Below are 72,089 nucleotides of genomic sequence, written 5' to 3' on the forward strand. Positions count from 1 at the left end.
TAGACCAATGAGTGCCAAGGTGGCTTGCAGTATATCATCCAACATCTCACCAAAGCCTTCATCCTCTGTTCCACCAAAACCATCGCCGCCACCTCCACCACCTCCACCACCACCACCACCATCACCGCCACCATCATAGTAATCTTTCTTCTCGATTTGTTGGCGGAGTACATCCTCTAGTGATTGTTCCTTTTTAAAACTACTCATAGCTTTCTCCATTGACTTCCATGGGGAACCCTGGCAAGAAAACAAAAACTTAATTTGTTCAATTTCGGATTGAATGAGTAAATGACCATTTTACCCTAGAAATGATGAATAAAAAATTGACTATGTAACTGTTATGAACTAAGGAATGAAAGCCATACCTCATCACCATTTTTGGATTCTCCTCCTTTCCCACCAAATAAACACACAGGTGTGCATGGTTGATAGCGAGATGCAGCAGTTCTTTGCATCACATGACATTTCATTAATTTTGTGCATTTCTTTGATGAATCAAATCCAATGGTTGGTTTTAGGGCATTATGAAGATTAGATAATTTCACTGGTGCAATGCACTGTATAGCTGATCCACGGATTGTGTTATATTCACGTGAAGAAGGACGCACTGCAGTAACTTGAAGATAACTCATCTCATCAACTTGTTTATTTATAGTAGCCAAAACATTGAGATTATAATAAAAAGGAATTCTTGTAATTTCTTTGTTCAAAAAAACCTGCAAAGAGTGAATCACGATGTCAACTTCAACATCGACGTCAAACAAACTACACCATCTTTTGGGGAAATCATCAATTCATCATATATCATTCAAATTTTTAGGAAATAAAACAAAAGCTGTATGCTAACAGGACCTCGAAGTAGCTCTAAACCCTAAACCTACAAATAATCGCGTTCTAAAGTTAAACAGAATTCACCTAATTAAACAGATTGTTAACCTAAACTTTCATTGACGAACTCTGTAAGTTTAAAATTTCATCCCAAAATCGAAAAGAAAATATCAGCAAAGCAAAATAAGACAGCGAATTTAACATATTACATATTCAAATATGATGCAAGTAACGAAATTAATGTAATACAAACATTGCAAAATTTAGTTATAAACAAAGTAATTTAGAAAGGATAATGGAAATTGGGGAAAAAATATACATACAGTAGAGAAAGATTAAGGCTTTGACTCGATGCAGAGGGTAGATGACTGAGGAGCTGCCGTGAAACTTCAAATTTTGAGGCATGCGGCGGAGTCCGGTGGCAAGAGTGGACAGAGCGAGAAACAAGATAGAGTGATAGAAAAACTCAAAGGAGCGAATTTCATAAAATTTCCCCCGACTCCTGCCTAGCCTACATTTTTAGTCTCCTAACAATTATAGATTATTACTTGACAAAACTGCACAAATGGTCCCTGTGGTTAGCTTAAAATTGACACTTTGGTCCAAAAAGTTTGGACTAGCACCAGAGGTCCAAACTTTTCATTTTGTTGCGAGTTTTGTCCAATTTGCTTTGAAGTTTTTTATAATGACGATTTTACGCTTACTTTTTTCTTTTTCAGTTTTATTTATTTAATTAAATGCTTTTATGATTAAAAGAAAAAGAAAAAAGAAAATTTATCCTTTCCATTTTATTTTTATAATTGTTTTTAAAAGAAATAAAAAAAATACCCACCCCATCCGACCCCCCATCACTCTCACATTCACAAACACTCAAGAACATTTTCACACACATTTAAGAACGAACACTTGTTGCTAGCATTATCTACCACCACTACTGTCGGCCACCTGTATCTACCACCACTACAACTGCCAACCACCACAATCGGACATGACACCATCGTGAGAAACCCACCACTGACCACTAGTCTCTAGAACACCTCTCGAACTGTCATCATCGGAGTCACCACAGACGGAGATTTGCAACATCGTCGACTAAGTCTTGCTCCTTCTCCAACGATGCTGATGACCTCGTGTTGCTCCTTCTCCGACAACCATTGGAACAATAGAGCAGTCACCAGACCACCATTGGAATGCCACCGGAAACCATCTCAGATCTATAAAGAAGAAGACGAAAAAGTGGTGGCCGTTTGCAGATCGTCTCTGGCAGCAGCGTAGCTTGCCACCCTAGCTTCGACTTTCTCCTTTTTCAGATCTATGACGCCCCCTTTCTCAGTCTACGTCGCCAAGGTTTGCAGATTGAGTCGTCGCCACTATCCATCTTCTTCAGTAGCGTCATCATCCCCTAACATCATCGTCACCTGGAGATAGATTGACAGATCTGCAAAGGTCTTCAACATTTGGTATGGTTTTCTGACGGCGGTGATATTCCAGGAAGAGAACGGTGAAAAGGGTTTCAATATCTGTGTCGGAGATCAAAACTTTTTCGACGACGATGGCGTTCCAGGAAGTGATGGGGTAGTGGGCAGTGGTTCAGATCTATGTCGTAAGACGATGGTTCGTCAAGTGGTGGTGATTCGACGGCGGTGGTCGGCAGGAGGTGCTGGTCTGGCAGTAATGAAGAGAGAGAGAGAGAGAGAGAGAGAGAGAGAGAGAGAGTTTCTAGAGGTATGTAGGTGGGGTAGCATGGGATTGTATATTTTTTTGATATAATTTTAAATCACAAATACAATAAAATTATAAAAGAAATAGAAAAAGAAATTAATAAGGGCAAATTTGTCATTTGAAATAAGTTCAAAGCAAATTGGACCAAACTCGCAATAAAATGAAAAATTTGGACCTCTGGTGTTAGTCTAAACCTTTTTGGACCAAAGTGACAATTTTGAGCTAAACCACAGGGACCATTTGTGCAGTTTTGTCTTATTACTTTTTTTTTCTTTGTTTACATTTTGAGAAACTATAGGTTTGAAGGTATTATTATCTTTTTAATATAATAAACTATAAGTTGTTTTAAAAAGTCATGTAAATGTGACTTATGAAATATAACTTTTTATGGATGATAAAAACTATTTTCAAAAGTGCTTATTAGCTTCACAACCAGCGGCGTAGCCAAGATTTTATTTTAGGGTAGACCAAATAATATAGAAAATATGAACGAGGGACAAAATTCTTCAAATGATAACCAAATGTAACTATATATGCATTCTTAACTAAATTGTTTATTTAAGTTGCACACGATGTTGTCTTACATCATTGAAATAATCTAATATGGAGTCTAATCGACATAGACAACAATATATTTTCTTCTACTAATTTCAAGTTTTGAATGGAATATGCCATATCACAACTCTAATTCCTATTATTTAACATATATATATATATATATATATATATATATATATATATATATATATATATATATATATATATATATATATATATATAACTTTAATTTTGTGTGGGTGGGCCAAGGCCCACTCTTGCCCTATATTGGTTAGGCCTATTCCCAACACTTTTTAAAATTATTGAAACCATCTTAAAAATCTTATGGACAAAATCTTTAAATCAAGCATCAAATGAACTCGCTCTAAACAGATATGGTTCCTTCGTCTTTGTTTTTTGTTCGCACACAACCCACCCCAAGGATTAGCGGTCCATTTACGTAAACATAATCAAGTTATAAACTTCTCAAACCCTAAAATAGGGGGAAAAAATCTCCTGATAACAACAAAAAAGGCCGACAAAACCATTAACCCACAGTAGTAGAAGTTTAAAGCATGTAGTGAAGAAATCTTGTACAATATAGACTATCTTGTATAAGAAAAATACAAATAAGAGGATACCTAGATCTCGTGTGGGTTTCTTCTTTGAAATAATAAATTAGTTATATATTAAAAATTTAAAATGTTTTTTCAAGAGAAAAAGGTAGATATACACACACGTAGAAGACAAGATGGACAAGTTTTGTAAGATAGGATGTTGTTTAATGGTGAAACCAGATAAAAAAAGACTGTAATATCCTTTTCAACAAGTCATTCCAAAGTTTAGTGACTTTGTTTTTGTAAAACGAGGACTCGCCTCTATAACATTTATTCATAAAAATAACCAAATAAGGATTTGCAAACAACGAAAACAAAACACACTTCGAACGGGACATGCCTCAACGAGGGAAAACAAAACCGAATACACAACCAAAAATAAAAACAAAATAAACTTAGAGATTAGAAAAAAAAAAAAAAAAAAAAAAAAAAAACATTAAGACCCCCTCTATCCAAAACCATTCCTAGCTCCAACGACTAGAGTTGAAACAAAACAAGCCCACATACATGGGTCCTACAAGGATGATAGGAAAAAGTTTGGCCGCTCATCCTAATACATAGTCCGAACAATTGTATCGTTAACATAAGGCCCACTACCAAAAGGGAAAACACCACCTCTAGAGAGATCCAATTCAACATCTCAATTCGAAAATAATAGAAAATGGGCCCACATAAGGTCCAAAAACATATAAAATCAACAACAAGCTAGTCTCGATGACTTGTACTTGAGCCAAGAATATAGAGCGTAAACAATTGCTGGTTATTTATCTTTTTTTTGTTCCAAAAATAAAGCCATGACTTTTGTATAAATAATGTCAAAATTTCGGTTGGAGTTTTCCCATATATATAACAACACAACCCTCTTACAAAATATGTGACATATCTCTCATCAAATCCATCTTGTTCTCCGAATCAAATCTCCGGATTTTGTACGCCTAATCCATAGTAAGCCACCAAAAGTCCAAAAATCCTTGGTACAAAGATCTATAATACACACGCTATTATGATTAGTTTGTTGCTATGTCCACTGATTTGGGCTCCCCTTGGCCTGAGGACATTTTCTGACCCTATTGCCAAACAAGAAACAAAGATAAATAACACCTTATGGGACGTGGTCCTTACTCCTTACTAACAAACCATGTCATTTAGTTTGTTGCTATGTAGAGTTGGTAATCTCCATGCCTTCATTAAACAGATGGATCCTCTATATATACAAAATAATGTGCCGTCTATACAGAAAGTTGCCTATGATAACGATTACATTAAATATTAAAACATAGTGATAAGATAACTTGTTGGACATGGATAGATAAATGATATCGGGGTAAATTACATTGTCGGACACACTTAGATTATTGACACAAAGTTATATAACATATTATCCGATGCAATTCTTGTTAAGGAACTTTATCATTTGATATTGTGCGAAACATGTTGTAATATTATTTTATATAACTTTTCAAGCACCAAATGGCTTCTAGACTTAGGACACAAGCCAATTCAACACGATCATTCATTTCCTGATCAAACTAAAACAAGATTGAAATATAAAATTATTAAATAATCGAACTCATTTAAGCATCGAGACAATATTGACACGTATTTGGTAAGACGTATGTTTCAATGTACAAATAATAATGTTGCAAGGTGCAACTGGTAATTAAAAAATATTTGAGCAAAAAGCAACAATAATGACATGGATCCATCATAATTACATCTACACCCAATTATATAGTGTAGACCCGACACATAATCACATTGAACTTAATAGATTGTGATGCCTTATCAGAATGTCGTAAGATGCACATGCATGCTGACCTGCCATGCCTAAGGTTTCATCCATCATCCAATCATGCCATCCAGTTCTCATCTTTTGGTTCAACCTCCGGATGACCTCGCCGCCGCCACCACCACCTGGTTGTTTTCTTTGATCACAATATCTCAAAAACCATGCCACCATTATTGGCTGCTCATCTGTCCAGCAAACAACATTCTTTTCCGGCGATCTTGTTGCATCACCACCGGACGTCCATGCTTGATCTGCCAGTGTGAAACCTGCTAAACTGCTTATATATTCAACCATGCCGTTCAAAAGCACCGGTGGAGTTGCCCCATTGCCATCCCACAGCCATACACGTGCCATGCCTTGTAGCACTGCCAATACAATGGCTTCTTCATTGTTGTTCGAAGTTTCCATTATCGAGGGACTCAAACTGATTATATATTCGTAGGGTTGTCGTGAATCAACTGCCACAATACCTGGAAAATCTGTGGGGGCAAGTCTAAGAGTGACACCATCGATTTGTTTCCTCATATGTAGGAAGTCTTTATTAGGGTAGAGGAGTTTTTCTACAAATCTGCTTGTGTTGAGGACAATTCTTGTCGCTTTATCGTTTGCTTGGTAGAAGAGCGAGAAGTGTTTTCCAGGCAATGAGTACTTACCTGCATCGTTGACAATTGTTATGGAGAAGCCTTTGGACGCCTCGTGGTTTGCCCAAATAGCCATAATTCCTATGAATGTTATCAAAGTTAAACGAAAAAGGATGCCGGAAACATTGCTTATGACGTGAGAATCCACTTTTGGTGGCGGGGAGGAAAGTGCACGACCACCGTATGTGGTGGTGGAGGCGGAGGTGGTGGCAATGAGAGATTGGAGGAGGGGGTGGGCCTCCATTTGTGCTGAAAGATATATAGGAAATATTAGTTTTAGGGTTGGTACTTTTGGAGAATTATAGTGGAGCATGCATATCTGATATCTCAATTTTGTGAGTAGTGGATAGAAATTGACCAACGCAAAAAGGGTTTTAAATGTCGTGGCCTGTTCCTGCCTCAATCAGCTATTCAGCCTCGATGTATTTGATTTGGAGTTATGGATAGTGTGCTTTACGTACCCGAAAATAAAAAGACAAAACAAAAAATATATTGTATTATGAGAGTTTTAAAAAATAATTATCCTGTACATCAATAAAATTATACAAATATTTAGAATTGATTCTTATTGCTAACTTAATAACTACCTGATAATTTGTTAGACATTTCTTAATTATTAGGGTTAGAGCGAATGACACTCGGCAAGCCTCATCATGTTGCAAAGGCAAGCTTCTTGGCATGTCCCGGGAGATGAGAAATGTTTTTTTTACAAAACTTTTAAAAAAGTAATCGTTTTTACCCAAAAAAATTCAAACATAAAAGGGAAGGCCCCGAATTAGCATTGACCCCGGAAAAAGAGAGGACGTTGGCACAATCATGGCTTGACGTTCGGTTGGTATGATCATAATGGGCCAAATTTTATAAAAGAATTATGGAAACGTTTCCTTTGTCCAATTGAAGAAATGAAACTAGCGAACAAAACATCAAATCTACTCAAAGTAGAGGAACAACAACAAAAGTGTAATGGATTTCTTGAACATGAAGCGACAATGGTCAACCAATTCAAATAATGCAATCTTCATAACCAAAACTCTAGAACTTTACCAGAAAGAAAAGAATGGTGTTTTCAAACATGGTGAGTTTTGGAATGTTGTGAAGGATTAAAAAAAATGGCTTCAAGTGAACACATCGTAAGATTTCACTAAGGGTGGTTCTAAAAGAACAAAAACCTCGAAACCATCCATATCCAATCATCTAATGGCCATGTCGGGTTAGATCTCAACCTAGACGAACCAACTGAGGTTCCAAGGCCTAGCTGTCCCATGAGAAAAGATCGAGCAAAAAGAAAGCAAAAAGGTGTCAAAGACAGTTCAAGTCAAAGTGATGATAGGAAATCGGGGCTCGACGGGTTAAATGAGAATATTGAAAAATTGTTGACGATTGCTCAAAAAAAAAAAAAGACTTGTGATTATGAACTCTTAATGAAAGATATTTCTCACTTGCGCGAGAATGAATGTCAAATTGCGGAGAAGGTGAATGCGAAAATTACGAAGAAATATAATGTCTAAGATATGTGGGCTTTAATTCATGTTTTTAGTCGTGTTTTAAGTATTTCATTATGTTTTTCCTATTGTTTATGTCATGTTTTAAGTGTTGTAATTTTCCATTAAATTAATGAAATTTTAGTTGTTTAAATAAAAACAATTGACAAGTTAACCCACCCAACCTAAATGACATGATGAAAATGGTGTTTGACAAAACCTATGTGGCAGATGTGAATGATTAAAATTGTGATGGCAGTGCACCAAGTGTGATATCACTACCTCTAGCCTTATAATTTAAATTATATAAATATTTAGAACTGATTCTTATTGTCGGAATATGATGTTTATCCATCCTAAAAATATATCAAATTACCATCACCACTTTGGTTTTAGGTTTGGATTCAAAAAAATTCAAACCAAAGAAATCATAAATATAACCAGTTCTCACCCTTATTGCACATGTGTTTAAGATTGCAAAACAATTTCAAGTACATTAAAAACCTATTAAAATTTCCATTGTCAAGATGAGTTAAGATAAAAAAAATTGGCAAAATGAAAGAAATAGCAACATACTTTAATTTATTTAAGAATAAAGGAAATATACTTTTTTACCTAAGGGTGCACATTGTAGATAGTAAGATATCATGAGTGGTGGTGCAAAGTACAAATACATGAGGGGTGCACACCGTGGTACAAACGATATGGTTAATGGAGCATAACTTGTTGCTGGTATCACGAACATGATTATCGTTAGGTTCTATATACAAACAAAATTCGTTAGTTCCTGGGAACGATGCCAATAAATCCATGGTAAAAGAATAATGAATAAGCATTAATGAAACTTACTTTGGTAATGGAACTAGAGTGATGCATTTATCTACAGAGAAAATGTTTTTTTTTTGCTAATGCTCATTAGTTGTCCACTTACACTAACCATATCAGGATCTGCAGACTTAGGGATGCTCTTAGTCTCATGAATTCTTGTAAGTTTCTTCATACTCACACATATGCATGACTATGAAGATATGATTAAGCAATACCCACCAAGTTACAATCTTTCATGAAAAGGTGCAATGGTTGAAAATGTGTAATGGTTGAATTGTTTTTTGTAAGTAACGAAAAGTTAAATTTTAGACTCAAAAGCGATGAATTTTTTGAAGTGATGAAGATGAAAAGTAAATGTGTTAATCTTTGATAATTAATATATACTACCTTAACTATATGACAATTCTAAAAACCCCTTAGTCCTATATATTCACCTTTTAAAGTTCCTTCCAAATTACCTTTCAAATATTTGAATGAGATTTAAACTAATAAAACTACTAAAAGTTTCTTCACCACCAATATGGGATACAATTTTAAAGCATATACCAACAACTACACATAATAAATATGTGATAAATACTATATGCTCGAACTTCAAGCTGACCACTAACATCACCAACTGCAAGAAAAGAACCATCATGGTTAAAAGTAACCCTTAATTATCATATAATACCTTCTAATTTGTAAATAAAATTATCAGATGGTTTTGAACTTAATCTGATAACATATTCATTCTTAATTTCATCCCATTATTATCTTCTACACACCAAAAATGAAAAATGGTCAAATGTTGCAATATCCATGGGTTATAGGGGAAGTAATAGAAAGGGAAGGAAAATGTACAAAAAGGAATTACCATATAATTATACGTATAACATAAAAATCATTAAACAAATAACTTGCATTCCATTCAATAGAATCAAGAATGTCCATCTCGTCGATTTTAGTATCACTGTTCATCATGAAACACTAAAACATTTAGGACGTTATCTAGGATGAGTCGTTCAACAATACTAACTTCTTTGTAACATTCAGTTTCAAGACTTTTTTTTTTGGATTTTGGCTTGGCCACGATGTGGTGATGGAGGAACCACGACGTGGCATTATCTATTGGAGGAACGCGCTTCTACGAAGTGCCACGTCGTGGCAAGGTCTTGGCCATGATGTGGTGGATGTTTTGGTCTAAAACCCTAGATTTTCGGGTTTATGCCCTATTTAAAGGCACTAAATCATAGGGTTGCCTCATTTGGCAGCCTCCACCCTCTAAGATCATACCCCATCCAAACCCTATCCTCCATTTGTATGTTTTAAGTGTGTGAAGTCACTTTTGTGAATGTTGAAGGAAGAAGGAGCCTATTTTGGTGCTTGTGTGCTTGGTTCCAGCTTAGATCGTGCATCTTCATCATATTTTTGGTCTTTTGGGTGTATAAAGTCTTCACCTTGATTATTAGATCTCTAGATCTAGTTATAGGTCATTTTATGAGCTTTTGGTCCAAATCTTGTTGTTCTTGGAGTTGGAGTGAACTCCAGAACCTTGCAATGCTCTATTTGGTTTCTGGACCATGGTGGTTGTTAGAAAAAGGACTTGTATGACTTAGTTTGGTGTTCATGAATTTGGTGCAACCATTAAGAGCTTAGGCTTAGAGATCTTGTGTAACATCCCAAGATTTGTCATTTATAGTCCCTGGGGATGGATGGGTGAAGCCATGAGAAGCCTAAGGGCTAAAACTGCAATTTGGGGATCAGGAGGCGTACGTTGCGCGTACATAAGGGTACGTTGAGCGTACTAGGCGCGCCCTAGTACGATGGGTGAACACTTGTGTACGCTGGGCGAACACTTGTGTACGCTGGGCGTACTCATGTCAAAAGGAAACCCTAATATTTAGGGTTTAAGTGCTATATAAACATCCTTATGAGCTCATAACCCTACCTTACCTCAGCCTCCACAGTTTTGAGCCGTTTTTCCCAAACCCTAATCCTTTCCTTGAGTGTGTGAGCTTATACAATATTTTTTGAGTAGTTGGAGAAGAAGGTGTTGCATCAAGAAGTTGGAGAAGGAGAACAAGCTTGTAGATCTGAAGTTGCTTTGTGCCCTAGAAGCCCCAGAAGGTAAAAAGCTTCAAACTTTATGCTTGTATGATATAGATCTTGCCATGCTAGCTTTATGGAACCATTTCTTGTCCCAAAGTCCCCAAGCTGGTGCATGATATGATTTGGACGAAATAAGTTGTCCTTTCAGACCTTAGAAAGGGTCCTAAGTGATAAAAATGATGTCCCAATGGCTTAAGATGTCCCATGCATGTAGTAGAAAGGTCTTAATGGATTAAGACCATGTATTAAGAGCTTTCTGGACATCCAAAGTCTTAAAGTTCGAGACTTTATGGTTCTAAGACACTTTTGGTCAATGGATCTGGAATTTGGGCTTAAGTGCTTAAGCCATTAAGCACTTATTAGGGTTTTGGTGAAACCTTGCATACGCCTCGCGTAATTTTTGTACGCCTAGCGTACAGAGTCAACCACCCCGATGGTGGTCAACACAAGGCAGAGTACGCCCAACGTACGACCCTTGTTGGGCTTTTGCGATTTGGGCTTCGGGATTGGGCCGCCTTTGGACTAGTTGGACTTGGACCTTGATGGGCTCTTTGGATAAGAGTATTGTGGGCTAGTTTTGGTAGTGAATCTTTAAATGAGGCCCAATTAGGGAGTTAGGCCCAATTTGGAAATTTTGGCCAATGATGGGCCTTGTATATATGGACTTGTGGATCATGGATTTGGTATTGGGCATTGGCCCAAATTAGGGAAAAGGCAAAATGGACTATGATTATATGTGGGACTCTTGGTCAAGATTGATATTCCCATTTATTGACTTAATATTCGCTATTTTGGATAGTTCGGGATTTTTGGTGAGACAGCGATTCGGGAGTTCGATTCTTCAGTTCAGATCGACATTGCGAGGTGAGTTATCCTCACTATATCAACAGGGTCTAAGGCACCAATGTCGACCTTTATCGGATTTGTATCCGGGTTTATTGCATGATATGCTTATTGATTTACATCCCGGTAGTTAGGATGGTGATATGCTTAGTGACCTGGTTAGGTCGGTATCCTGGTATATAGGATGGTTGCTATGTTAGTGATCGGTTAGATCGATATCCTGCTTATAAGATGGTTGCCATGATTAGTAATCTATTAGATCTGTATGACTATCTGTACTTTCTAGCTAGCGTATGATACGTATGTGCACATGTTTGTTGGTTTGGGGGAATGGGTTGAGGCAAGTCCTGCTTCGTGCTGTAGGCCAAGATACCCAGGACGGTCCGGATAGAGTACAGACCCAGGAGGGCATGTTGGTCAGACCGAAGGCTCGGCGAGCGGTCCGGATAGGCTGTAGGCCCTGCGAGGCGGTCCAGACGCGTCGAAGGCGCGGAGAGCGGTCCAAATAGGCTGAAGGTCTGCGAGGCGGTCCAGTCAGGCTGAAGGCTCATTATGCATGCTGTGTTTGTTTATGTGATATGGTTATATATGTATGGCGTTGGTATTTTGGGGGTAACTCACTAAGCCTTCGAGCTTACATTTATCGATTATTGTTTCAGGTACTTCTGATGATCGCGGGAAGGCGAAGGCGTGATCGTACCGCTCCTTATATCTTATGATTTGATTCTGGGATACTCTGACACATTACTATTTTGAAAACAAGTTTTTTTTAATAATCATGGGTTTTGAAATGTTTTAAAAAGTTTAAATTTGGCATGATTTTTATGGATGTTACATCTTGGCTTATTGGGAAGTCTTAATGGATAAAGTTAGAAAATTTATCCATCTAGACCTTGGGAAGGTTCAGATCTGAGATTTGTGGTTCATGGGGTTACGCGTTAATAGCTCAATTCATTAAGCTGTGAGAGCCCATCTACCACGACATGACATTCTTCTTGCCATGACATGGAGATTGGTGTCACCATGCCAGTTTTGTTGTATAGCTGCCACGATGTGGCCTATGGGTGTCCACGATGCGGAAGGATAGCTAGGGATGACTTTGATCGTTGACTTTTTGATGAGTTTGACTTTTGGTCAAATTTAGAGAGGTGTTGATATAGTTTGAGGTTTAGCTTGTGATTGGTGTAAGAGGCGTTGGGTTTTAGTTCAAAAATAGTTTCTAAAAACTCATATCATGGCAAACGGAAGACTTTAAATTTCGAACATGACATAAACCTTTTATACCCACCAATGATCATCTTGCAAGTTATAGAAAGATTTAAACACCAACCAAAGAAATGATGAAGGAATAACAACCTTTTTGTTCTTTGGGTCCTCTTGGGAGGCTTGGAAGTTTATGAAGAATGTGGAACCTTTGAGACACCAACATGAAGCCAACTTGATGTAGATGCTAGTCAAAACTCTTAAGCTTTAAGTCCATATCCAAATATGACTTAAAGAGAGCAAAATGCAAGCAAGTAATCTTCTAACACTTCTTTGCAAGAGAGAATATGAAAGAGTATGAGGGAGATACGGTTTTGATGAGTAAAAATGAAGGGATGAAAGCCTTCCTAAAGCTAAATCATTACCCAAGGGTTCTGAACACTTTAAGCACTCCATATCCTAAAGCCTACATGTATCCCATGCCTTTTAAGCCATACTTACTTTCTCTTATTATATTCAAAAGAGCATGTCTTTTTTCCTAGAAACTAGCTCATCTTTTTTTTTATAAGTAAAAAAGAAGAGAAGTTTATAAAATTTTTATAACTCTTTATAAGATGTAAACTTTAACTTTTAGCTAAAAGAAAAAAGAGTCTTTCTAGTCCAAAATAATGTACATGACTTAATAAATCATACTATATGATATATTATGTTACTTGCTAATGAAAATTTAGTATTTCCAAGAAATAAATAGTTTCCAATTAATTATAAGAGTTTGTTGAATATTTATTAAAATCAATTTCTAATAAATAATCAATTATATCAAGTTGTTGTTAGTGTGACCCATTAGTATCATATGCTAATTAGCAATATCATTTTAATATGGTTCTTGAGCATACTAGATCTTTCAATCTCTCACTTGCGTAAGATTCATATTAGACTGACATAGACAGTGGTGAACGTCTAGCAACATTTCACTGCCCCCATCAACATACGACTTTGTACCATTCTATCAACTCCCAATTCCCAGAAGCCCAAGGCTAAAATTTGTGTATAAGGTAAGTTTATCAATTATCTCTTTGCTACAGACATCATGTTGAACATGAGATATGAATCGCGATCAATCTCATTAGTTGTTCAACTTTTAGTAAGGCGCCTTAGATGTCTAAATCTCAACACATAAGAGGAACAAATCCCATCTTGACTACATAAGCCTCTTGCATAGTTCACACCATACTTGAAAATGGATTTTATAACTGCCCTGTTAAGGAACAACATTTGACTATATCAAAGCATAGTACTCCCTACACTTAAGTCCCACTATGTATCTTAGGTGTTAAGGATACAAAGATAGTACATTTTAATCAAGTATCATTCATGATAGCGATCCATGAGATGATCTTGATGCGGGTCAGTTCAATACTAGTTCTCTGACAAGTACCTATGAAACTTGGTTACAACCAGTTTCCTACTTTCATCTAGTGGGAGTCAACCAATCCAATTCATATTAGTCTTACTTTATAATTGCTCCCACAATTATAACTGACTATGAACCTTTAGAATAATAACATTATTCATGGATTAAATATGTTAATATAGAACACAACAAGTATTAATGTGATGACTATATCTCAATATATCATAACATTATCTAATAGTTGTTGTTATAATGTTCCAATATCCAAATACCAAATCCAAATCAAAATCCCATTTCTAGAATAATAAAGTCTTACAGCTTAAGTGTGACCATTCATACTTAGCTCAAAAGAATGACTTTATCAATGGGTCTGACAAAATTTAATTTGTGTGAATTTTGTGAATACTATCATCTCCATACTTAGCTTTACTCTAAGTATAGTTAAATGTCTTGGAGAATATGATAGGTGTTCTTTCGTGACATAGAGTCTCTTAGCTTGATTAAGTATACTCTCGAGGTCACAAAGATTTCTATGTGATCCTTGAATGGCAGAGATCAACATAGTTTTTCAATGATCTCATTCATCCAATCATATTTGAATTCAACTTCTAAATTAGTGTATTTTTATTTTGTAGTAGATTGTGCCATTATGTTTTGCTTGGACCTCATTCCAACAAAACATATTCTTCATTCCATAATGAAGTCAAAATCCAATTATAATTCATAGTTATTTATATATGTTTAGAAATTAACATCTTGTGTAGCTCTTTCCATAAAGATCCTTTCTAAACTGATTGTCTCATATACATTCTCTCAGTTCTTCTAAAGTACTCTTAGAATGCTCTCTTAGTCATCTAGTGACTTAACCATGTATTCAATTAGTATCCTATGACATGCTTACAACATGATCATATACCATGCCCTATGCATAATATGTCGTAAATGATGAATTCATTTGCCAAGCAAATGGAATATAAATCATTTCATCTAGTTCAAACCTATGAGCTAGGTACTTTTGAGGCTAGCTCAAAATGGTGCCATATGACAATGCCAAGAATTCTCCAAAAGAATCTTGTGTCTTGATCCCTTTCAAGATATTTCCAACATATGCATTAAGACATAAAACCTTTAACATTCATTTTATCTATCCCTTATAGTTTTCACATTTAAAGAATGTATCTTCTCCTTTCTAAGTCTTTTATTTTAGAAACTCTCCGAGTCAAGTTGAAAACGACCCTGCTTAGTCAGAATGTGATTTCAAATGATTAAGTATGTCTCATTCATACAAGATTAGGAATGTCACTATACTCCCACTAGTTCCTAGTAAAAACACATGTTCTATTCATTTTGATATAAAAACATACCTTGTGGTTTTACATTAAAATGATGATTGCAACATTGAGATGTTTGCTTTACATCCACAACTGGATCTCCAGCTCTATACATTTTGTTAGGATAACATGGATTAAGAAAACCTCCAGGCTAATCTATATAGATAACTTCTAGTAGATGTCTATTAGAAAAAGCGGTCTTTCTTGAAATCTATTTACTATATCTCATATTAAGAATATGAAATTATAGTAAATAATATCCTTGTTGATCTAATCATGGTTACTTGTGAAAAAGGCTTGATCACAATCAATTTCATGAGTATGATGAGGATCATAGTCAATGACATGAGTATGAGAAAATCCTTTACTACAATTCTTGCTTTAAATGTATATGGTTATCCATGTAACTTATTCTTTCTAGAAGAAACATTTACTCCTTCTAGCCTTGCTATAGGGAGAAATTTTAATCAAGCCCATACTTGATTCTCATACATGGATTACATCTCATGTTCATGACTCTAAGTCATTTATCAGATTCGAGATCTGACATAACATCTTGGTATTTGATTGATTTTCCAGAAACCATCAATAAATACTCATAAATGAGAGATTCCACATTTCTCAAGTCATAGATGATTTCTACCACTAATGCGAACAATTTGTGTTTGTGAATAGCTATTATACAAGTTTAACAATCCTTGTTAAAACTAGTGTCAACTATTACTACATGAGGTTATGGTTCTTGAACTGCTTCAAGTTCCATGTACCTCCCACTCGCTTTGTCATTAGAAGCTTGCTTTCTACTAACTTATATTTCACAAGAGTAAGATAACTTATTCTTGGTGTGTTTGCATATTATAATCTAAGCCAAATTTAGAGTATTATACAAATATGTATTTAGTAGATTTTGGGTTTAGAAGCTTTAGTCCAACATTGGCTTCAAATCCACAAAAGATTAAGTAAGATGAGGATGGATCCTTTCCATACTAAGTCTTATAAAGTGTTTAATATACTTATTAGTTGGTATTTGTACTCAAGGTACAATTAATAGTGTTATATGTGTTATCCCAAGGAAATAAAAGGAGGATATTTCTACTGATTAGAAAGTAAATCATACCAAGTAAGATTTAATTCATCCTTTACTATCATTAAGGCCTTAGATAGTTCTTACCAGCTTGTATCTTGTGCTTAATCTCAGACATTCATTAGAAAGGAAGTCATACACCAAAGTGTATAGTTCCTTAATAATTATTTTCTCTACACTTTAGTGAAAATATCGTTAGGAACCCTTTATATATAAATAAGATTTACATATGTCAAATAAACTACATTATTTGCCTTCAAAGATCATTTTCTTGAAGTTGGAATATGTGAATGCCATTTATATAATAAAGATAACAATGTCAAAGATGAGTTTGATTTAAAACAAGTTTAAGTCAAAAGTGCTTGCATATAGAACTTACTTTTATTTATAAAATGTTAATATTTACTTTATAATTCTATTAAGAGATCTAGTCTCATAAATAGAAGTTAATCATTTCAGAATATGAATATTATCGTTATGAAAAACGATTAAGTAAATGATCAAACATTTGAATACAATGACTGAGACATAAATTTAGACATGCTAAATTAAAACATACATTGTTCCAAAACAAACATTGTTTTACATTACAAGTACTTTATGTTCTAAGCATAAATTATAAACTAAACTCCGAGAGTGTAGTTCCAACTTGGTTGTGCTCAGCTTGGTTACTCTTCAGTAAATATCTGTAAGCCATTTACAAATATTAGATTCACATTTAAGTACCAAGTACCTAAGTGTTATATGAAAAGTATGAGTTCTATCTTGTAGATACCAAAATTACTAGTCTCTTCCAGACTTTCTTTCTAGATAAGAGGAGAAGATCCTCTTTCAGTGTCCAGTTTCTCCACAAAAGAAACAAGATCCATCTATGTGAGCCTTACTAGATTTCTTGGGCTTAAAGGTGTTAAGTCCATAAAACATGAGCCTCTTAGATCACACTAGGTGACTCTTTTAGCCTTGCATTATTCCAATGTGTAAACCAACTTTAAATAAAATATCATTGTATTTATTGGAATATTGCTTAACCTGTTATATCATTAGATATATGTTTAAAATTATCCAAGACTTCCTAGAAGTCATGAATAACTGTTCCTAGCTTGATGTTAGAAGCATCTTTAACATCACAGTAATCCCTTTACTAGGTATCATGTTCAGGTTTATTGCTCAAAGCAAATAGTTTAGGACTAGGACCTTTTAAGTGTATACAATTTCATATCTCTCACAAGATTGTCTCTTAAGACATGAACTCATTCATTGAAGTTGTATCTAGTGAATGTTATTGTTTCATTAAGTCATTAAAGAAAATGACAATTCATGATAATAAGAATGAATTATTTAACAACAAAATTTTAACAAAATTTATGTAGTATTTTCAATATTTAATCTTCAACAATTAATACCCTTTTAGTTTCTAAAAACATTAATTATCAAAGACTAGGATCCAAGTTGCAAAACAAATAAATGGTTAGGTATCATTTATCCCATTCATTCGAATCCAATCCGGTAGATATCGATTATCAATTATCTTGCTATATAATTCCTAGATTTATGGGATCTCTAATAACAAATTTATTAGACATGTTTGATCCCATCTATGCCTCAGATTTCTCTTGCTTAGGTATCCTTTATCACAAAAGATTTCCGATCAAATCATCCAATTTGTAAAAAACTTGTGTAATCTACCTATAACTTGGTTATAGAAATCGCGAATACACCTCGGCCATCAAAAGATAACACTAAGTGGTTAGATATCATTTATCCCACTAATGCATCAAGAGATGTGCGAGTGTCTTTAAAAATGAGTGCATATATTTGAGGTTTGGTAAGGGGTCTTTTTATATGTTTTATATTATAGTTTAAAAAAAATATGATATCATGGTTATTACATGCATATAATAAACCATGGTATCAATTTTCAAAAGAAAATCACTTTTAAAGGTTCTATATAAAAAGCTAGTTTTTATATACTTTGACACAATTCAATTTTAATAACCGGTATTAAGTTTGAGTGCATTTGAACCTTTTATATCTTTAATAAAACTTCATTTTATTACTTATATATTTGGAGTTTGTATAAGTTACAAAAATCACCATTTTAAAACTTATAATTGAGTATTTGAAAATTTGCTGTTATTAACGTTTTTATAAAACCGAGTTTTATTTTAAAATAATAACTTGTTACATCTTATATCCAATTTTGAAAACCAAACTCCATGTGATATTTATTTTGTCCAAAATTATTTTAGCATGTGAAAATTAATTTATCAACAACATAAAATAATGCATAAAATAAACAACACAAACATGCATAAAAAGATATGTGCATAAACATAACCAACTAATGATATTTTTGTTAGCCAACAAAAAAGATGCCAAGTCCATTCCTAAAGGAACATTTAAGGGGACCAAAAATCTTCTTGTAATGTTGTTGTAGAAGCTTCCACTTGAGTAAACACTCATTGCTTGCAAAAGATTTGAAGAACTTATTTAGAGAAAAAAAAATCTGCACCATTCATGACACTTTTCAGAAAATGTCATTATCTGCCCAACACATATGTAACATTCATGACACTTTTCAGAAAATGTCATATTCTAACCAGCACATGTGTAGACACGAAAATTTCTCTTTTGTCTTCAAAAAATGGCTTCAACTTCATTTCTTGTTATATCTTTATACAAATAAATTATTTCTAAAAACTAATCTATTACTTTACAAAAATGAACCAAGAAAACTAATCTATTTAATTATTACATACCATATGAATAAATAAATTATTACAACGATTATTATAACAAAAACAACAAACACAAACACGACAACATAACAATCATAATGGTCTTTGGCTATTCTATGCACATCATACACATCAACATACATATAAAACAACATTTGTTTTTCTAAGACAACTTTAAATGACAAAAGATGCATGAAACTTTTGTCACATAAAAAAATAACAATTATAAAGTTGTCATAGAAAATATGGATGAACTTATTTTTATACAAAAACAAGTTATCCATATTCTCCAAAAACTAAGATTTCCAAAATCAAAAAATCTAACCAAAATTGCAAGGTGGCTCTTGATACAAATTGTTGGGTTTTAGTTCAAAAATAGTTTCTAAAAACTCATATCATGGCAAACGGAAGACTTTAAATTTTGAACATAACATAAAAATTTTATACCCACCAATGATCATCTTGCAAGTTATAGAAAGATTTAAACACCAACCAAAGAAAGGATGAAGAAATAACAACCTTTGTTGTTCTTTGGGTCCTATTGGGAGGCTTGGAAGTTGATGAAGGATGTGGAACCGTTGAGACACCAACATGAAGCCAAGTTGATGTAGATGTTAGTAAAAACTTGTGACAACCCGAAACTTCTACCTTGTACCTTACTCAAATTCTATCAATGTTAAACTCGTTTCAGCTATCATTTAGCATTGTTTTGAGCCTGTTTGGATGATCTAAAGCCTTGTACAACCAAAGTTTGAATTAGGGATGGGTTGGCTTAAGATTTAGGGTTGCAAAAAGGCCAAACACTCCATCAAAAGGAGTGTGTGGCCACACACATGAGTGTGTGGCCGCACACCCGAGTGTATGGCCGCACACATGAGTGTGTGGCCGCACACCCGAGTGTGTGGCCGCACACCCGAGTGTATGGCCGCACACATGAGTGTGTGGCCACACACCCGAGTGTATGGCCGCACACATGAGTGTGTGGCTGCACACCCGAGTGTATGGCCGCACACATGAGTGTGTGGCCGCACACCTGAGGGTATGGCCGCACACACGAGTGTGTGGCCGCACACCCATCCTCCAGCCGCACACTCATCCCTATTTATATAGGGTGACCCCTTCACTCATTCCTTTCATTTTGATGCACTCTACTTTCTCTCTCTAAAAACTTCATCCAAGAACGCTCTAAAGGCCTCAAAAACGTGAGTTTTCCATCACTTAGCTTATCATACATGAAGGACCCATTGACCTAAGCCCTTAACCATCAAAGTTCATCATGTTCTCCATCACATGAAGGTGTACGGACGCACACCTTCATAAGGTGGCCGTACACACCTTAAAGCTCTCCAAGGTGAAGAGTTTGGCCTTCATTCACTAGTAGGACTTGGTATTAGCACTAGAACATCTAAAAATCGACATTTCGGGCACAAATGAGGAGTGTACGGCTGCACACTCCTGTGTACGGCCGCACACACCCTCTGTACGGCCGCACACTCCTGTGTGCAACCGCACACATAACCTGACCGCACACCCTGGCCGCACACACACCCTAATGACCATACACCTCCTTTGTTTGATCACATAAGGTCCCGGCAAGCCTTTCCAAGTCTTTAGGGTGGTTTCCCGTCATGTTTTGTCATGGAATACCTAAGTCTAATACATATATGTGCTATTATATGTTACTAGGATCCACTTGAGTGCGAAACCTCAATTGACACTCAACACTCGTAACCGATCATTCGCTCGAATCATCCGTCAAACAGTGAGTTCATACCCCTACATTTTCCATGTTTTTAACGTTTTCAGAGGGGAATACAAGCAAAAGCATAAGGAAACTTGTGCTCAAAATATGTTATTTTGCTTAAGGTAATTATATTTTTAGTATGCTTTTAACAAGGAAAACAGTTTTACCAACCGATTAAGAAATCAACACGTGGAAACAGTTTTCCAAAACTAGGGTAACAAACTTTTGAATCATATAGTAAAATGAATTATTTATAAAGGATTCGTGCAAAGCATAAACAGGATTTTCAGTATTATTACTTGTAAATTTGTTAGGCTAAGTTGGAGACACGTCCTTGGTAACAATCCCACAGAATCAGAGTGTAGGACTAACACTTGTAACCAGAATCTTTTGTAGGGAGAGCGTGACTGTTGTGTATAGATCTATACGGGACTGACAATCCCGCACCTCACTGCTAGCTACAGTCGGACCGGCAGGTCTTTAGGGTGGTTTCCCGTCATGTTTTGTCATGGAATACCTAAGTCTAATACATATATGTGCTATTATATGTTACTAGGATCCACTTGAGTGCGAAACCTCAATTGACACTCAACACTCGTAACCGATCATTCGCTCGAATCATCCGTCAAACAGTGAGTTCATACCCCTACATTTTCCATGTTTTTAACGTTTTCAGGGGGAATACAAGCAAAAGCATAAGGAAACTTGTGCTCAAAATATGTTATTTTGCTTAAGATAATTATATTTTTAGTATGCTTTTAACAAGGAAAACAGGTTTACCAACCGATTAAGAAATCAACACGTGGAAACAGTTTTCCAAAACTAGGGTAACAAACTTTTGAATCATATAGTAAAATGAATTATTTATAAAGGATTCGTGCAAAGCATAAACAGGATTTTCAGTATTATTACTTGTAAATTTGTTAGGCTAAGTTGGAGACACGTCCTTGGTAACACTCCCACAGAATCAGAGTGTAGGACTAACACTTGTAACCAGAATCTTTTGTAGGGAGAGCGTGACTGTTGTGTATAGATCTATACGGGACTGACAATCCCGCACCTCACTGCTAGCTACAGTCGGACCGGCAGGTCTGCGGGTGACAAAGTCATTAAGGATAAAGGCCGTTGCGGGCTATATCCAGTCAGTTATGGTTATAAAAACTCAAAACCTAGATAACATATATTTACTTTTGTAATAATGAATCAAGTGAACTAACCTCAAAGTAATAACCGATTTAATTACTGGAGGGTATTACTAATAATATCTTCAGGACTTAGTTCATCACGGTTTTCTTTTATTTAGTTTTTTTAAGACTAATATACTTCTCTGGGTGTAACCAGGGTTTTTAAAAGAAAACTGCTTTTATATACACGAGTATGGTAGATACTTGCAAACATCAGTTTAAAACGGATAATCAACCTTCAACCTTCAGGGAAAATATAGGATTTTCCCGGGATAAACCGGCTATTCAAAATGGATTGTTTTACAACCAACGAATATTCATATTTATTCCACGACTCATTGGATTGTACATGTTCTGGACGAACCTGGAAGTCATGGAATGAATGGGTTTTCAAACACGCTTTTCATAAGAAAATATAGGATTTTCTTGAGGAACACTTTTTAAAAGGATTCAAGGAACATTTTTCCACCAAAACTAAATGCTTATGAACTCACCAGCTTTATGCTGATATACTTCCAAAACTGCTTGTATTCTCAGGGAATCAGTAGACAGGTACTTCTTGGATTAGAGGAGCCGGAGCAATAAGAGTCATGTTTTTTTTCTATATTTTACATACTTTAGATGTATTTAAAACAAGTTTCAAACCGATGTAAACACTTTTCATGATTGTATTCAATGTTTGGTTGTGTTTACTATGCTTGCTATACAAATGTTGTGGTACTACACATGACGTCCTCCACCCCGGAACGATTCCGCCATCACGGTTTCGGGGTGTGATAGATTGGTATCAGAGCCCTTGATTATAGCGAACTAAGTATACCGAACCTTACATGGTATACAACTATAAATATTAAGGGGCCTAAGTGCTCTAAACTAAAAAGTATACTTTCAAAAATACAAGTATTTTTATATAAGTATACCCGAGTATCAGAATCCGTGTCGTAAGTAGAACAAAACAAAAGTATTTGGATGTTGGACATTGCGGTTAAACCTGGGCAGTTATGTAATCATGTCTAGGGTCAATATAGCCTGATCAACTATATTCATTCGAGACATGACCAACATGTGCTTGGGAGTAACTATGGTGTTGCAGCAAGCCTAAAAACTTACCAAAAACATCTCACATAAAATACTATAGGAGTATTTTAGCTAGAGCCAAACTCAGTATATAGAATCACTCCAAGTGTTGCTACCTCTTCTTTTCTAAGAGATAACTTACTTGCATTAGTAACCTTCCTGTGCTTATCGCTTGGTAGAACACTTTTATCATCAGGATGAAATATATCTCGTTTCATATATCTTGAGGACTTACCATCCTCTTCTTCCTGATTGTTTCTAGAAAAAGATGCCTCCTCGACAAAGACCCAACAGAAGGGACAACACTCCGCCACCACCACCACCTCCCCAGTTCGACCCCGTCATGTTCCAGGCAGCAGTTACCGCCGCTGTAACCGCAGCAATGGCACAAGTAAACTCTGGAGGGGCTGGAGGTGGAACCGATCCGCAAAGACAAGACGGAAGTTAGGGACATCAAAAGGAGTGTTCCGACAAGGACTTCATGACTACAAAACCCAAGTCCTTTGATGGAAATGGAGGAGTCATCGCTCTGACTCGATGGTTCGAGAAGATCGAATCCATCTTTGAAATTTGTGCCTGTTTTGAAGCAAACAAGGTGAAGTTCGCCGCCTGCACCTTCACCGACAGAGCCTTGACCTGGTGGAATGGTCGAGTCAAAACCCTAACCCTACCGGTGGCTAATTCCATGGGTTGGGAAAGGCTGAAGGAACTCATGCTTGCAGAATACTGCCCGAGGGGCGAAGTGCAAAAGTTGGAGCACGAACTTTGGAATTTGAAGATGAAGGGTTCTGACATCGCCACCTACACTGCTAGGTTCTGTGACTTGGCACTCCTCTGTCCGGGAATGGTCACCCCGGAAAGCAAGAAAATCGAGAGGTACATCTGGGGGCTGACGCAACCAACCAAAGGAAATGTCTTGGCTGCGAGGCCGACCATGTTTGAGAGCGCCAAGGATCTGGCTCAGACTCTGATCGATCATGGAGTCGATCTTGACGAGGTGACGGCTGCTCCTGCACCACAGAAGGAGAGTAGTAGGAAGAAGAGATTTCGAAACAAGCGCAAGGGCCAGTCCTCTCAGGATCCCTCCAAGAAACAACAAATAGTGGCAGTCCACGCTGCTACTACTCCTGCTACTACTCCTGCTGCAGTCCCCGTTACTCCAACAAACCCCAGTCGCTACGCTGGAAAACTACCTCTGTGCAACAAGTGCAACTACCATCATCAGGGACAGTGTCGGGAGATGTCGTGCACCAGCTGTGGCAAGAAGGGACACACAACTCGATTTTGCAAAGGACCAGTCTAACCAACCAATCAGGCTCCTAGGGCGGGTGCTGGCCAAGCCTGTTATGGATGTGGAGAGGCGGGGCACTTCAAGAGAGATTGTCCCAAGGCAACAACGGGTGGCAATGCAGGAAGGGTGCTGGCAATGGGCCAGGAGGAAGCGGTCGCTGATCCTACCGTTGTTACGGGACGTTCCTCCTTGACAACTCTCATGCATGCATTCTTTTTGATTCTGGTGCGGAGAGGAGTCTTGTTAGTCATGCATTCAAACATCTAATCAAACGTAAATCCCAACCTTTAACCGAAACGTTCACCGTCGAGATGGCTAACGGAGAGAAAGAAAGCGCGAACGACATATTCATAGGCTGTACTCTTACCTTAGGCAATCATTCTTTTCCTATCAACCTTATGCCAGTTTCCATAAAGAGCTTCGATGTCATCATCGGCATGGATTGGTTAAGCCCCAATCATGCTGATATTCTTTGTTACGAAAAAGCTATCCGTCTCAATCTTTCCCCGGATGAAACTCTTGTAATCTACGACGATAAACTCAGTTCAAACCTTCGCATCATTTCGTGCATCAAAGCCCAGAACTCCTACGGAAGGAGTGTTATGCATTCCTAGCTCACGTCATTAACGAGAAGCAGGAAGTTAAAGACCTCGAGAGCATCCCCGAAGTCTGCAACTTTCCTGATGTTTTTCCCGAAGATCTTCCGGGAATCCCTCCTGAACGCCAAGTCGAGTTTCGTATCGACTTAGTCCCTGGAGCTACTCCCGTAGCTAAATCTCCATATCGCCTAGCACCAACAGAAATGCAGGAGCTATCTAGTCAGCTCAATGAGCTGCTCAACAAAGGATTCATCAGACCGAGTTCCTCACTGTAACGCCCCATCAGACAGTCTCAGATTTAGCACCTCAGCAACCAGCGTTACGAGGTGAGTTTCCTTCCAGTAGGAACGGGTCTACGGCCACAATGCCAACCCGTTTAGTTATTAGTAGTTCCGAACTTCGGTCTGATGCAATAGTTCAGTGTGCTTGATGTCTTTGTGATTCGAGCATGTCTTTGTGATATGTGTTCTGGACTTCGGTCCGATGCAGTATGCAGTATATGTGTTTATGCCAGTAGTTATGATTATGCTATGCTATGTTCAGTCAGTTCCGAACTTCGGTCCGATGCAGAGGGCAAGGCCCTGGTTAGTTCCGGACTTCGGTCCGATGCAGTTTCCGGACTTCGGTCTGATGCAGAGCAAGGCCCTGGTTAGTTCCGGACTTCGGTCTGATGCAGAGGGCAAGGCCCTGGTTAGTTCCGGACTTCGGTCCAATGCAGTTTCCGGACCTCGGTCCGATGCAGTGGGCAAGGCCCAGTAGTTGCTTTATATGTTATTGTATGGTATGTGGTAGTTTGGGGGAGCTCACTAAGCTTTGTGCTTACAATTTCAGTTTTTGGTTTCAGGTACTTCCGCTAGTAAGGGGAAGAGCTCGGGATGATGGCATGGCACACACCACAGTTTCAGTTTATCCTGGGAGTTTTATCCAAATATTCTGATATGTTTTGACATCAGTTGATTTGATAAACTTATTATGACATTTTGAGACACATGGTCCATGGATTTATCTTTTAATATTTGATATGATGATTTAGTAAAGTTTTCAAATGAAAATTTCTGGGTTGTATTTTTGGGATGTTACACTCACCCTGGGGAGCCCCGATCTTATTTGTGAAAAAGAAAGATGGATCTTTTCGGATGTGTATTGACTATCGAGAGCTGAACAAGCTGACAGTAAAAAACCGTTACCCTCTTCCTCGAATCGACGACCTCTTCGATCAACTTCAAGGAGCCAGTTACTTTTCCAAAATATACCTAAGATCAGGGTACCATCATGATGAACCAATGAATCGATTAATGAATTAATCAGAGTATGAATTCAAGTAAGAATATGAGATTTGAACACACGATGTAAATATGATCTTGTTATGCTCTATTATGCTTTCGAATTCTTTACAGAGAATAGTAGACAATTCTGTAAAAGTTCTTATCTAACTCTAGTAAATAACCCTATTTATAGGGAACTGAAAGCATACAAAAAATATACTAAGGCATTGACTCTAAAGCTTCGAATAAAAGCGCCCTAGTAAAATACATTACAAAATATTCGAAGAGTTCAAAACATACTTCGACTAATTACAATAATTCGACCCTTACAATATCCCCCTTTGTAATCATAGTCGAAGTCTTCAATTTGTAAGAAGTGTGATGGAATACAGTAATACTCTTCGAATCTCCGTGTACCAGGAGATAATCTTCTTCATCTCTTTCTTGTCGCCTTCATTGTTCTTCTTGCAATGATTCATACGAACAATCAAGTTCGTATATTGAGATGTTGAATATCTCTCGACTTCACTTGCTTGGAATAAGAACCGTTTAGACTTTCCAGCTTTGTCTTTTCCTGCGAAGACAATTCCAAAAGGCTTCAGGCAAATTTCACCATCAGCATACTTCTTCAATTCAACCTGAGTCTTCGTAGGAGCCATCGGAGCTTTAATTTCCATTCCTTTAGCAGTAGCTAATTCAACATCTGTTAGTGCCAAGCACTCATAATAGTATTCGATAAAAATCTTGATGTGAGCTACTCCAAGCTTGAATTCATCTGGTTCTGTGTTTTGAAGGTATGAGAATGATTTGTCTTTCAAAAGTAATGCAACTTGTATAAGATCATACAAGTTCATTAATGAAAACTCTGCAACAGTGAATTCGCAAATATTTCCATTTGCCCTGGCCACCACACACTTAACATTTTGGACTGTGTTTTTGAAAACCACATCCTTTTCATACTTATGACCTTCTTGATTTTTCTTAAAGACCAAACTTCCTCAGGGGCTTTTCCAAGAACAGCATGAAAACAAATTTTCATGTGTGTACCTTCATCTTTATTTTTAAAATTCCCTTCTGCTTTGAACTGAGGCATGATAAACATCATTTCGTTTATGGGAAAATCCAATTGGCCTGCATCAGTATTTGTGACCAAATAACTCTGCTTTTGTTTCTTCTCAAATGAATACATGTGATTGAATGCAACCTTGGCCTCGATTGTTTCGTAGTTATAGTGTTTAGTTGGATCCCCTTTATCCATTCCCTTCGGATCATTTGCTCGCTGAGCCATAATGCTTTGAAATATTCTGAGCTTTTCGATATCAGCATCAACTTTAGCCTTCTTTTCTTCTTTTGATTTTTCCACAATAATCGATTTCCCTTTATCTTTCAATGCTTGAATGTCAGTTGTCTCTTTTGGTTTTGAACCACTCCCACCAGTCTCCGAAGATTTACCAATCACAATTCCTTTCGAAATTGGTCTTGCAATTGGAATTGTTGTTACGACTGTTGAAGTCACCTGTTCAGCAGAAACAATTATTGGTTTTGTTGTAGGGATTTTCGAAGAAAAGACTTTTCCCACAACTTTCGCATCTTCTCCACTAGTCTTCGACTCACTAGTTTTTCTTTCTCCCCCTTGCACCCCTGTGAAAACAGGTGGGGCATTTGTGGTTGGAAGAAGACTTTATATGCGAAAGAGTGGAGCAAGTTGCTTGTTGAGAATGGCTTCGAATTGGATAAACTTCTGAGATAAAAATTCAGGAGTAATCAATGGAGAAGAAACCGGCCTATCATAAATCTTTTTTAACTCCTTAAGCAACTTAAGCACTTCTTCAAAGCTTGCACTTTCGGATGTTGAAAGTTGAGTAATTTGAGGACTCAAATTTTCATACAACTTAACAAATCGAGTGACTGAGTCACAAATGATATCAACCTTTTGATGCAATGATGCATAGTCATGTTGAACAGTTGCTATTTCTCTTTTCATATCTCCACGAAGTTTGTGAATTTGCAAGTTGACATCCTCTCGAACTTTCTTCACATCTTGAATAAAAAGAACATGTCGTTCCTTTGCAACATTCTTCAATTCTTTCACATTACCAGCAAACTTCGAACTCTGAGAATTGATCCGAATTTCATTGTTTTGATCATTATGATCAATCTTCTCCAAGACTCGAGATTCAGAATCTTTAAGCATCCCCGATACTTTACTTATGATTCTGGATTCAAACACCTTCAGCAATGAATCAACTTCAACACTTGAAACAGATGAACCAACCCCTAGATCTGCTTGGGATTGAATGACATAATTCAACTTTTGATTTAAAATCTTAAACTGCTTCATGGTCATTAGCATGTGATCTGGAAACTGCTCTTCTTCTTCATGAAACTCCAAGTCGTCAAACATACCGCCAAACCCCTCATTATCAGTCTCTGTTTCCATATAAACAGTATCTTGAATAGGTGAAGTTGTTTTGGGTGGCTCAGTAGATTGAGAAGAAAAAATAGACGTAAAGGGTTGATCAAGAATGTGTTCGAATGTTGGGGAATCTGTTGTTGAAGTAAGAGGAGTAGAAGATAACGGTAAAGAAACAGTACTTGCAAAAGGAGCAGAAGTAGATGGACCTGTAGCTTCATTCTTCGAACCTCCTTCACCCATATGGACATTTGCATCCGTATCAGATACGTGTGCAGGGATGCCTGAAGTTCGAACCTCCTCAGAAACTGATTTGGCAATCGAAACTTCGGGTGGTATGACAACTGTCTTCTCAGGAGTGAAACTTTCGGTGATAAGAGTAAACTCTGGAGTTTCAGGAATTCTTTCACTATCGTCATCTGTTGACTCAGTAGAGATTACAAGTTTTCGAGTCTTCTTCTTCTTTTTCTTTGACAAATGCTTTGCCATGTCTTCAGCCCTTCGTTTCTTGGACACCAGTGAAACAGGTGCGGGCACTTCTCTAATTATAATCCCTTGATGAGTTATTTGAGGTTTTCGAACCACTTTGTGCGTTGGAGACTTGCTTTTGTGAGTGGACTTCATTTTAATTCTTCGAAACATGCCAGTCTTCGAAGGAAGGACTACATGTTCTCGTGTTTCTTCAATAATGGGCTCAATTACTGGAGTCTCAGCAACAGTCACTTCAACTGTTTCAGGCTTCTTCTTTGGAGATGTCGAAGATCTGGACTCAGTTTCATGCTTTCTCGACTTCTTGGTTTTTTTATTATCTCCTCCCAGTAAAACACCAGTTTTAATTTAAGAATCAATTGTCGTCAAATAGGCTACCAATACATGGTTCGAAGAATCAACTCTTTTAAGCATCGCATCTGGAATACGAGCAACTGTAGGAAAAACATCAACATTATCTGTAACCTCCTTCGGATAGTGGTAAGATTGAAAAACTGCTTTGTCTTCATCAGTGGGTACCAAAATTCCTTCCTTATTGTAAAAGTGTTGCAGAATCAAACTCCAGTATCTTGCACACGAAATACCATGAATAACATTCGTGTGTTCTACACCCTTTTGGAATTCCTTCCACAACTGTGTAGAATAATCTACTTGAAGATCATAGTAGATTCCAGCAACCATGGCATAAACCTCCATTCTTCCTTTATCAAGGCCAGCTGATCTCCCAGTTAAACAGCGTAGAAAAATACCAAATAAGAAATTCCAGATTCGTGGAAGACCAGATTTCTTAAAATCACTAATCTTGGACAATGGTGGCTGATATCCTATCTCATTAAACATGTGAACGATTTGTGGAAAAGTAAATGAGATATGGAGGCAAATTCAGAATATCAAGAATTTGGCAAAATAGTTTCTTGGTTAGCCTGACCTTTTTGTCGTTCACCAGATGAAAAGTAATCGTATCAGTTGCTTTGTTATATGTCGCAGTTGATCCTGCTTGAGAAAGCCATGATAATGGAACAGAGAAAGAGTTGAACATCGCTTTGGCCAAAACCGAGTTCTTCAAAGCAACTATGAGCATCTTTAATTCTTCCGGGTACTGAGAAACTTCACCCTCCAAGTAGTAGTTTGTTGCTTGAATCTTCATTATTGGTAATGAAGAGGCATCTTTAGTGGTATGAGAATCAACATGAGCAGAAGTCGCCATTGTTAGGGTTTGAAGATGATGATGAACAGAGAATTTTGGGAAAATTTGCTTTTTGATCGCGTAAACTGACAATGAATCCCTGGAATTCCCTTTTATATGTAACCCTTAAATTTGAATTTGAAGCGGGATATGTATTTAATGATATCCGACGTGGCACCTTGAAAATCGGACCATTACTGCGTAAAAGTAGCCATGCGTCAAAAAGTAGCTGTCACATCGCCTTGAGAAACGGACAGAATACCATACATCATTTATAAACAGCCTGTCTTGTAATCCCCAAGAAAATTGTAACCGTCAGAACCCTTCGAATGGAAGCAAGGCTCTTTCACTTTTGGGATGAAAAGCGAAGTCATACGCCAGAAGTTCGAAATCATCAGCCTGAGTTAGTATTACTCAGAACCTCAAGGATTTCGTGAGTGCTGTGTTCCAAAGAATAGAGACGAGAAACAAATATAATAAAAATATGGGATATTGTGATGTCAAACCATTGACACAAAAGCAGATGAAATCCCGGGCAAAGATTACTTCATTAATCATTAAGAGAAATGATCAATAGCTTGTGTGGGTTCCCATGAATTACAATCGAATACTTGTTGATAAATATCAAAGGGCTTCTTTTACAATGCTTCGAGGATGGTTTAAAATTTCGTTACATGTCATCCTAAACATAAGGTGAGAAATTGTAACAGAAATTACTTGTTTGACTAGTGTAGTTAGTGACAAGTTGACTTTAAAAAATTTTGAAATGACTAGGACATTCGAATGAAACTCAGACGGAAATCATATTCAAGAAAAAATTTATATGCTGGATCTTGTTGGGTAACAAACATCGTGGGTTTCGAATGTTTGATCAAGACCACTCATTCGAAATGAATATGATTTGGAGTTTCGAATTTTGGTACAGAAACAAAAGTTTCGTGAAAATCTGGAACTTAGTTCCCCGTCAATTCCTTACAAGTTAATGAAAATTGGGTTTCACTTTCGTCACAGTCTCATGATGTCAGATCATAAACACAGAGTTTTGATATATCTAAGTCTCGATGGGTATGATCAGAGACCTCTCGGACATATGTCTTCGTGTGTGATCGTGAAAGAATTTTATGGATGAAACAGATTGATGTAAGACACGAAAAGTACCTCTGTTGTGTTTGGACCAAACAGTAAACTCTTAACTCATTTTGAGAAGAGTAAGGTAGCTCAAAGACTAATGTGAATATAAGCCTGATTGGGAAGAAATCTTCGTATGAATAATTTCATTAAGGCTTTCTTACACACACATTGATTCATGGAGGCTTTGGTCAACATACAACAGCATGCTTCTAGGGACATCCTAACTAGTTCGAATGATAAAAAATTTATCGATTCATACGAAAAATGTACCGTACCCGAGTACTGCAAGCATAATCTCCGCTGTATCTTCATGAGAATCTGTAACAAAATACTAAAAAGAAATAGGAATCAAAATATTTTTGATGTTTTGATTTTTCGAAAAAAAAGACAGAACAAACGAAAATCTTTTTGAAACTTTTTTTTTTAAAATTTTTCGAAATTTAAATGACAAAATAAACGAAAATCTTTTTGGATTTTGGAATTTTCTGAAAATTAAATGACAAAACAAACGAAAATCTTTTTGTATTTTTGAATTTTCTGAAAATTAAATGACAAAACAAACGAAAATCTTTTTGTATTTTTGAATTTTCGAAAATTGAAATAGTACTTGATGCAAATATGCAAAATTTTATCATCCCCTTATAAGTAACAAATGTGCGAATTCGAAGGGGTCAAAGCGTTGACTATGAACAGTAACCTCTGAATCAACTCTTAAAATAAGTAACAAATGTGCGAATTCGAAGGGGTCGAAGCGTTGACTATGAACAGTAACCTCTGAATGCTGAATGATTTTGCATTATCTTTTAGTCAGCGCCTCTTATTCATTCCTTATCATGCATCATTCTTCTTTTTCGCATGGAATAGAATTTCCATCGATCATTCCAAGTCCTTCTATAATCTTCACAAGTGATTTTTCATCCAAAGCTTTCGTGAAAATGTCAGCTAACTGATCAGTTGTTTTCACTAAATGTACTTCAATATTTCCATCTTCCACATGATCTTTGATGAAATGATAACGAAGAGCTATATGTTTAGTCTTCGAATGCTGCACAAGGTTATGACAAATTCTTATCGCACTTTGAGAATCACAATATAATGGAATCTTTTTCATATTAATTGCATAATCACGCAATTGACTTTGGATCCATATTATTTGTGAAGTGCAAGCAGCAGCAGCCATATATTCTGCTTCAGCTGTTGAAATTGATACGCATGTTTGCTTTTTCGACTGCCAGCTCACCAATTTGCCATCAAGAAATTGACATCCACCACTTGTGCTTTTTCGATCAAGATTACAACCACCCAGGTCTGCATCCGAAAGATATTCTTCACAGCAGTGAGATGTGGTTCTCGTGGATTAGACTGATACCTAGCACAATTACACACATAAAACATGATATCAGGTCTACTAGCTGTAAGATAAAGTAATGAACCAATCATGCTCCTATATAAAGTTATGTCAACGGCAGGTTTATCTAACGAAGATGTAAGCTTTATGCCCGTTGCCATTGGAACTCGTAACTTCGTGCTAGTCGTCAATCCAAACTTTTCCAACAGATTCTTCGTATATTTTTCTTGATTAATAAAAATTCCTTTTCTGTTTTGACGAATATTCAAACCAAGAAAATTATTTATTTTTCCCATCATGCTCATTTCGAACTTACTTTTCATCAAATCTTCGAATTCTCTAGACAAAACAGGGTCAGTCGAGCCAAAAATAATATCATCAACATAAATTTGAACAAGCATTAGATGATTCCCAACTTTCTTTCGAAATAATGTGGGATCAACTGATCCTTGTTTAAATTTAGATTGTTTCAAAAATGAGGTAAGAGTTGCATACCATGCTCGTGGTGCTTGTTTCAAACCATAAACTGCCTTATCTAAAATATAAACATGATTTGGAAATTCTTCGTTAATAAAACTTGGGGGTTGTTCCACATAAACAGTTTCTTCAAGCTCTCCATTTAGAAATGCACATTTCACGTCCATTTGATAAACATCAAAATCTTTGTGAGCTGCATAAGCCAGAAATATACGAACCGCCTCGAGTCTTGCGACAGGGGCAAAAGTTTCTTCATAGTCGATTCTTTCTTGTTGTGAATATCCTTTAACAACAAGTCTGGCTTTGTTTCGAACAATATTTCCATCTTTGTCGGTTTTATTTTTGAAAATCCATTTTAACCCGACAATCGAAACATTTTCAGGTTTAGGAATTAACCTCCAAACCTTGTTTCGTTCAAATTCAGACAATTCAGATTGCATTGCAACAACCCAATCTGAGTGTTCCATTGCAATCTTAACTGTTTTTGGTTCAATCTTAGAAATGAAAACATTGAACATGCAAAATTCTTGATGAGTATTCAATACCTCATTCTTTGCACGAATTTGAGCTCTTGTTAAAACTCCCTCTTGTGGATTCCCAATTACTTGATCCTTCGGATGATCTTTTGTCCACTTTTCCATTGGCGGATATGCTGGATCAAATTCCAAAGGTGCATCTTCGTATATATCATCGTTTTCTGAGCCTACAATCGAACAAGCATCATCAAAATCATTATTATCTTCAATATTTTCTGAATGATCCCCCTCAACATTATGCTCCCTCTCAACATTATGCTCCCCCTCAACATCATCATTCATCATTTCTTTTTCCCCCTCGAAAGAATGTTGTTCGTCATCTAATGTATTCGAATCCAAGTGCTCACCCTCCACTGGATTGTTTTGCATACTTTCGCCATTTTCTGGAGAAATTGATGTTGAAGCATCATTAAGCTATGTTAGTTCAGAGATATGATTATCACTTGCATTGATTTCAGCATCAACATCATGATCTGAAATTCCAAAAATTAAATCATAATCAATATCTAATATTTGTGAGGATTCAGATTCATCTTGTATGTTTTTCAGAATTGGATGATTTTCAAACTGAGTTGTTGTTTTTTTAATGTAGTAATCATCAAATGTAAGATTAAAAGTTTCTTCAACTTTTCATGTTCTTTTATTCAACACACGATATGCAACTGAATTATGCGAATATCCCAAGAAAATCCCTTCATCTGCTTTTGCTTGAAATTTCGTAAGATTATCCTTGAGATTCAGAATGAAGCATCTGCATCCGAAAACATGAAAAAATTTGACATTAGGTTTTCGATTGTTGAGAATTTCATATGGAGTAATGTTGAAACGACGATGAATGAACGATCTGTTTTGAGTGAAACATGCGGTTGATACTGCTTCAGTCCAAAGATATTGTGAAAGATTCACATATGCCAACATAGTCCTTGCCGCTTCGCATAGAGACCTATTTCTTCGTTCAATAACACCGTTTTGTTGTGGTGTGTATGGAGATGAAAAATTATGCGAAATCCCTTTGTCCACCAAAAATGAATCAAGAACATTGTTCTTAAATTCAGTTCCATGATCACTCTTAATTTTTCGAACAATCTTCTTCAATGTTGTTTCCATCTTTTTGATAAAGTCAATCATGATTTGTGCAACTTCAGATTTAAGCCTGAGAAAATAAACCCACGTAAATCTGGAAAAATCATCAACAATCACTAAAATGTACCGTTTCTTGTTGAGAGTTGAAACAGTCGAAGGACCACACAAATCAATATGTAAGAGCTCCAGAGGTGCAACTATTTTCGAATCAATCGTAATTGGATGACCTTGTTTATGTTGCTTGCCAACTTCACAAGCTGCACATAAAGAATCATTATCAAATTTAAGTACAGGTAAACCTCTTACCAGATCTTGTACCACAAGTTTAATTGATGTTTCGAAAATTGAGATGAGAAAGTCTTCGATGCCAAAGCCAACTTAAGTCTGATGTTGCCTTCGAAAGAAGACATATATCAGGTTTCCCTACTATCGGATTGATGTCTAAAGTGAACATGTCACCTTTCTTCTTGGATTTCAGTAACACTTCTTTTGTTGTGACATTCGAAATAATACTTCCTTCTTCGTTAAAAAGAACTTGATTGCCAGTGCCCACAACAAGTTGAGAAACACTTATCAAGTTATGTTGAAGACCTTCAACATATGCCACCCGATTCACTGTGAATTGACCATTCGTGATCTTCCCATATCCTTTGACTTGACATTTTTGATTGTTCCCGAACTTCACTACTCCAGCATTTTTGAGACTTCGAAAATCACGTAAATTTTCCTTCTTTCCAGTCATGTGACGAGAGCAACCACTATCGATGTACCACTTGTTATCATATTGCTCATCACATAGTACCTACATTCAATGGAAAATTTTAGTTACCCAAGGCTTTTTGGGTCCTTGGAAATTAGATTTCAATTTCGAATGTAATGAAGAACTTTTAACCCAATCACAAACTTTTGTTTTGAGACTATCAATTAAGTTCACTTCTTCATTTAAAGGAACCGAAACATAAGTTTTTGATGGTTTCGAATGTTCACTGACATCACCCTTCGAATTCTGAGTTTGTGAATGAACATTCTTTGCTTTTATAACTGGTTTCCATGCTTTAACTGATATGTTCGAATCCTTAGACGATGAACTGCCATTTGATGAATTATTCATATACTTTTCATATGCTTCGTGAATTTGCTCCTTTGAAAATGTATTTGACTGATACATTTTTCCTTTTCCTTCAAGCCAATGATCAATGTTCTTCCTTGACGTTATTCCTTTCTCTCGTGAAGTTTTCATAGTTTCTTTCTTCGTTTGATTTGGAAAATTTGGCTTTATAGGAACAAAATCAACTTTTGGTTTTGTTATAAAAGATTTAGCATATGATGTATCAACTGTTGATTTAACAAGTTGACGTTGAAAGAATTTTTGATTTGATTTTGAGTTATTTGAAAATTTTCTTGGAATATTAGTTTCTGAAACTTTCGAAAACCTTGGTTGTTTATTCACTTCAGACTTTGAATGATTTGATTGAGATGAATATTGAGGTTTTGTTGAAAAAGATGAATTTTTAGCTTTGAAAACATTTTTGGGTGATTGTGATTCAGACATTTTTTGAGACTCAACATTTTGCCAAAATATTTTCTTTCTTGCTTGTCTTTTTGAAATGTTGTTTTCCTTCGAAAATTTGTCAATTTGATCTTTGAATTCCTTGGAGTTTAATTTGACAACTTTTTCACATTCATTTTCAACTTGTTTTGAATTCTCTTTTTCAATTTCTGATTTTTCAACCCATTTTCTTTGTGGTTTTTGACGTTGGAAAACATTCGAATTCTTTGTTAAGTTGTTTTCAACTGTGCTTTGATTTACGAAAAAACCTTCATCAGTTGTTTTTGAATTATCCTCTTCAACTAACTTCTTTAATTCTGGTTTGATTTTCTCAACATTTCCAGTAGTTACGAAAACTTGATTTGGAAAAATGACATTATCTGTACATTTGAAATTTGGATAAACCACTGAATTCGTTTCAAGATAGTGTTCACCTTTTTCATTCATCACTTTTTCGAACTTTTGTGTATCACCATACACCTGATCAACCACAATTCGAGGACTTTCTTCTTCCTTTGAAGATTTCTTTTCCTTCGAAATGTTCACTTCATCTTCATCATCACTATCATCAGTTTGGCTGTCTTTGAGATCCACGAAGTTCATATCATAAACTTTCGAAGTTGAGGGTATATCAGTTTCATTTTCAACCATCAAATCCTTAACTTTTTCTTTTCCTTTAGATGTTGAAGCAACATTAACAACAGATAACTGAGAACAATCAACATCTTCAAGTTCACTAATTTCACTAATATTGTCAGAATTATCTTCAATATCAGCAAAATTAGATTGAGAATCAGATGTTGAATTCTCAGTCTTTTTCAAAATTTGAATTTGTTCAGATTTAGTCAAAGTATCATTCACTATGTTAAATAATTCATTCGCATCAAGACATTCATCAATTTTGACAATTCCATATTTATATCTATCATCATGGACTCTGTCAAAATCAGCTATTATTTTCTCACAATCATACGAAATATTATCTACCTTGGCTCTTTCGAATGCTAGGAAAGGTAGTAATTTTCTATGTTGCTCTTTACATATATCACATGAATGATGTAAATCAGTTAATTTGCTATAAGGTCGTTTAGCAGAATTACAATAGATGTTTCTTTGTGCTAGCAAAATTTTAACATCACTCGATAACCTATCCCTATCACACATTATATTTGTCATTTGTAATTCCAAACATTCAATTTTCCTTATTTTCATGTCTAATCTCTTTTTGACCTCTAACAACTCCATTGACAACTTGTTGGCCTCATTGCTAGCAGACACAACAATTGAATCAAAATAAGTAACCGTCTCATCAAAAGAAATTAGTTCAGAATCATAAGCATGTGTAGGAATATTAAAAGATTCGAGAATTTTACGTACCATTGTTGTCATTGGAGATTTGTCAGCTGCTTTGGATACGAAGCATCGTCCCCTCACTTCGAATTCCTCATCATCTGAGTCCTTCTCCATTTTCGCATACAATGCCCCATGCGTTGGATTCCTCATTTCCTCATCGTCTGACCCGGATGGCCAGATTTGATAAGTTCCATCTTCATCCTCATGCTCACCCTTTGCAACCAATGACAAATTCTTTGCTTTAGCACGAACCACCTCAAGCTTTTCTGCATAGTATGCCTCATCTTTGACTTTATTCTTCCTCTCATCCTTCTTTCGAAGCATACAGTCATTTGCAAGATGATTCGCACCGTTGCAATAATGACAATCTATTCCTGCATCACCTTTCAGCTTCTTCTCACCCTTTCCATCAGCTATCTTCGAATCTTGCTTCTCAACTTTCTTTTTCTCCTCAACAACATTTTTACTCACAGAATTTCCTTTCACCTCAGCAAGCTTAGTCTTCGAATTGAACGGCTTTTTGAAAAATTTCTTGACACGATTATTTGAGTAAAATGATATTGCTTCATCATCCGAATTCATGATGAATCCTTCTTCTTCCTCAGAATCACCATTTTCAACTTCTTTATCAGAAATCTTTGATACAAGAGCTAATGGACCTCCCAAATTCAACTTCGATTCCTCAGCAATTTCATTTACTTCAATTTCGTGTGTTTTCAATTGATTATACAAATCATTGAGAGTTGATGTATCAAAACTTTGCTGATTCTTCACCATCATACTCACACTTCTCCATTCTTTTCGAAGCCCCATTACAAAGATGAGATTGAATTCCATTGATGTCCTGGTAATTCCATAGCGATTGCACCGATAGATTAACTCGTTCAGACGATCATAGTAAACTTCAATTGTTTCTCCTTCTTTTTGTTTGAAATCTTTCAACTCAACCAAACACTGTTTAAATGAATTGATTTTTGTCTTCTCACTTCCTTGAAATTTATCTTTCAGATTGTTCCAGACTTCCTTTGCAGTTGTACAACTGCTAACGTAATTGTACACAACTGGAGGTAATGCACCTCACAGTTCCCTCATACACCTCTTCTCCAGTTTCTTCAGACGACCAGTTTGATTATCAACTCCAAAATTTGTAGAAGATGATCCAATTGGTTGAACATTCACTGGAACATTGACATTTCCAGTGATACATGACCATAATTCTTCATCCAGACCATTCAGATAATCCTGCATACAATCAGCCCACTGATCATAGTATTCAGGGATTAGCATTGGAATTTTGGTTGATGAACCTAGCAGATGAGAAAACGAGGTCATCGAATTGAGATTGAAACTCTCCATTGTTGTACGGAAGAAAATTTTGAGAAGTTTGAAAAGATTTGAGAATTTGAAAACAAACTAGATGAATCAAATCAAATTGATGAGAATAACACTCGATTCAACAATTCAAATGCAGAATCGAATCACAGACTAAGATCTAGACAATTTTTCACTTTCAAAAAGTGCGGAAACTTTTGAATCAAAAAGTTGATTCAAAAACTTTTTGAACAGCGTGAAAATCAGATCAGAGATATGATTCCTGCTCTGATACCAATTGATGAACCAATGAATCGAGTAATGAATTAATCAGAGTATGAATTCAAGTAAGAATATGAGATTTGAACACACGATGTAAATATGATCTTGTTATGCTCTATTATGCTTTCGAATTCTTTACAGAGAATAGTAGACAAGTCTGTAAAAGTTCTTATCTAACTCTAGTAAATAACCCTATTTATAGGGAACTGAAAGCATACAAAAAATATACTAAGGCATTGACTCTAAAGCTTCGAATAAAAGCGCCCTAGTAAAATACATTACAAAATATTCGAAGAGTTCAAAACATACTTCGACTAATTACAATAATTCGACCCTTACACATCAGCTGCGAGTCCATGAGAGTGATGTTCCTAAGACAGCATTTCGGACTCGGTATGGTTACTACGAATTTGTAGTGATGCCCTTCGGTCTAACCAACGCACCGGCAGTATTCATGGACCTGATGAATCGGGTGTGCCGTTCTTTCCTGGAAAAGTTTGTAATCGTGTTCATCGACGATATACTTGTCTATTACAGAAGTGAGGAAGATCATCGACATCACTTGAGATCGATGCTGGAAACCTTAAGGACAGAGAAGCTATACGCGAAATTCTCCAAGTGCGAATTCTGGATTCGAAAAGTAACCTTCCTAGGTCACGTGGTAAGCGAGGAAGGCATACACATGGACCCCTCCAAAATTAAAGCGATAGAGAACTGGTCAGCACCGAAGACACCCACAGAAATTCGTCAATTTTTGGGTCTCGCTGGCTATTATCGCAGATTTATTCAAAATTTCTCCAGAATTGTCAAACCCTTAACCACTATGACTCGGAAAGGCGTACCCTTTTGTTGGAGTGAAAAGCAAGACACTGCGTTTCAAACATTGAAGCAGGCCCTATGCAGCGCACCTATTTTGTCCCTGCCCGAAGGGACGGAAGACTTCGTGGTCTATTGTGATGCATCCAATCAGGGCCTAGGCTGTGTGCTCATGCAACTAGGAAAGGTCATCGCCTATGCCTCAAGGCAGTTAAAAACATACGAAGTCAATTATACAACTCACGATTTAGAGTTGGGAGCAGTGGTCTTTGCATTAAAGATCTGGAGACATTATCTCTACGGAACCAAGTGCACTATCTTCACCGACCATAAGAGCCTGCATCATATCTTTGATCAGAAGGAGTTAAACATGAAACAACGACGATGGGTAGAGCTACTCAGTGACTACGAGTGCAAAATTCGTTACCATCCCGGCAAGGCCAATGTGGTAGCAGATGCCCTCAGCCGAAAGGAGTATTCAGGGCGTAAGGTGAAGGCACTAACAATGACCATCCATTCCCATCTGTCCGCACAGATCAGAGAGGCTCAACTGGGAGCCTTAAAACCAGAAAACATCGTGGATGAAGCCTTGAGGGGAATGGATAAGAACTTAGAGGTCAAGGGCGACGGAGTTTACTATTTCATGAACCGGATCTGGACTCCAAAGTTCGGCGGGTACAGAGAGGTTGTCATGAATGAGGCTCACAAGACTAAATACTCCGTTCACCCAGGTTCAGATAAGATGTATCTGGATCTCAAACAACTCTATTGGTGGCCAAACATGAAAGCGGAAATTGCAACCTTCGTGGGCAAGTGCTTGACTTGCGCTAAGGTAAAGGTGGAATATCAAAAGCCCTCAGGTTTACTTCAACAGCCAGAGATACCTGAGTGGAAGTGGGAAAGGATAACCATGGATTTTATCACCAAATTACCCAGATCTCCGAGCGGGCACGACGCCATCTGGGTGATTGTCGATCGGTTGACTAAATCCGCCCACTTCCTGCCAATCAAGGAAAACTTCAAGATGGAGAGACTCACACGGATCTACATTCAAGAGATAGTTCGCCTTCATGGGGTACATGTATCCATTATCTCCGACCGAGATAGCAGGTTTACCTCGAGATTCTGACAATCACTACAGAAGGCTCTTGGAACTAAATTAGATATAAGCACGACTTATCATCCGCAGACTGATGGACAGAGTGAGAGAATAATTCAGACATTGGAGGATATGTTGAGAGCCTGTGTCATCGACTTCGGCGCATCGTGGGACACTCATCTTCCTTTGGTCGAATTTTCCTACAACAACAGCTACCATACTAGCATCAAGGCTGCACCGTTTGAAGCCCTCTATGGCCGCAAGTGCAGATCCCCTCTGTGCTGGGCTGAAGTGGGTGACACGCAGCTAGTCAAAGGTCAAGTTCCCGACAGCACTCTCACTGGTCCTGAAATTATCCGAGAGACGACTGAAAAGATCGTGCAAATCCGAGAACGATTGAAAGCCTCACGAGATAGACAAAAGAGCTACGCCGATAAGCGACGAAAACCCTTGGAATTCCAGGTCGGTGACCGCGTCCTTCTGAAGGTCTCGCCCTGGAAAGGCATGATACGTTTTGGAAAACGTGGAAAGCTAAACCCAAGGTACGTTGGACCATTCGAGATCCTTTCTAGGATCGGTCCCGTAGCATACAAACTCCAGTTACCACGAGAGCTCAGCAACATCCATCCTGTCTTCCACGTGTCGAACCTAAAGAAGTGTCTGTCCGATGAGACACTTGTGATCCCTCTCGACGAGATCGAATTGGACGAGGGTCTGCACTTCGTGGAAGAACCTGTCGAAATCATGGATCGGGAAGTCAAACGTACGAAACAGAGCCGCATCCCCATAGTGAAGGTCCGCTGGAATGCCAAGTGGGGTCCTGAATTCACTTGGGAGCGCGAGGATTCAATGAAGCGGAAGTACCCCCATCTCTTTCCAAGTTCATGATTGTACTCTATTCTTGAATTTCGGGATGAAATTCCCTCTAACAGGGGGATGATGTGACAACCCAAAACTTCTACCTTGTACCTTAGTCAAATTCTATCAATGTTAAACTCGTTTCAGCTATCTTTTAGCATTGTTTTGAGCCTGTTTAGATGATCTAAAGCCTTGTACAACCAAAGTTTGAATTAGGGATGGGTTGGCTTAAGATTTAGGGTTGCAAAAAGGCCAAACACTCCATCAAAAGGAGTGTGTACACCCGAGTGTATGGCCGCACACATGAGTGTGTGGCCGCACACCCGAGTGTATGGCCGCACACATGAGTGTGTGGCCGCACACCCGAGTGTATTGCCGCACACACGAGTGTGTGGCCGCACACCCATCCTCCAACCACACACTCATCCCTATTTATATAGGGTGACCCCTTCACTCATTCCTTTCATTTGGCTGCACTCTACTTTCTCTCTCTAAAAACTGATGGGTTTTGCGCATTCTAACACTCCTAAGTGTACATGCAACCCTAAATACCTTGGATCTATGTTTTCTCTATTATACATGCAATTATGAACTTTCCAAGGTATTACCCTATCTAGCATACAATACTTGATACTTGGGTAATCAAATGGATAGAATACATACCTTTGTTTGATGTAGCTTGTCTCCATGAAGCTTGAGTGCCTAGTGCCCCAAGTGTGACACCTCAAATGGTTCACACAACACCAAATGCACATGGAATGACTTGAGAGAAATGGAACACTCCTTGAAATCGTCTAGCCCTCATATTCACACATTAGTGCACGATTTCTTGAGCCATGGGATTCTTTTATATGGTGGCTATTAGGGTTACACCATGTAACTCATAACTTTACCCATTCCTTATGCTCCATGGATTTTAACCTCCATGGAGTATCCATGGGTCACCCCATGGACTTAGTCCAACATAAGGAATCTTGGATCACAAGCCCACATATATAAGAATGAATGATTTACACAATCAACCCATATATTTAATTAGTCTCCTTTTGATCACTTAATTAATTCCAAATTAATTCTTGATCAATACTAATTAAATAACCTTATTAATATATTAGAACTTATAATATATTAACCAACCTTAAGTGTTATTTCTCTCATTATAGTCTATCCAAATGCATGATGCCATGCAACCCAAATGGACCATGCCGGGTCGGGTCAAGTCTTACCAATTATAGTTATGGACTTAGACATTAATCCAACAGTCTCCCACTTGGATAAGTCTAAAACTATTATTGCGTATGACTTCAGGAACCGATCAGCAATCGTAGCTCTCAAAAGCTTCTGTCGAACTCTGACCTTGTCGATGAACTCTAACCTTTGTCAATGACTTGTCCATTAGATGAGGGATCATATATTCCTCCATTCTAGATATCATATGGACTGAGACATGGATTATAATCATTCTCTCTGTCCATTTGTTGTTTCCCGATTTCCGATTTATGACGACTGACTAATTGAACAAATCAAATCAGTCCAGGCCCGGCCGAGCACTTACGTTTGTCATCACCAAATCATCGAGGGGCCCACAGATATCGCTTTTATCCCGAAGGTAAAAGGAATGGATAAACTTCGACTCATATGGCTTGTTCTACTACTTGTTGAATCATACACAAAGGCACGTTTTATAACATCGAGTTACCAATGCGTTTTCGTGCAATCAATGTATAACCAACTCATAGTAACAACTCATATCTCTAGGTTTGAAGAATATAAGATATTATCGTCTCATGATCACTCGTGATAAAATCCATGAAGTGATTCCAATGAGCGCGGGTTGAATCCAATACTCAGAACTTATGAGCACTCATGAGTGTTGTAGCCCTTTGTCCAACATCTTAGACCTCTACAAGCCAACCCATGGCAGTCTTAATTCATATCTACTTCCAACATATGACCGACTGTGGATGGTTTGAATAACTTAGTCATCCAGAACAATGACCTAGTTTATTCTGGAAGTCAAAACATGCAAAATGAAACACAAGAATAATTGAATCGAATATGGTATCAAAACCTATGAACATAAATAAAACACCTTTTATTTATCACCATATGATTACACATTATTCATTGTATACTGTTTCAGCTATCAACTTTATTCTTGAATTTAAAACAATAGTTGTCCCATGCTCCAAGCATGTACACTATGTTTTCTAAACACTAGTCATACCATACACCAAGTATGCATACTATGTTTGTCTATGATCTTTACTTTGTGAAATAGATCAATTGAACATAACTACAATGATCCTCTTTTCATAGTCCCAAATCCTTACTGCAAATGCAAGAATTCCAAATTCATGCCATTTACTGAAATCTGTTAGATTCTAAACTTATATGCATTGATCCTCTTGTAATTATTATGCACAAAGTCAGATAGACTTGACAACAAACATTACAGAGCATTCCAAAGGAGATCAACTCCTTGGAAACATCCTTCTTGCATTAAGTTTCCTAATCTTACACAGATTGAATAATTTCTAACTTTGAAACATTTCCATATTCCATTTTGACTATCACTTCTGAACAAGAGTTTCCTCCTTACAGATTATGTCAATATGGTCCTTCCAGAATTATCATTATACTTCCAACTGTCCTTGAGCAACCAATCTTTGGTAAACCTTAGATTGTCCTCGACAATTGTTTAATCCTTTTAGTCATATCCAATTCTAGACCTTTTCCCTTCTTAATGCCCCAGGCATTTGGAAAATTTTAGAAAGGATGAGTATAACACATGCAATCGATCCTATATCCGAAGCATATGGGACACGATTCATGATGTATCACATAAAGACTAAACCAGTCTTTTTCTATAATATTTCCATTTCAATTTGCCAAGTTCTCATAATTCAGATTATGAAAAGGGATGTCGTAATCATAATCGAATTTTAGAACGCAAATAATGGACCCTATATTAGAATTTTCTTATGTTGAGCCATTCCAACATAACATTCATATATATACTTGACTAAATACGATTAAAACCTCAATCTAAGCTTTTAGATTTGAGATGAAGTATAATTTCCTCTGCCTTAATTATAGCAAAACAACTTTTTCCCAATTGAAACCTTTTGTTTTCTATAATTAACATTGCTAACTTGCAACCTTTATCATAATTATCATGCTCCCACTAACATGATGATTATTAGCATAACACTTATGCTCCCACTAGCTTTGACATGTACTCAGAAATCAGTTGAACTTCTAGAAAAAAACAATACTTTATTGACTTTCTTACCAAAGTTCAGATTTCTGATACTAGATTGCTTTGATAAAACTTTATCAATATCATACACCTTATCTTAGATAGCTCACAGGTATGTCTAAACAATTTCAGAACTATGAAAAGGGATTCCGTAATCATAGTCTCAATTGTTTAGACCTTTGCCACTTCTCACAAGTCCATGTTAGTGTGCCGGTTAACCACACAGCTCCACTAACGACTTTGAGAATGCAAATATCACAATTGCTATCTACTTCAAATCTACTTGGTGGAAGTGTTTCGTCACCATCATTTTCATGAATCGGAGAGAAACCTTATGACCCTTAGATTTAATGGTGTATGTGTTCTTATCCATGTGAATTGTCAAAACCATAGTCACAAGACAAGGATAATGACACATCCAAACTCATATGGACTGAACTCAATCTTAATTTCTTGCCACCTGGCAGCTCAAGGGCCTGCCATTGCTTCCAAGTTGTTGTGCAACCAATTGAGAACTCTAAGAACTCATATGCAAAGCCAACTTTAACTGGAATGGGCACATAATATGTCAACACGATAGGTTATAAACCTCAAGTCGTGTGCTAGTGAAGAACTTCAGGTTTTATTCTTGATTAGTTCTTGAGACTTTCAAGACCTTTAAGACTCCCACTGTCCTCTTGACATATAAGACTTTCTTGTCAGATATTCAAGAGATAGTGTGGATTCTAATCAAGACAAACACTTCACACAATTGGCCTTAGTTGGTCTTTGTTTTATCCAAAACATCACAACTTACCAATTTCAAATGTACAAGAGTAGAAAACTTTTACTCTTACATTTGATAAGTGTTTTAAACCTTCTTTAAGACATGTCACTCAAGTTACAATCTTAGAGTATAACTCTAAGAATTGTTTTTGGAACGAAGTATGAATCATCTTCTTGATTTAACCACTTCAATAATTCATAACTCCTCTTCTTAACTATCAGAATGCACTTAGAGGATGAATTGTGATAAGGTCTCAAAATCATTAAGATGGTCTTAAACATGATACTAAAGTACTCTCCCATCTTTTCAGATTTGAGAAACTTTTATCTTTCTGCCTAAATTGATTCTTCTTATTCGCTCTGCCATACATTGGAACCTTTTCCAATGTCTCAGAATTACACTTAAGCTTGTAAGTATAACCATATTTACAGAGCTATAGTAAATTATGACGAATAGTCTTATCGATCTTTTGTGGTGGACTCTGACCAGTGCACAAGAATGTGTACCCGATCCTTTAGTCCTTCACTTGACTCACACACCCATGTGAACAAGTAGTTAGTCTAAATTTTTCCAATGCTCGAAAGTTCTCATTCATCATGCTATACAACTTGCATGATTCCAAGTTTCTATCCAACTGAAACTTGGGTGATGAGAATCTTTCCTTATTTAGTAAATTTAGACACTACCACAAATGAAAGAATCAAATTCATATTTCCACTCTTGCTCTTAATGGAATCTTATAAGCAACACAGATTTTCACAAATGCCATTGTAAGGATATTTTAAAATAAATAAAATCAAAAGATTTACCTTTTATTTTAAAACTTTGCGGAAAAACTTATCCTTACAATCCATATGAAAACTTGTTGTTATCTATTCCTAAGCAAAATATCATAACTCCTAAGAAGTAGCTCAAGAATCCGATCTTCAAACTATGCGATAGAAATCCATCTACGCGATCAGATTCATCATATTCTTTCTTTAAGTTTCTTCACTTTTCTTTGATTCTTAAAACATCAACATGTGACCCAGTCACATCATGTATCAAGAATCTCAGAATAGAAACTTAGCAGAGTTAGATAGTGGACTTTACCTGAAGTAGAGTCAAACTTATTGACTTTAACATCCTTAGGTAAATTTGGCAGCTTCGCAACCAATGCCCCTTTCTTTAGCAATATAAACATATGGACCCTTTGGTAATGGGACTATCTCAGACTTAGCTTTTCTCTTTACCATTTGGTCAACCGAGTTGACTATGGGCGATCCATTTCCATTGGGAAGAGAATGCTTTTTTGGATTCCCAGTGTCATCATTGTCAATGTCCATAAAGTTTTTAGGAAGTTGATCTTAGCAAATAGATAAGATCATTAAGGGTCTTGTCATAGTCTGTTTCATAGGTGTTCCAAAAGAACTCACTATGTGACTTAGAAAGTAGTTGAGCCACCAACTTTCTCAATACTTTGACACCCAACTCTCCCGGCTTGTCAATATGTGACTACATCTCCAAGATGTAATCACACATAGACCTTTGCTTGCCAATAGGGCTTGAGTGACCTTAAACTTTTCAGGAACTTGTGGGTTAGGGAGAATAATTGGAGGAGGTGCAAGAAGTATGATTTCCATGGGACATCATCTTCATTTAGGAAAGCTTGTTTCAAGAGATTTGGGAAGATCATAAATGTCTAAACCAGACATCTTTTGGGAGATACTCAAGATAGTTGATTTAAAGTCCTTAATATAACACCCAATATGAAATATTAAGGCTAGGACCCAACACAATACTTTTATAACTTGGAAGAGGGATGCCGTAATCCAAGCTATAAAATATTTGAAGGTAGGCGAATGACGATTCACCAATTTCCACCATGAAAAAGAAATATATATTATTAGGTTTTAATTGGTTTTTGAAACTCCTAAATCTTTGAGATTCATTGAACTGTTCAATGGCATGTTTCAATCTCGAGTGTGCCCTTCAGGTTTTGTGACTGGGATGCCGAGGATCACAAAACAAGGTGTGAAGTAACCATGCAAATTACTTGGTACCCTTAAGTGTTTACCCCTCAATCGATGTGCCGGTTAACCACACACGCTCCATCGATACTATGATAAATATTAAGTTACCCTTTGCCTACTTTGTTAAATCCAGGTTAGTGTGCCGGTTAACCACACACGCTCCACTAACGGTTTAAACAAAGTGCAAAGTGTAATTTCATGGATTAGCACCTTATTCACATTTTCCTAAGTAACTAAGATTGGGAATTTATAAGTGTTTAGTTACTTAGTATTTATCATTAATACTTTTAATGAAGGGAGAATTATAGTCCTTGTCCTACCCGTTCGGCTAACGACCCTCCACCAGTCAAGGAAGCGGTGGGTGAGAGTGGACACCCATTAAATTGCCATTTTATAGGCAGTAACCTTATACCCCCCTTATAGACCGGCTTCGTGAATGAGGCGTACTAACGGTAAGACTGACTTGCTCTTATACATATGTTTATTATTAACTTATAATACTATAAAGTATAAGGGTTGAATTTTAACTTTTAAAATTCTAAGGGCTAACTTGGAATTAAAGTATTCATGGGGAAAACTTTACAAATTCCAAAACTTGAGGGCAAGTTTTGAAAATATTCAAAACTAATTAATTCCATAACTTATGTGTTTAAAGTAGTTTTAATTAAAAAAAAACTCTTCAAGTTCCATAACTTGAGGACAAGTTATGGAAGACTTTAAACTAATAAAAGAATGTAACTTTTCTTTATTTTTGTAACTTATGGAACTAATTAAGGTTACACATTTTATCATTTAATGAAGTGACTCTTGAACCTCCATAACTTGAGGACAAGTTATGGAGTCATAAAACCATTTAATGAGGACAAGACTCTTCATTTTTGTAACCATTGCCAACTTTTTATGAGTTTTATGAAACTTAAATGTGACTTTTCATATAACTTGAGGACAAGTTACAAAAACACATTTTAGAATCAACTCTTAGATTAAAATGGATTGAAAACACATAATCAATTAACTTTTCTATTAATCTAATAAACTCATATGAACAAAGATAATTCACATCAAATTTTTTTTCAAGTAATTAGCATAACTTTTAAACTAATACAATTCGATTTTTCAGCTAATTTTGCAAGTATAACAAGAAAACAAACCTGGCTCTGATACCACTGATGGGTTTTGCGCATTCTAACACTCCTAAGTGTACATGCAACCCTAAATACCTTGGATCTATGTTTTCTCTATTATACATGCAATTATGAACTTTCCAAGGTATTACCCTATCTAGCATACAATACTTGATACTTGGGTAATCAAATGGATAGAATACATACCTTTGTTTGATGTAGCTTGTCTCCATGAAGCTTGAGTGCCTAGTGCCCCAAGTGTGACACCTCAAATGGTTCACACAACACCAAATGCACATGGAATGACTTGAGAGAAATGGAACACTCCTTGAAATCGTCTAGCCCTCATATTCACACATTAGTGCATGATTTCTTGAGCCATGGAATTATTTTATATGGTGGCTATTAGGGTTACACCATGTAACTCATAACTTTACCCATTCCTTATGCTCCATGGATTTTAACCTCCATGGAGTATCCATGGGTCACCCCATGGACTTAGTCCAACATAAGGAATCTTGGATCACAAGCCCACATATATAAGAATGAATGATTTACACAATCAACCCATATATTTAATTAGTCTCCTTTTGATCACTTAATTAATTCCAAATTAATTCTTGATCAATACTAATTAAATAACCTTATTAATATATTAGAACTTATAATATATTAACCAACCTTAAGTGTTATTTCTCTCATTATAGTCTATCCAAATGCATGATGCCATGCAACCCAAATGGACCATGCTGGGTCGGGTCAAGTCTTACCAATTATAGTTATGGACTTAGACATTAATCCAACAAAAACTTCATCCAAGAACGCTCTCAAGGCCTCAAAAACGTGAGTTTTCCATCACTTAGCTTATCATACATGAAGGACCCATTGACCTAAGCCCTTAACCATCAAAGTTCATCATGTTCTCCATCACATGAAGGTGTACGGCCGCACACCTTCATAAGGTGGCCGTACACACCTTAAAGCTCTCCAAGGTGAAGAGTTTGGCCTTCATTCACTAGTAGGACTTGGTATTAGCACTAGAACATCTAAAAATCGACATTTCGGGCACAAATGAGGAGTGTACGGCTGCACACTCCTGTGTACGGCCGCACATACCCTCTGTACGGCCGTACACTCCTGTGTGCATCCGCACACACAGCCTGGCCGCACACCCTGGCCGCACACACACCCTAATGACCATACACCTCCTTTGTTTGATCACATAAGGTCCCGACAAGCATTTCCAAGTCTTTAGGTGGTTTCCCGTCCTGTTTTGTCATGGAATACCTAAGTCTAATACATATATGTGCTATTATATGTTACTAGGATCCACTTGAGTGCGAAACCTCAATTGACACTCAACACTCGTAACCGATCATTCGCTCGAATCATCCGTCAAACAGTGAGTTCATACCCCTACATTTTCCGTGTTTTTAACGTTTTCAGGGGGGAATACAAGCAAAAGCATAAGAAAACTTGTGCTCAAAATATGTTATTTTGCTTAAGATAATTATATTTTTAGTATGCTTTTAACAAGGAAAACAGTTTTACCAACCGATTAAGAAATCAACACGTGGAAACAGTTTTCCAAAACTAGGGTAACGAACTGTTGAATCATATAGTAAAATGAATTATTTATAAAGGATTCGTGCAAAGCATAAACAAGATTTTCAGTATTATTACTTGTAAATTTGTTAGGCTAAGTTGGAGACACGTCCTTGGTAACACTCCCACAGAATCATAGTGTAGGACTAGCACTTGGAACCAGAATCTCTTGTAGGGAGAGCGTGACTGTTGTGTATAGATCTATACGGGACTGACAATCCCGCACCTCACTGCTAGCTACAGTCGGACCGGCAGGTCTGCGGGTAACAAAGTCATTAAGGATACATGCCGTTGCGGGCTATATCCAGTCAGTTATGGTTATAAAAACTCAAAACCTAGATAACAGATATTTACTTTTGTAATAATGAATCAAGTGAACTAACCTCAAAGTAATAACCGATTTAATTACTGGAGGGTATTACTAATAATATCTTCAGGACTTAGTTCATCACGGTTTTCTTTTATTTAGTTTTTTTAAGACTAATATACTTCTCTGGGTGTCACCAGGGTTTTTAAAAGAAAACTGCTTTTATATACACGAGTATGGTAGATACTTGCAAACATCAGTTTAAAACGGATAATCAACCTTCAACCTTCAGGGAAAATATAGGATTTTCCCGGGATAAACCGGCTATTCAAAACGGATTGTTTTACAACCAACGGATATTCATATTTATTCCACGACTCATTGGATTGTACATGTTCTGGACGAACCTGGAAGTCATGGAATGAATGGGTTTTCAAACACGCTTTTCATAAGAAAATATAGGATTTTCTTGAGGAACACTTTTCAAAAGGATTCAAGGAACATTTTTCCACCAAAACTAAATGCTTATGAACTCACCAGCTTTATGCTGATATACTTCCAAAACTGCTTGTATTCTCAGGGAATCAGTAGACAGGTACTTCTTGGATTAGAGGAGCCGGAGCAATAAGAGTCATGTTTTTTTTCTATATTTTACATACTTTAGATGTATTTAAAACAAGTTTCAAACCGATGTAAACACTTTTCATGATTGTATTCAATGTTTGGTTGTGTTTACTATGCTTGCTATACAAATGTTGTGGTACTACACATGACGTCCTCCACCCCGGAACGATTCCGCCATCACGGTTTCGGGGTGTGACAAAACTCTTAAGCTTTAAGTCCATATCCGAATATGAATTAAAGAGAGCAAAATGCAAGCAAGTAATCTTCTAACACTTCTTTGCACGAGAGAATATGAAAGAGTATGAGGGAGCTACGATTTTGATGAGTAAAAATGAAGGGATGAAAGCCTTAATAAAGCTAAATCATTAGCCAATGGTTCTTAACACTTTAAGCACTCCATATGCTAAAGCCTACATGTCTCCCATGCCTTTTAAGCCATGTTTAGTTTCTCTTATTATATTCAAAAGAGCATGTCTTGTTTCCTAGAAACTAGCTCATCTTTTTTTATAAATAAAAGAAAAGGGAAGTTTATAAAATTCTTATAACTCTTTATAAGATATAAACTTTAACTTTTAACTAAAAGGCGAAAGAGTCTTTCTAGTCCAAAATAATGTACATGACTTAATAAATCATATCATATGATATATTATGTTACTTGCTAATGAAAATTAGTATTTCCAAAAAATAAATAATTTCCAATTAATTATAAGAGTTTATTGAATATTTATTAAAATCAATTTCAAATAAATAATCAATTATATACAGGTTGTTGTTAGTGTGACCCATTTGTATCATATGTTAATTAGCAATATCACTTTAATATGATTCTTGAGCATACTAGATCTTTCAATCAGGTTCGTGTAACTAATTCTGTGGGACTTTGAGTCGTGGATTTTAGCTATTCGTTTAGGTGAGTCTTCTCACTGTATTACCTATGTCATAGTGGTGTACATGCTAGAATAGTTGAGTCTTACTTGCTAACTGTTGTTGTGTGTATTTATTGAGTTGTTGATAACTCCAAAACTGCTGATAGTCCGCATGGTTGCTGATAACCCATAGGGAAGTTGTGAGCCCATAGGACTGTTGATAATCCCAGGGTTGTTGATAACTCATAACTATTTATATTGATGTGATGATAATTACGATTATTGATAGTCCACGGGGTTGCTGATAACCCATAACTGTTTATTATGTTGTGTTGTATGTGATATTTTGGGGAACTCACTAAGCTTTGTCCTTATAGTTGTGGATGAAATGTTTTTCAGATACTTATTGGATTGCGAAGGCGGGACTGTACACACACATCAACAGTTTTATGATTCGAAATTTCGCATTATCTTCCTTATAACTCTGATTTTGAATTATGGTTTATGAACAATTGGTTCGACTTAAATGTAACTTTATAAAAATGGGTGCTTATTCTATTTTAAAAATGAAAAAGTTATTATGGAATTTGGGATGTTACATTCTTCAACAGTACCCACCAAGTCCATATATGCATGACTATGAAGATATGACTCAACATTAGCTAATATCTCGATTGCGACTTTTGAGGCCGTAGAATTGTCACTCATCCTTTCAAAATATTTCCCATTAAATTTGACTACCTATGAAAAGGAAAAAAGCAGGTTTAATGTAACATATTCCTTAGTTCAACCTATGCAAACATCTCAAGTCTTCAATTTCAGAAAATTAATTATATTTAAAGGGGTAATAACTAAATTAACTATATATTCGAACACTCTGTAGCCCCAAATCATCAATCATCGGTTCAACTTTAACATATAACAAAAGTCATATAATTTTATATTCTATGGATTACATGTATACCTTCCCGTGTAAATAAGCCACAAAGAAGGCACTTCAAGAATCCATAATCGGGACATTGATAAAATGTTAAAGATCGATAATATTATAAGTAAGAGGCAAACTCTAAATGATGATTCTTGCATAACACTTTTCAAAAAATTGGAAAAATATTTTATATCAAATCCATATGCAAGATGATTTCAAGATTGGAGAGAAGATACCATTTAATTACAAAAAATTTAACAACTCAATACTAATAATGCATTGAAATTAAAGACAACCAAGAGTTAGTATGCGGAGAAAAGTAAGATAGAGAAGAGAACCTTGTTAATCACATATTTTGATGGGACATTATTAGTAACACATTCAGTTTTGGAAAATTTCTTGAGCTATTAGGAGCAAAAAAGTCATATTGAGTCCCACTGGTAATACGCCATGAACATGGCTAAAAGTTATGTTTAATATGTAGATGTTGTGAGATTGAAATGATACATAAACCAATCGAGTCGTATGCTAATGCCATCATCTTTAATGATTGTCAAACATCATGTATGTAATTTTGATATGCTATACCAATACGCAAAAGAGCAAATAAATGTGAAAATAAGCAACTTCAAAGGCTAACATGGTGAACAACTTTAGTTGGAACCATTTATCCAAAAAAAAATTAGAAATGTTGATCCCTATTGTTGTGGGTATAAATTTTGACTTACCATTTATATCTTAAACTTGAACTAACTTGCCGGGCAGGCCCAAGATCTTGAATTTATTCAATATCTTGGACTGCCATCATTTCTTGTGAAATCTTGTGCATGGACTTGAAACTTAAGGAAAAAGAAATAGACCAAGTCAACTACACGTGGTCAATGTCTCATGAATGTTAAAGACCCTCGAGAAAGTCGGGTCAAGCAAAGATTAAGGGAAATCCAAAGAACCTCGGAGTTTTAGTTATTCTTGTTATGTATAAAAGACTAGTTGATCAACACACACACACACAGACACATCCACTTCTTCTTCTTCTCTAATTCTTTCGAAACTTGAGCACAAACATATTCTTACTAAGATCAACTAGCACTTGAAACATTTATTTATGATTTAATATAAGTTCTAAGGTAGGTGAGTTTATCACCTCCCGAGGTTTTATGTCGGAGATCCAAAAGGATTAAGAGATTTCCTCGTACATCACTGTGTTCTTGCTTTGATCATTCCTTGCATAATGGTTTGATTGTTACTTTGTTTTCACATCAACCTACCAAGATATTTTGTGATATCTTGATACCTTTTCGAGTATCTTACTATTTTCTTACTCAAAATAATTTATTAATCTTTTTAACACTATTTTTGTCCCAAATACTTCAAATACACTTATTTACACTTCAAAACAAATTAACTTTAATAAATAATTTTCTAAAGATAGTTACTTTTTTCGTAGGATATTGGGCATGACCAAGATCTTTGGCGTATTTCAATAAGCTTAAGCACTCCAACTTTTCATATTTCATTTTTAACATCACACACACTTACTAATTTGATTACAAAATTAGTTTGTTAATTTTGACTATTTAGCGCCATTCATGGGAAAAGTGGTGTTATTACATTTTTCTCTTTAAAAGTTATTCGAAAACTTTTTCAAATTTTCAATCACATACACAGTTTCCACCAAGAATGTATTCTTTACCAAAACCTACTTTAGCACTATTCCATCCATCTCAGATGGTCATAGTCTTCCCCCACCTCCTGCAACCACCTCACAAAGAAGGAGTGTTTCGATCCCTAGAAGATCAATCCCAACATCCTTGCCAGTCCAATACTCAGGAAGTGCACTCAGGAAATATCGATTATGTTCTCGAACAATGAGATCATAGATGTGTTAACCAGAATGGATCGATATATCACTGAGCAAAGTGAAACCAATAAGTTGATATTCGATCGAATAGAAGCACTAGGCTCAAGTTTAAAAAGATCAGCGGAAAGTACACCAACTCCGTCTTCAATATTACAAACCAGAATCCTGAATTTCGAGACTGGACCATCTTCAGAACACCAAGCAGAGGACTTTATATCTAGGTAGGCTCCCATCTTCACAAATGGAGTAACTCCTAGTACGAGGGGTGTTGTCTGCCAAGATCTTGAAGGAATATTCAACATTTTACCTAGTACCTAAGACCTGGGATAAGTCTAATCATGGCAAAGAAGCTTGAGAAACTAAGATATATGATCTCAAGTGTACCAGGTGTCATTCAACCAATTTCGTAAGTTTCACTTGTTAGCCACATGATTTCAAGATTCTCACTCCTCATATGCGACATTGAAGTCCCAAAGATGTTTCAGGTGCCAAATATGAAAATTTATGATGGGACTACAGATCATGTGGAGCATATTACCCAATATAGAGAACATATGGAGATAGTCTCAATTCCGTAACATCTTGAATAAGCTTGTTTATGCAATGTTTTTGGTTCAACCCTTATATGATCTGCATTAAAGTGGCTCCTAAATGTTTCCCTTAATCTATTACTTCCTTCACACATGTGGTTAACTTATTTAATAATTAATTTTCTTGCAGTAGATATTTTGAAAAACTAACAAGTGATCTTTATAGAATAACTCAAGGAATTGATGAACGGTTGAGAGATTATATTAACAGGTTTGGAAAGGAAGTCCTAGATATCCCACATCTAGATGTAGCAATAGCCATAGAATCTTTCAAGATGGAACTGAAGAAAGATTCTCTATTTTACGAGGATCTTGTCATGACCCCATGAAATAAATTAGATAAAGTTAGAAATAGAGCCTAGAGATTCATCAGGATAGAAGAATACAGGAAGATCTAGAAGAGGAGGAACACGTCCTATGATAATCCTAATAGAAAGAATGAATCTTCCTACCAAAAATCCTATATGGCTAAACCTTACTCAAGATCCGAGAACCATAGGGTCAATGCTCTAGAGGATGAAGAGGAAGATGAAGTTTATCTTGAGATATCTGATTACTAATTTTCTGTTAATGTTTTAGGTCTACTTTATACAATGTAGAATCTTGGGGACAAGGCAAGGTGGACCAAGAACAATGAGAAAACCACAGGATGGAAGGACATGTACAAGTGGTGTGCTTACCACGAAGATGTTGGACATCTTACTAAAGACTGCTTTGCTCTCAAGAAAGAGATTGGCTATCTATTGTGCAAGGGGCATTTGAAAGAACTCTTGGGAAGAAAAAAGGACAAGAATGCCCAAGAATCCCAAAATCCTGAGATTCTACCACAAAAAATAACACCCACTCCTTCGGGCGCCAAGGTAATTAATTTTATTTCTGTAACCTCTTACTTTGCAACCAAGATACATGCAATAAGTTCCAATATGGAAATGGAGGACAAGCCAAGAAAGAATGCATTCTTGACCGAAAAGAAGGATATCTCTTTCGATGAAGATGATAGGGGAATGTCCTTGATCCACACCATGATGGAATAGTCATAACACTTTATGTGGCTAACCATTTCTTTCGAAGAATCTTGATATATGGTGGTAATTTAGTCAACATCATCCTCGTAGAAACTCTTAACAAGATGCACACACCAAAATCTGAGATAGTCTGAAGATCCTCAGTCCTAGTGGGATTCAATGGCGAAACCAAGAATATCATTAGGGAGATCAAACTGCCAATATACATAGAGAAAGTTAACTTTATCCATTGTTTTTGTGTTGTTGATTCTTTGTATTGCTATAATATTATCTAAGGCAAGCCATGAATCCATGACATAAAAGTGGTCCCATAAACTTACCATCAATGTGTAAAGATTCCTACACCATGGGGAGTAGTCAAGATTAACAATGACCAACAAGAAGCCAAAGATTGTTATACCATTTCAATGAAAAACTCAACTATTCCTAGGAAATCATAACAATTAAAGAAAAAGGTGCAAGTTGTTCTGGAAGCCAAGGAAAGCAAAATCAAAAAAGCTTTGCTAGACACCGAGGATCCTAAGATCAAGGTGGCACTGGGCGTGGATCTCGACCAAGATCTTGAGCATGGTCATACTTGTTGGATTTTGTGTCTAAGCCCATAACTATAATTGGTATGTACTTGACCCGATAGTAGCATGGTCCATTTTGGGTTGCCTTCACCGAAGCAATTTGATATGATGGATATTTGAGAAAGAGGTTATTTGTGATTTATTAATACATTATAAGTATAATATATTAATTGAGAAATAATATTATTTAATTGGTATTGATCAAGAACTAATTTGGAATTAATTTAGTGATAAAAAGAGACTAATTAAATTAACGGGGACTGATTATGTAAATTAGTGATACATATAGTTTGGGCTAATGATCCATGATTGATTAGTAAAGAACTAAGCTTATGTGAGAGTCCATGAAGTGTTAGTCCAAATCAATTGTTGGATCATAAGCTTAAGTGTAAGAATTAGGGTTTACAAGTGACTCTTGGAATTCTACACTATATATGTAACCCCTTCAACCTTAAAATCAGCACTTGTTGTTCCATAAGGAAACCCTGGCCGATTTTGGTGGTTCCTAGCCTCTCTATCATTGTCCTTCATTGTTCTTGGTGTTTGTGACATATTTGAGGCGTCACACTTGAGGTGCTAAGCTCAGGCCAAGTTCTACAAGCTACAACAAAGAGGTAATCATCTAACTTATTTTATATTTTAAAATATCAATGTTGTATGCTAGTTAGGCTTCATGCTTTAGATAATATAAAATTGCATGTATAATTAGAGAAAACTTAGATCCAAGGCATTAGGGTTGTATGTGCACCATAGGAGTGTTATAGTGCTTAAAACCCAACAGTGGTATCAGAGCCATGAGTGTTTTCTGTTATACTGATGCATTGGTTAATTGTTGAAAGTTTAAAAAATTGGAAAATTGCTGTCTGAACAGTGGACTCGAGGATTCCTATGAGTGGACTCGATGAGTTGGGTCATTTGGTGATGAACTCGACGAGTCCAATATCCAACTCGACAAGTTGGATCATCAGGTTACAATTTTTTGGGGTTTTGTTTTGCCAGAATTGGATTAGAAACATTGCCATAAACTGTTTTGTATCATAAAATTTGTTTGTTTGATATGGTGATGATTATCCCCATCCAATTAAAAGACAATTATCAAATTTTAAGATAATAAGTTGATTTATTTGTATTATTGGATTTGAATTGTCTTGCTTTATGAGTTAAATTAGGTCAATTTGGTAAATAATAAATTATATGATAATTTTATTAGTTAAATTTGATCTAAATGTTTCTTGAAGAGTTTCATAACTTGTCCTTAAGGTATGGAATATGAAAAGTCTCATTCATGAAACATTAACTCCTTAAGTTATGGAATTCAAGAGGTTTTGAAAAGTTTCAAAACTTGCCCTTAAGTTTTGGAATTTAAAATTTGATTAAAAGTTTTAATTGTGAAATATTAAATACTAAAACTCTTTGGTTTCATAACTTAAAGTACTAAAACCCTTTGGTTTCATAACTTAAATTTAGAATTAAAAGGATTTAAATTATGGCTTTGTTGATAATTAATTAAAAGATTAATTAAAAGAGTATTAATAAATCCATAATAGAAAGGTTTAATGTTTAGTTGAATTAAAAGTCTAATTTATTTAAAAGATTAAACCTCCTAGTATTTTAAATGTATAAAATACACCCTTATACTATATAAAATTAAAAGTCTAATATATTATATGTGTATAAGTTAAAATTCAGTCTTACCGTTAGTAGGCCTCATTCACAAAGCTGGTCTATAAGGGGTGTTTAAGGAAGCGGCCTGTAAAATAACCGTCATTGGCTATCCACTATTACCCACCGCACCCTTGACCAGTGGAGGGTCATTAGCCGAACGGGTAAGATAGGACACAAACTTTCATTAATAAGTATAATGAAATACAAGTAACTAAATGTTTTATAAATTCCCAAATCTTAGTTACTTAGGAAAAATGTGGATTTGGTGCTAATCCATGAAATTACACATTGCACATTATTGGTCGTTAGTGGAGCGTGTGTGGTTAACCGGCACACTAATATGGGACTAATGTAGGATGACAATGTGTAGCTCGGAGATTATCATAGATCAATGGAGTATGTGTGGTTAACCAACACATTGATTAGGTGATAAATTACATCGAGAGTACCAATCTAATTTGCATGGTTATTCACACCTTGTTTGTGATCCTCGGTATCCCAGTCACAAACTTGAAGGGCATAATCGAGATTAAACATGCCATTGAAAAAAATTCAATGAATCTCAAAAGATCTAGGAATTTCAATTCATTTAAAACCTAATGTTCACTTTTGTTTTTCATGGTGGAAATTGGTAAATCATCATTTACTTACCTTCAAATATTTTGCAATTAGATTACGGCATCCCTTTTCCGAATTGTAAAATATTGTGTTGGGTCCTAGCCTTAATATTTCATTTGGGTGTTATATTAAGGACTTAAATCAATTAACTTGAATTTCTTCCTTGTAGATGTCTAATTCTGACAACTATGGTCTTTCTGAATCTTTTGAAAATAGCTTCCCTCATGAAGATGATGTTCCACGCTTCGATCATGAAAATGGAAATCATTCTTCACTTCCTCCACCTCCTCCAATTATTCTCCCTGACCCACATGTTCATCGACTTGAAAAGTTCAAGATCACTAAAGTCCTATTGGCAAGCAAACATGAAGATGGAAAGTATGTATGTGCTCACGTCTTGTACATAAAGTTGCATATTGACAGGCTGGTGTTCCCAAGGAAGCTGGCTATTGACTTGGTTCTTCATTCACTTTCTGAGTCATATAGAGAGTTTGTTAAAGACTACTATGTGACAGATCATGACGTGACCCTTATCAATCTTACATATTTGCTAATTGTTGCTGAATCAGAAATGATTTGGCGCACTGGTAAAGCAAAATTGATTGGAAGATCTACTTCCCAAGTTGCCATGGACATAGGCAATGACATAGATATCCCATAAATGATTCCTTCTCCTAAGGGAAAGGAATTGACCATGGTCAAAAGATTTGATCAGAAGAGAAAAGCCAGTTATGAGATAGTTCCATGTGCGAATGCCAAAGAGTCCACTTGTTTCTACTACCATTTAAAGGGACATTGGAAGTGAAGCTGCCCCGACTACCTGAGAGATCTAAAAGATGGTAGAATCAAATTGTATGGTTCTACTTCAGGTAGGTTCACTATCTAACTTTATTAAGTTCCTACTTATAGATTCTTAATATATGATGTGATAAGATTTCAATTTGATGTTTTGTAGGATCGAAGGAAAGAAAGGAAGCTTAAAGAAGAGTAAGCTGAGTCTGGTCGCGAAGAGATGGATTTCGATCGCATGGTTCGATGATCAGATTTTTGAGCTGCTACTTAAGATTTATGATAGATTGCTTAGGAATAGATAGCAACATAATTTCATTTGTAATTGAATTGTAAGGACAAGTTTTCCGCACTTTTAATAAATAAAGAAAATTTGATTTTATCTTATTTTATGTTTCCCTGCAATGCCATTTGTGAAAATTGTTGTTTATATGTGTTTCCATTAATAGCGATGTTGAAAATGGTTTGATTCTTAGCTATATCAATTGTGGTAGTGTCCAAATTTTCTATGTATGGAAAGATTCTCATCGCCCAAGTTTCAATTGGATAGAAACTTGGAATCATATGACTTGAATCATGTGATGTATGAAAATCTTGGTACTTAGGAAAATTGGCACTAATTTCATGTTTACATAAGTATGTAAGTCAAGTGAAAAAGGATCTAGTACACATTGATGTGAACTGACCAGATTCACCACAAAGAATGATAAAGGCTATTCGTCATGATTTACTAATGGTTTAGTAAATATGATTATGCTTACAAGATTAAGTATAATTCTGACACTTTTATAGGATTCAAAGTTTAGCAGAACGAATAAGAAGAATCAGATTAGGCAAAAAGATAAAAGGTTTCTCCAATCTAAAAGGAAAGGAAAGTACTTTAGTATCATGTTTTATGATCATCTTATTGATTATGGAACCATATCACAATTCATCCTCTAAGGACACCTTGGTGCATTTGTATGGCTAAGAAGAGGAATCGGAAATTGTTGAAATGGTTAAATCAAGAAGGTGAGTCATACTTCGTTCCAAAATCGAGTCTTGGAGTCACACTCCAAGTTGCACCTTGAGTGACATGTTCTAAGTAGGTTTATAACACCTCATGAAATGTGGAGTAGAAATGTTTCTTATCCTTGCACATTTGAAATTGGTAGTTGAGATGTTTTGGATAAAACAAAGATCATCCAAGACCAATTATATGAAGTGTTTATCTTGATAAGAACCTGCACTAACTATTGAATATTTGTTTGTCAAGAAATGTTCCTTGACAGAGAATCTTATATGCCAAAAGGTCAGTGGGAGTCTTAATTTTCTTGAATAGTTTCAGGAACTAATCAATAATAAACCTTTAGTTATCACTAGCAAACAACTTGAGGTTGATAACCTATCGTGTTGACATATTCTTGTTTCTGTGTCTATTCTAGTTAAGTTGACTATGCATGCGAGTTCTATGAGTTCTCATTTGAATACAGAAGGCAAAGCACCTTTGATCAATGGGAAGTACATTGATCTGTAGGGGTGAGCTGCTCAATAACTTGGAAGCAATCGTAGGACCCTTGTGCTACTAGATGGCAAGAAATTAAGATTGAACATGTTCAGGCCATATGAGTTCGGATTTGTCACAAACCTTGTCTTATGATTATGGTTATGAAAAATTCACATGGATAGGGATACATACACCATTAAATCTAAGTGGTAAAGGTTTCTCTCCGCTTCATGAAAATGATTGTGAGGAAACGCTTTCACTAAGTAGATTTTAAAGAGATTATAGTTGTGTTAATTGCATTCTCAAATTCGATTATGATTACGACATCCCTCTTCATAGTTCGAATTGTGAGAAATGGCAAAAAGTTTAAACATTCTGGACTTACTGTTGTAAGTTCTAAAATTGTTTAGACACACATGTGAGCTTTCTAATGAAAGGTGTATAAGCTTGTGAAGTCTAAATAAAAGACTTTTCGAAGCACCAAGTATCAAGAATCTAAACTTTGGAAAGAAAGTCAATAGCATTGATTTCTAGAAGTCCAACTGATTTCTGGGTACATGTTAAAGCTAGTGGGAGCATAAGTGTTATGCTTGTCAGAATGTAATTACTATGCTAGTGGGAGCACAATTATTACGTTAAGTATTGCGAGTTAGCAATGTTAATTATAGAAAACAAAAGTTTGCAAAGTTGCACAGTTTGAAAGAATTGTTTTTAGAAAATTAAGGGAGAGGAACTCATACTTCATTTCAAATCTAAAATCATAGATTGAGATTTTAATAGAATTTATTAATTAACATATATGAATGTTATGATGAAATGATTCAACATAAGGAAATTCTATATATGTAAATGTTATAGCGAGAGATTGGTAAAGTATCATGTCTTTATGTAAGACATTATGAATCATGTCCCATATGCTTCGGGTATAGGATCGATTGCATATGCTATAATATTTGTGTGTCCTAAATTTTCCAAATGCCTAGGGCATTAAGAAGGAAAACGGATCAGAATCGTATATGACCAAAGTTGTTAAACAACTGTTAAGGACAATCCAAGGTTCGCCAAAGATTGGTTGCTTATGGACAGTTGGAAGTATGGTAATAGATGGACCATATTGACATGATTATGAACAGATAGGACTCTATTAAGAATGGATTGTCATATGACAAATATGGAAATGTTTCCATAATGGGAGTTGGATATTAAGAATCTATGTGTAAGCTAGAAACTTTTATGCAAGAAGGATGTTCAAAAGAATGTGCTTTGAATTTGAGACTTCGGTTCCATGAAATTGCTCTTCATTGGAATACTTTGTAATATCAGTCTCTGTGAATTTTGTGCATAGTCATTACAAAAGGAGATAATTGCATATAAGTTTAGAATCTAATAGATTACAGTAAATGGCAAGAATTTGGTATTCTTACATTTATGATAAGGATTTGGAATTGTGAAATAAACATCATTGGAAATGTGTTCAATTGATTTATTTCACAAAGCAAGGACCATAGGTAAAACATAGTGTGCATGCTTGGAGCATGGGGTAACTATTGTTTTAATTCAAGTATTAATTTGATTAGTCGAAACATTATACATTGAATAATGTGTAATCAATATGGTGATTAAATAATAAGTGTTTTTATTTATATTCAAAAGTTTTGAGACCATATTGGATTCAATTGTTCTTGTGTTTAACTTCGCATGTTTTACTTCCCGAATAACTAGGTTATTCAAACATCCACAGTCAATCATACTTTAGAAGTAAGTAATGAGGTAAGACTGTCATGAATCCGACTGTAGATTGTCTAAGTGCTTAGACATAACACAAGTTTGCTGCAGTGTTCATGAGTACTCCTGTAATAAGATTTGAGTATTGGATTAAACCCACGCTTATCTGAATCACTTCATGGATTTTATCACGAGTGATTGTGAGACGATAATATCTTATATTCTTGAAACCAATACATATGAGTTGTAGTTTACAAGTCGATTGCGCATTGATAATACGTAAACGCAACGGTAACTTGGTGTTATAAACGTATTGTTGTGTGTGATTTGATGAGTAAATTGAGCAAGCATATGAGTTGACGTTTATCCGCTCCTTTTACCCAATGTGGGATAAAAACGATATATGTGGGCCCCACGATGATTTAGTGATGACACCCTAAGCGCTTGGTCAAGCTTGAACTGATTTGATTTGTTCAATTAGTCAGTCGTCATAAATCGGAAATCGGGAAACAACACATGAATAGAGAGAATGATTATAACCCATGTCTCAGTTCATACGATATCTTGTAGAATAGAGGAATATATGATCCCTTATCTAAAGGACGCGTTATTGATCAGAGTTGACAACGGCTTTTGAGAGCTACGATTGCTAGTCGGTTCTTTTGAAGCCGTACTTGCAGTTATAATTATTAGACTTATCCAAGTGGGAGACTGTTGGATTTGGTGTCTAAGCCCATAACTATAATTGGTATGTACTTGAACCGATAGTAGCATGGTCCATTTTGGGTTGCCTTCACCGAAGCAATTTGATAGGATGGATATTTGAGAAAGAGGTTATTTGTGATTTATTAATATATTATAAGTATAATATACTAATTGAGAAATAATATTATTTATATGGTATTGATCAAGAATTAATTTGGAATTAATTTAGTGATCAAAAGAGACTAATTAAATTAACGGGGACTGATTATGTAAATCAGTGATACATATAGTTTGGGCTAATGATCCATGATTGATTAGTAATGAACTAAGCTTATGTGAGAGTCCATGAAGTGTTAGTCCAAATCAATTATTGGATAATAAGCTTAAGTGTAAGAATTAGGGTTTACAAGTGACTCTTGGAATTCTACACTATATATGTAACCCCTTCAACCCTAAAATCGGCACTTGTTGTTCCATAAGGAAACTGTGACATCCCTAATTTCACGGCCAGAAAAGACCGGTTTAATTTATGCTTTTAAAATAATTTCAGAGTAATCATTTGATTAAAAGTGTTGCGGAATTTGTTCCCAGAAAAAAACATGATAAATATGTTATCAAATCATTTCCGAAGAAATGTATTTTATTCACTTAAACCATTGGGATGTCATTGTCAATACAAAAACATATGCATAAACAAAACTTACATTCATTTACACTAGTGATCTACTTCTCTTTTAATCTCTCAGTGTAAAGCAACTTCGTATCGATACCTGTGATACAATTAACCTGAGTGGGTCAGGCTTGGGAGCCTGGTGAGCATATAGGGTTTTCAACCCACAATAAATAATAAATTTATTAAGTTCTCAATCAACAATAAATTTATTAATTTTATCAATCAAAATAACCCTAATTACCCATTCCCATTATCCTCACTTTACGTCCCTAAAACAACTATCACAAGGGACCTAGCCTAAGGATTTTCACAAGGGGTGACAGCATTGCTATCCTCAGCAATTTATGTCAAACAAGACATCCTAACATAAAACAACCTATAAAGTGACAACATTGCTTCCCTCTGCAATATATGTCAAATAAGACAAACATCGGGGTGACAACATTGCTTTCCTTCAACAATTTATGTCAAATAGGCACGAAGTCACATCGTCGCCATGTGCTAAGTTCATAGCTCTTATTTATCGACAGTATTTCCCACGGGAGTCCCCCCCCCCCGCAATACATGTCAGTGGGTTTTTCCATATGCTAAGTCCATAGCTCTTATTCATCGACGGTATTTCCCACGGGAGTTCCCCCCACAATACATGTCAATGGGTTTTCCATATGCTAAGTCCATAGCTCTTATTTATCAACGGTATTTCCCACAGGAGTTCCCCCCCTCAATACATGTCAATGGGTTTTTAGAGTACAGCTGATGAACATATAGTTCATCCACTTACAGGTTGCAAGCCTGCTAGTGTTCCACAGACCGTCTAGAATAGTCCATGGTTGTCATCCATACTCTGCTGAATGACGGGGGCCAACGTTTGGGTAAGGGCTTTTCTCATATTGCACCACTCACGCCAAAGTTTGGGTATGGCTTTTCTCATATTTCACCACTCACTCTCAACTCGTGATCTATATCACTGATCATCTCATCTATCCAACTCACCTTTCATCACACACCCACTATTTAACTCATGATCTATATCACTGACTCATGAAGCTCGTCCGATCACTTCATAAAAGAAACAAAGACTCCAAAGCTCTTCAAAATAAAAGTATAGGGAAAATACTAATAAAGAACTCCCGTACGCTCCCGTACCCTGAAACGTAATAGTGTCAAAAAGAAGAACTAACGGATGAACACATAGTTTAAAAACACCTAATGAACATATAGTTCGAGAACACCTTATGAACATATAGTTCAAACATACTGTAATGCCCGTGTTTCTAGCCTAGGAATTAATATTTACATTATAGTCTAGGTTAACCTTTGTAACTCATTTTGAAGAAATGAAAAAGGAATTATGTGAATATTATGTGAATTATGTGTTTTATGCTTAATTATTAGGGTTTAATTAATTAAGAATAAAAATGAGCGTCAAAAATTAAATTTTAGATAAAGCCGATATCTATTAAGAAACTTGTAGTGGGCGTGACAAGGATTACGGATATATAAAGAATGCCGAAATCCGAGTTATAACAAAGAAGTTATGACCTGTCGAAGTTTCGCGACAAACCGGCACGGGGCCGAATGTCGTAAAAATTAATTAACCAATTATTATCATGCCCATATCAAAAGATTGCACCATATTTATTCATATATTCATATAATAGTTATGGTTTATACATGTTCATGTATTGCACACGCTCATCTATTTGAAACAATCACTATACGTCTATACATCTATGAATGTATGATTATGTCTTTTTATCTCATCCTAATAGAATATCAAAGTCCATTGTGAACGTTGCTTTGTAATTGTTAAGTTAGCCTTCTTTAGCAACTAAGTTCACGAATAGTCACATAATGGAAGATATATGAGTGGAGTTTTCGATAAACTACTTTTTGGCCTTAGTGATCTAAACGAAACTCGTAGTGTTGGTTAAACCGAGAGTAGGCATAAAAAGAACACCCAAATCTGACTTCGTATGAGGAAGTTATGATTTTTCGAAGTTTCAGCTTAGCAGTAGACAGCTAAAAACTCGAATTTTAGATCGAGTGATTTTTAGCCGACACGACCTAAACGAGAATCGAAGGTCTCGTCATTAGTAGCACAACGGTAAAAATTCAGACGAAAACGGACGTCGGATGAAGAAGTTATGAATTTTTAACGGATTTCCTGTCCCGGTCAGTTAAAAATAATAATATAAAAATTTAAAATCAAAATTAGCCAACAAAGTCTAAACGGAAGTTGTAGAGCGTAATTTTACCTACGCGTGCATATAAAGAACGTCATAAACGGAGCTCGTATGCGAAAGTTATGGATTTTAGAAGTTTTTGCACAAAAACCGAGAAAATTCGCATAGTCACGATTTGCCACGTCACCCTCGCTTAGAACGTGCCACGTGTCCGAGATTGGTGAGTCAGGCGAGCCAGGTATCCGAGCTGCTGAGTCATCCGAGCACCTGATCTGATCCGAAGTGGTCCAATAGCGGTGCGACACGTACCTTCTTGCACGAGACCGAACCCTCGCAGCATGCCACGATGCCTCTACTTCGGACCACTAGACCTCGGTCCAATCAGGAGAGGACAGTAAGCCTTCGCACGTGCAGACCTCGTGCGAGCCATCCCCGTTCGAGCTTCGGATCTGCGACGCGTGGCTCCTTCTCAGCCGTCGGATCAGGACTTCGGACCCCTATAAATAGAAGGGTCCTGCGAGCCTTCTCGGGTACTTTTGGGATTTCACCATCTTTCACCCCTTTCTTCATATTTTCTTCATCTTAACATCCCCCAAATCCCCGGTATCGATTATAAGCCCCAGAATACGCCACGAAGTGCCCGTGAAGCCCGGAAAATTTATCTTTTCGCTTTCGAAGCCCGACCCTCGCAGAGCCCGGTTTCTGAATAAAACTCCCGGTTTTATTAGAAACGAACGTTTTAGGAAACAAATTGCTGCCCGATTTTCATCAAATCAAGTGAGTGTATAGTCACTTTCATTTTACACATAGATATGAAGTATTTACCTTATAATACGTGCTATGTGTAAATATATTAATTGTTTATTTGAGGTGACTGTTGAGTTGATGTTTTATACAAGTTTTAAACTGTATAAGTATTTTTATCTACAAATATGTTGGGTAGAACATGGGTAGATAGTTGGTGTGTGATGAAATAAACTGATGAGAGGCCTCGTTGTGATTTGTGATTCAGTCATCTAGCGGAGTTTGGATGATGACCATGGACTTTCTAGACAGTCCAGTGGGAAGCACTAGCAGGCCCGCAACCTGTAGGTGTTAATGAACTTGGGTGTTTATTCGCTGTACTCCAATCCCCCTCATGGTTGCCTTTAGGACATGTATGGCTAAGGAAACCCCTTAGCAGTAGTGTCCATCCCGATGATATTCTTTAGGCTAGGTCCCTTGTGAAAAGTGTTTAGGGACGTAAAGTGAGGATAACGGGAACGGGTAATCAGGGTTATTATTGATTGATGAATTTAATAAGTTTATTATTACTGTGGGTTGAATACCCTATATGCTCACCAGGCTCCCAAGCCTGACGCACTCAGTTTTTTTATGATTACAGGTAGTGGACCCCGAGCATAGTCGGAGGATGACGTGAGATTTTTGGATTATAGGCCAGTAGTTGTAAATAATTGTAGTAAGGCTTATAATGTCTTGTTTATGCTTTTGATCTGTATCGGAACATGACATCCCGAGGTTTTGATATATATATATGGAAAATATATACCTTCTTAATGAAGGGTTTTGATAAACTTTTATCATATGTTGTTTGGGGACCAATTCCGCAACATCTTTTGAAAAGATTTCTCTAATTTTATTTTAAAAAGCATAAATTAAAATCGGTCTTTTCTGGCCGAGAAATTAGGGGATGTCACAGTTGGTATCAGAGCATTAGTTTAAGCGAACTAAGAAATTGTAGGATTTCTAGACTTAAACTTAGAATGCTAAGTGATGATTGTGAGATGAGTGTCTACCATATTTTAGACACGAGCACTAGTTTATTTTAGGAAAGATACCTAAAATGCCCTTATGTGCTAAATGCTATGTGTTTACCATGTGTGCCATTATTTGTTCGGATCTATGGTCTGTTGCCGACCGGATCTGGCAACCTTATGTGTGTAGGATTCTAACCGTACGATTACGAGATTAGAACTAACATATAAACGTTTCGGAGTGATAAGGGAATTGAAATGTCTAACAAGGATAAAGACCTAAATTCACCTTATTCGTTATATAGATTGTAATGGCAAGAACTCGTCGTGGAGTTGCAAATACAAACAGAAACATGGATCAACAGCCTCAACCTCAAGTAGTTGAGCAAGTACCTGTTGTAGGAGCTGCACCTGAGCCAATGACGATGGTTGGGGTACAAGCAATGATGCAGATGATGTAAGATCGCCAGATGGAGGAGACAAGGCGATTACTACAACAACATAGGGAAGAGACTACGATACCTGTTGAACAGCCCATATTGAATGAAGGGAAATCAGTAGGAGGGAACTATAGTGGGACTCTTGGTCAAGCCAACCCACCGATAGTTAGACAAAACAACCAGGATGGAGGAGCTGATGGACGCGGATGCAAATATAAAGATTTCATGGCATCTAAACTACCATGTCTATCTGGAAGTCCGACACCGGTGGAAGTTATGAACTGGATCTCTGAAATGGAGACGATGTTTGAAAGCTGTGAGTGCAGCAACAAACAAAAGACCGCACTTGCAATTCCTCTGTTAAAGTCTGGTGTGTTGAGCTGGTGGAAATTACTAGCTGATTCGATGCCCAAGGGAGAAGCTAGTAAGATGTCTTGGGAAGACTTTGTGCTACAACTGAAACTGCAATACTGTTCTGAGCAGGACCTTCTGGAAACTAATAATGAGTTCTAGAACTTCAAGAAGGGAAAGATGAGCGTTACTGAATACGCTGCTAGTTTTACTGAAAAGATGAAGCTTGTTCCTTACCCAGTTCCAACTGAACTCTCTAAGGTTAACAAGTTTGTCCTCGGATTACCAGCGGACTTTGGTCCGATGGTTAAGCAAGTAAACAGTTTGAAAGCCGCCATCTGGGCTGCTAAGAATGTCGAGGTTCAGATCAGGGATAAAGGTCTGGAGAGGGCAGAAGTTGGTGAAAAGAGAAAATTTGAAGGAACTTCAGGTTCCAACAAGAAAAGCAAATTTTCTAAGTCTAAGAAGTTTGGAGGAGGAGGAAGTGAAGTGAAATGGTGTGAGAAGTGCAAGAAAAAGCACTCTGGGAAATGTAGCGAGGGGGTGACTTGCTACAAATGTGGAAAGACTGGGCATTATGCCAACGTGTGTCCATCCGACAAGAGGGTATGTTTTGAGTGTCATGAAGAAGGGCATGTTTTTAAAGACTGTCCAAAGAGGAAGGATGCAGCAAAGCCCAATCTACCACCAAAGCCGAAGGCGAGAGCCTTTTAGATGACCCTTGAAGCTGCAAAAGAAGAAGTCGATGTCGCTTCAGATACCTTTCTCGTAAACGAATTGTCTGCCCAAATTTTGTTTGATTCTGGAGCCAATTACTCCTTTATATCGCATGAATTTGGTAGAAAACTAGCTTTGCCTGTAGATAGACTAGTTAATGCCTTATTACTCGAGATTGCTAGTGGCAAGTTTGTACATGTTAGCCATCGTATGAAAAATATCCTTATTGACTTGGATGGGAATAAGTTCCACGAGGAATTATTGCCTATCGAGTTAAATGGATTCGACATAGTTTTAGGAATGGATTGGCTTAGTGCCAATGACGCCAAAATATTGTGTAGGAAGAAAATAGTAAAAGTAAACCCGCCAGGAGAGAGTCGTTTATGGTGTACGGAGACAAACGCAGAGTAAACTCTGGAATCATTTCCCTAATGAAAGCCAGAAAGTGTTTGGCCAAGGGGTGTACATCATATTTAGCGTTCGTGATCGATGCTAAGAAGGAAAAGAAGGAGGTGCAGAATATTCCGGTGGTGTGTGATTATCCGGAAGTCTTTCCCGAAGATCTTCCCAGATTGCCCCCTGATCGACAAGTTGAGTTTCGTATCGACTTGTTACCAGGAACAACGCCGATAGCCAAAGCACCCTATCGATTAGCGCCAACCGAAATGAAAGAACTTATGACACAACTTCAGGAGTTATTGGACAAAGGTTTCATTCGACCTAGTTCATCACCCTGGGGAGCCCCTGTGTTGTTTGTAAAGAAGAAAGACGGGAGCATAAGAATGTGCATCGATTATAGAGAGCTGAATAAAGCGACAATAAAGAACAAGTATCCGTTGCCAAGGATCGATGACCTGTTCGACCAGTTGCAAGGTTCGAGCTATTTGTCGAAGATCGATCTTAGGTCAGGATACCATCAACTGAAGGTGAGGGAGCAGGATATCGAAAAGACTGCGTTCAGAACAAGATATGGACACTATGAATTTTTGGTTATGTCGTTCGGATTAACCAATGCCCCAGCAGCTTTCATGGATTTGATGAACAGGGTTTGTAAACCATACCTTCATAAATCCGTGATAGTATTCATAGACGATATCTTGATCTATTCGAAAAGCAAGCAAGAGCATGACAAGCATCTGCGTGAAGTGCTAGAAGTCTTGAAAAAGGAGAAGTTGTATGCAAAGTTCTCCAAATGTGAAT

At 36.5% G+C, this 72,089-nt stretch overlaps 2 protein-coding genes across 2 annotated transcripts in view; both read right to left on the reverse strand.

Annotated features, from left to right (window-relative positions):
- The window catches only part of LOC145110821 (uncharacterized), a 2,015-nt gene extending 689 nt beyond the window's left edge, over positions 1–1,326 (reverse strand). Inside the window, exons 1-3 of the mRNA XM_079047133.1 lie at positions 1,152–1,326; positions 366–716; positions 1–237 (exon numbers count right to left, since the gene is read on the reverse strand). The exon at positions 1–237 is cut by the window's left edge and continues 9 nt beyond it. Of these exons, the coding sequence (XP_078903259.1) occupies positions 1–237; positions 366–632 (504 nt within the window). The 5' untranslated portion in view covers positions 633–716; positions 1,152–1,326. The remainder of the gene's footprint in view (positions 238–365; positions 717–1,151) is intronic.
- A 3,918-nt stretch (positions 1,327–5,244) lies between these two features.
- LOC145113182 (Plant basic secretory protein (BSP) family protein) lies at positions 5,245–6,507 on the reverse strand. Its single transcript, XM_079049302.1, has one exon. It carries the CDS (start codon positions 6,445–6,447, stop codon positions 5,458–5,460), a length of 990 nt encoding a protein of 329 aa, XP_078905428.1. The 5' UTR covers positions 6,448–6,507; the 3' UTR covers positions 5,245–5,457.
- Positions 6,508–72,089: the final 65,582 nt, after the last annotated feature.

The sequence above is a fragment of the Lactuca virosa genome, chromosome 5, assembly GCF_052849685.1.
Source record: "Lactuca virosa cultivar CGN04683 chromosome 5, Lactuca_virosa_CGN04683_v6, whole genome shotgun sequence".
In the NCBI taxonomy this organism is placed as follows: domain Eukaryota; kingdom Viridiplantae; phylum Streptophyta; class Magnoliopsida; order Asterales; family Asteraceae; genus Lactuca; species Lactuca virosa.

Coding starts and splice junctions, on each gene's coding strand:
- LOC145113182 (XM_079049302.1), bottom strand. CDS start 6,447: ATGCTCCACTATAATTCTCCAAAAGTACCAACCCTAAAACTAATATTT.